The following is a 72,089-nucleotide window of genomic DNA, read 5'->3' as shown; positions in this document are numbered from 1 at the left end:
ATAGGACGTGACAATGTGGCAGGCAAGACGTAGCATACCAATTCCAAAAGATATTATTCCATGGCAGTGCTCCACCCTCTATTCACAGACCTGTCCAAGTACAGTATAGGTTTATGTCAGGACTGGTTTTGAAAAAGGTAATGCAGATGACTAGCACACTATTTCACTTACAGATTTCAGGACAAGAATATAAAAACACCCGGAACTCTTGTTGTGCAGTCTTTATTACATGAAAATATTTATATGCTTTTGTAAATGTAAAAAAAATTAAAAATAATGCCAGGTGTTGACAAAGCAGGATAGAAATGAACTTCAACAGACATGATTCACATAGTTCCATCAGTATTTCTGAGCTACCACTTATGAAACTACACTACAATCATTCTAAATAATCGTTGTTATGGGTCATTGAACATCTGGTATCAAACCATGTTCCGTATACAATGAAATGTAAACAAGGAAGGAGTACAGAATGACCTTCAGAAAAGGTCCTATGAGATACACCAGCTGCACAACTAAGTTGACATCTACAGCTGATGACATAATTACCATCGCAGGAATATAAAATACATTTAAAATGGGAAAACTGGACGGTCAAGGGTGAACTGCCACCCGTGCCATGTATCTACAGGCCATGGTAAAAATTGGTGTTCCCTCCGACATAGCTCCCCTTGTAGGTCTCACTGGGGAACATGGTGGCTTTCACTGTTGGATCCTCAAACATGCATTCTGTCCACTTCTTGAGCTCAGTGGGTAACCTTTCAGACAGATTGTAATAAGAGATTACTTTATTTGAGTTTTGAAAATGAGACTAATGAGTTCTTGTCACTAGCAGTGCACTTTGGTTGACCAAACTATATAAATCACACAAGCAATAGGACCATCTCATAAAACCTGTGAGAGATGCAATAAGAATGTGAATGATTATGTGAACTGATATTCATACACTAGGGCCAGTATTCACAAAGTGTTTTCAGAGTAGGAGTATGATCACACGATCATATGATCATGGGGGACCAGGGCCCATATCCACAAAGCATCCCAGAGTAGAAAATTGGTCGCAAGTCTGAGAATAGAGACATTTTACTCCTACTCTTAGGAGTAAAAATAGATTTTTAGGAAACCTCATGAGCTGTCCAAACCAGTTATGGTTAATAGCAGGTGTCTTGATAATAAAAAAATGCATTGAGTCAGTGGTTTCTGCACCACATGCAATTGCTTTGGAGTTGTTAAAATGTTTGATATTTCCATCCATAATCATCTACAAGTACATGCAACATATTGCGCTTTTGACTATTTTCGATCATTTAATTACCTGCATCATGTGGTTCAAGTTATCCCTTTGGAGCGCAACATCACATTGTAAAACAAATATGCCTACAATTGGGCAATTGAAGGCATCTAGGGCTTATGTAACTTTGTGGTTCGAGTGGAAATAATAGACAGTTTCTTACGTATGCAATGTTGATGCAACATTATTGGCAAGTGACTTAATCTTGATGCCTGTCCAGCCAAAACGATATAGAGTTGTAAGACGGGAGTGACGAGTGTGTTTGATAGAACGGTAATATTGTCAAAATTCCGCTTTAACAACCATCAGAATTGCTTTAAAAAAAAGTTATTCATGCCACATAATCAATAATTAAGAATATGCAAAGTGATCATGTCAGGCAAAAAATTATATTAAACGTTTATACTAATGCTGATGGTTGTTAAAAGCGGTATTTGACAATATCACCGTTATATCAACACATCCTCATTCTCGTTCTACAACTTTAAATTGTTTTGACACACAGGAATCAGATCAAGTCACTTGCCGATAATGTTGCATATAACATTGCACAAGCAGCCGCACCATGCACAATGCCAAGCGTCGTTGGGTGTGTTGTAAAGCTCGCTGCCATTGAACGGACGAATCTGGATTTGGCAGATTCCAGGAGAACTCTACTTGCCTGAACGCATAGTGACACATTTTTTATTTGGTGGAGGAGGAATAATGGTCTGGAGGAGCACAGAAATGAACCTTCAGAAAAGTTTCCTATGAGATACACAGCTGCACAACTAAGTTGACATCGACATCTGATACCCTAATTACATAGAGGATATGTCAAAATAATTTAGAATGGGAAAACTGGACGGTCAAGGGTGAATTGCCATCGGGCCATGTATCTACAGGCAATAGTCAAAATTGGATTTCCATTCGACGTAGCCTTTGTTAATAAAGGCCTTGTACAGTAGGTCTCATTGGGGACATGGTGGCTTTCACTGTTGGATTCTCAAACATGCATTCCGTCCACTTCTTGAGCTCAGTGGGAATAAGAGATTACGTTTATTTTATTTTTTGAAATGAGACTAATGAGCCCTTGTCGCTCGCAGTGCACTTTGGTTGAGCCAACTATATAAATCACACAAGCAATAGGACCATCTCATAAAACCTGTGAGAGACGCAATAAGAATATGAGGATTTTGTAGACTGCTATTCATACACTAGGGCCAGTATTCACAAAGCGTTTCAGAGTAGGAGTATGATCACACTATCATATGATCAGGGTGGACCAGAGCCCTTATCCAAAAAAAGTGTCCCAGAGTAGAACATTTGTCGCATGTGCTGAGAATAGACATTTTAACTCCTACTCTTATGGGTAAAATAAAAATTATGAATGAAACCTCTTTATTCATAAGAGTCCCACTTAGGATACAGATATTTAGGATATCTAATGAGCTCAGTGTTGGCCAACTAATTTTCAGGGTATGTTGCTAGAGCAGGTTGATTTGTTGCTAAAAGTTGCTAAATGACATTGGTGATGTCATTGCGTGATAACGTAAAACTGCGTCATTACGTAGAAATACAATAACGTTACTCAAATTGACTGGCCATCTCGGCAAAAAATATGATTTCACATTTGTTCAGGTACAGACTCCCACTCTTTTCTGGTACTTCTGGCTGTTACAATTTGATTGAGACATGTTGATTGATGTTGAAAGTTCTGTTCAAGATCAAACATTCGTGACCAACTATATTCATTGGGTTTGGCTCGTCGAACCCGTACCACTTGCTGCTGCAGTCAGCCAACAATGATTTGCAATTTGCTGAAATTGCTGCTGGCCTGCTGCTGCCTGTGCACGAGCTGAGAGCCTGCTGCTGACGTCACTCACAATGCACTTTTGCAGCCAGGCACCTTGTGTTGTGACTGAGTGTGTGACAGAGAAAATCGTTTTGGTGTCATTTAGAGGTAAAATGTGTGCAGTTTAGCGTTTGAGTCACTTTTCAAAAAGTTGCTAAAAGTTCCAAATACATTTTTTAAAGTAGCTAAATTTGTTGCTAGGTGCTGTTTGAAAAGAAAGTTGCCAGGGTAGTCTGAAAAGTTGCTAAATCTAGCAACAAAATTGCTAAATTGGCATCACTGAATGAGCTGCCCTAACGAGTTGAGTTAATAGCAGGTGTCATGATAATAGAAGTATGCAGTGAGTCATGGTTCCTGCGCCACATGCAACTGCTTTGGAGTTGTTAACATAATGTTTTGGTATATGATCAATCCATAAATAATCTAGACGTACATGCAAAAGTGTCTCTTGCGCTTTTGACAATGATGTCGCATGAGGCTTATTTCACATGATATGCCTAAATACTTTAAAACCAACTAGGCCAATAAATACATTTCTTTCGATGATTGAATTACCTACATCATGTTATTCAAGTTATTCGTTTGGGAGTGCAACATCACATTGTAAAAATAAAAAAAAATAATCCCTAAAATTGAGCATGGCTAAAGTTGGGAAATTGAAGGCCTCTAGGACTTATGTTAACTTTGATTGTGTTTGATGGAAATAATCAACATTTGTCTCAATGAATGCAATGTTGTATGCAACCCAGACAGCACACATACATCTCACCGACGTCGGCCTGACAGCGGTATATAATTAGTAGATCGGGGTCCATTTAGAAGGGTTGGCGGAAGGGCAGCTGTGAGTGTGGGAGGTCGAAATGCATGCACGCTGCACGGTCACATGGCCGCTCAGCATCACAGAGTCGGCCATAGATCGTGTAGACATCGAAATGGGGCCGAGTGTAACAATGCTGCCTTCTCTCGATGCATAATCATTCCTCCACCCGCTGGGGCCACATTTCACATATTTTATGCATAGCCTACCCATGGACAGTCAAACATTTTCGGGTCATGGTTGGCAATACTTTACCAGAAAAGATGTATGAAGCCTATAAGCTTAAATAACTTAATAAAAACGCATTTTCTGACAACAGGACTTGTCCCATACATTATTTTCACCACTTGGCTCAATGTTACCATTTTTTGTAAATATATTCATCACACATTCACTGCAAAAATCAATTTGCCTGTAATAAAACCTTAATTCCATCTTTATCGAACTAACTGGACACCCTCTGCATAAGATATATTTTTGTTACATGTGATGTTTCGGTTTCTCTGTGCCTTGTTTCTCTCTTTATGCCGGAGTTCTTTTAAGAACTTGATTGTATAGCAGTAGCCTAATAAATTTGACATTAATGTGAACCTTCTCTTTTCATTTTACTTACAAACAAAATAACTTCTAGTCTAGTATAGTCCCACTTAGCTCAGTTGGTACAGCATGGTGCTTGCAATACCCAGGTTGAGGGTTCAATTCCCATGGGGGACCAGTATGAAAATATGTGCACCCACCACTGTAAGTTGCTCTGTATAATAGTCCTCTGCTAAATGACAAAAATTAAAAGCCTGTTGTGTTTTATTATTGCCAGTATAATTTTGCTAATAATCTTTTCTATATTTTACATTCAAATTTGATGTTTACACTCATTTGGTAATGAGTAATTCAAGTCATGTAGTGAAACATTATTTGCTGTTGGGTCCAACCTCAAATAAAGGTATTTTTACATTGTCTGTAGAGAGTTAGACAGCATGCAGCTTCGACGTGCATTGTCCAAATAGCGCCTGAAGGCGAATGCCTAATGCCGACGTCTTGGCGACATCTTGCCAATGTGCAAACGCTCTCCATACTACATCGGCCAGGCCGATGTCAGTGAGATATATGTGTGCTGTCTGGGAACATTATCGCCAAGTGACCAATTATGATGGTTGTTTAAAAGCGGAATTTTGACAATATTACCTTTATGAAAACACTCGTCACTCTCGTTTTACAACTAAATCGTTTTGGCACACAGGCATCAAGATCAGTCACTTTCCCCGGTCAATTGTAAGTGCTGTTATTGTAAAGTAGAAACGTCTAGGAGCAACAACGACTCAGCCGCGAAGTGGTAGGCAACACAAGCTCACAGAACGGGGATGCCGAGTGCTGAAGCGCCTAGCGCGTAAAAGTTGTCTGTCGTCGGTTGCAACACTCACTACCGAGTTCCAAACTGCCTCTGGAAGCAATGTCATCATAATAACTGTTCCTAGGGAGCTTCCTGATATGGGCCTCCAAGGCCGAGCACCCACACACAAGCCTAAGTTCACCATGCGCAATGCCAAACGTCGGCTGGAGTGGTGTAAATCATGCCACCATTAGACTCTGGAGCAGTGGAAATACGTTCTCTGGAGTGATGAATCACACTTCACCATCTGGCAGTCCGACGGACTAATCTAGGTTTTGCTAGAACAACGATACCTGCCCAAATGCATAATGCCAACTGTAAAGTTTGGTGGAGGAGGAATAATGGTCTGGAGCTGTTTTTCATTGCTCAAGCCAGGCCCCTTAATTCAAGTGAAGGGAAATCTTAACGAAACAGCATACAATGACATTCTAGATGATTCTGTGCTTCCAACTTTGTGGCAAAAGGCCCTTTCGTGTTTCAACATGAGTCTTGTGGAGTACACACCCATTTGCTTTAGTCTCTATTTGTTTGAAACGAAACTATGACAATAACCGCATAACCCGCCCATTGGAAGGTAACAATTTGGTCCATACAGTATAAAATCAGGATAGTCAGTGAGGTATCTAATCAGACACTCATTTGCTCTGTCTTGAAACTCAGAGACCACAAGATGGCTTTCTCTTGCCCAACTCCGAAGTAAGTGATCTCTCTCTCTCTCTCCCTCTCTCTCACTCACACACAAACAACGAGTAATTGGTTCATCATCCAGGTCTGAAATATCTCCCTTAAGTATTGTTAGTTCTAAACTATTTTGATTGAACTGTTTTCTTTTTTCAACCAGAATGGCTCAGAACTCATTGAAAATTAGGCTGCAGGGTTTAGAATGCCACTTCACCTGGAAGCTGGATTACAACAGATCTAAACTTCACAGCCTCAGAGAAACCATGATAGACATCAGCAGCAGCGAGGGGGTTCAATGTTCCTGGACGGGTTATCTGTACAACTTCCTGGCTTACCTACACCACGCTTTGGGCTCCACAGAGGACGCTCTTCATTGCCTGAAGAAGGCTGAAGAGGCCATTCGCCTAAACAGCCCAGACAACGTTGAGCTAAGTCTGGTAGTCCACTATGGGAACTTGGCCTGGGTGCACTATCACCAAGGGGAGCTGACAGAGAGCCAGACCTATGTGGAGAAGGTGGGGAGACTACTGCAGGACAACCGCTTGACTTGCCCAGGTGTAGTGTGGGGAGAAAGGGCCTGGACTTTGAATAAGTTTGATGTAAGCAAGAGGAAGGAAGCGGTATATTGCTTCCGGATGGCCTTGAAAGGGGACCCTGAGAACAAGTTGCTGCGCTGCGGTTACGCCATGGCGTTTAATAAATCTGTTGAAAAGAAAGACATTACCCCGAAGCTGCGATCTGAGATGTTGGAGCACCTACAGATTGCTAGAGAATTGGATCCAGAAGATGTGTACATCACAGTGATGTACCTGCAGAGGCTTGCAGAGAACGGCCAGGTTGAGGAAGCACGTAAACTCGCAAAGGAAGTGATAGAGAAGCCTTTGGACAGCTTTGGTGGATTTGGAATCTTGCTATATTTTTTACGAGATTACATCTCTAATGATTCAAGCATTGACCTGGCAAGAAGGACCCTGGAGAGGCACCCCAATTCACGCCAGCTGAAAAGGCATCTTGGGAAGTGTTACAAATGGAAGATTTTCTCTCCGGAAGAGAAAAGGAACCCAATGAGGCATATTCTGATTGAAAATGCAGTCAACCTTTATGAAGAGGTGGTCACACTCTACCCAAAATCCCTTGCAGCTAAACTGGAACTGTCTGCTATGTACAAAGAATCTGGCAGAGTTGATAGAGCGGATAAGATATTCGAGGACCTGCTTCTTGATAGGGAAGGAATGGAACCACAGAATTTACAAAAAATCTACAACTGGTATGCCCAACATCTGTTTTATGCAAAACAAGATGCTTCCAGGTCAATTGATTTCCACAAGAAGGCAGTGGAAATTATGCTACCTACTGACCAACGTGATAGCAGTATTCATGTTCTGTTGTCCATTGTTCATAATGGAGGTGACAGAGCTAAGGAAATTGTGGACTTTCTGGATGGCCTTAATGGAGAAGGTGCTGTTGGCCAATTCTAAACCTTTTTTCCAATAAAGGCTTGAATTAGGTAGAACTGCCTGCCGAGTCAGTCAAATTTGCATCACCTTTTTAATATTAATTAATGTAGAAAATATATTCACTCTACCAATACACCACTAGGAAAAATCTAGGGCAATCTAGGACACATTTTGATTTAGAAGAAACTGAATACCTTAGTATTAAAAAGGTCTGCACTCAATTGCATGACCATCAATACTAACACTTGAAAGTAAATGCAATGCTTATAATAGTCTTATAAATATGTAGGCCAACATGACAAACATCTGTCTGGAATCCACATTTTGAATTGAGTCTGTAAAAATGTACTTTGGACTAATGTACTGTAGACAAACTAATATGTTATTTATTAAATGTTTCATTATAGAGTAGAGAGGCCCTGTATAGCCTCACAGACTGACTATCCAGATAGGATCTTATTGATTTCATTTTCTTCACACTGGGCACAATAGATTATGTTGCTGGAAAAGGTATGTAATGTGTAATATTGTACTGTCAAATATCTTGTAAGTTCTTGTGAAAATAAAAGGTATTATGTTAATTAAGAGATCATTAATTAAAGAAATACAGTAACAGCAAACAATTCCAAGTTATTTTATAATACACCACTATCCCAGTAGGTTACTACAATTTCGTAATGCATAGCTGTGGATATCTAGTTGAAATTGTACAACAAAATACATTGACTATGATCAGCTATGGTCTGCGTTTGATTAAGGCTCTGAAGGTCATGCATACGTTACAAGGTCATGGTACACAGTCAGAGACAGAACACCACAATACAGCACAGAATGTTTCCATGGAAAGCAATGGGGAATGAAGTGTGACTAGGGTCAGTTGGCATCATAATACATCACCTTCTCAGAAGTAGCTCCAGAAATCACAGTATCGTTTGGGCAGCAGGTAGCCTAGTGGTTAGAGTGTTGGGCCAGTAACCGAAAGGTTGCTAGATTGAATCCCCAAGCTGACAAGGTAAAATATGTTCTTCTGCTCCTGAACAAGGCATTTAACCCACTCTTCCTAGGCTATCATTGTAAATAATACTTTTTTCTCAACTGACTTAACATTGCTCCTTCAGTTTTAGTCAGACAACTACTTCTCTCGAAAGGGTTTGACAAAAAAATTGATTTTATGTGCATAAGGCGCCACCTGGTGTTTTAATGAAGACAATCCATAACTCCCCATCATCTCATGCATCACAACCAGTTTAACATCCATAAATTCACCCATGTGTCTCTATTTGTCATTGATTGACTGACATGCTGAAGTCAGGTCAAGGAAAACTCCTGGCCTTAAACATAACATTCTCATTCCATCTCTCTTCTCCTGTCTCTGGTGGTGTACCTATTCATAGTAGGTGAATCCATATGTGAACACAGGGCTCGTTTATTTACATTCTGTCCCTTACTCTTCGATGGTATATACTGTTTCTCTATTTGGTTATCTCTCCCCTAATCTTATATGGCAGGCCTAACAGAAACGCCTGAAATTAGATCCCCTACATCCTGGATCTGACGTGAAGAAAAAAAACTTTCGGGGGTGTTCTCTTCTGCACTGTTCAACCAATCCAGTAACTGTAGAGTAGTTAAAATGGAGTGTCGCCACAGATAGAACAATGAGACAGATATTTCACTGGATGTATAAATGTGAAGCATCCGGAAGCATCCGCCATCAAGCCTATTTGCTGGCAATGGGAGAAGATGGAACGAGATGGATTTTGGTCAACATTCTGCAAATCTTCTCATCAATGAAACATTTGATCTCAATACAGTTTTCTGTTCCCAAAACTAAAATATGTTATGAACAGAACGGACTAAGTTTTGTAGACTTCCCCTTTGTCATAGGTTTTTTTTAAATCGCGCTGTTAAGGAGTGCAAAGGCGATTTGAGTTCTTACACTCACTCACACACACACACACACACACACACACACACACACACACACACTCTCTTCTATGCAGATCTATAGTAGAATGCGCCAATAGGCTCTGCCCACCTCCTTTCTTGTTCTGCCCACTATGACACATTTTCCTATTGGAAACGACAGGCTTTTTTTCTTTTTGTCTATCGTTGGTGTCTCGTTGTTAACTTCCAAAAGCGGATTTGCGTCACAGGCTCTCTTTCCATTTCTTCTGAAAACCAGAACATCTGGTTAGGGGACACGGCAGAGGCACAGATTATCGATTATATTGACCAGAAACTCCAGAAATAAATAGTAATTACGTATTTTTGAGGCACACTAACTCCAAATAGTGTTTTTGTAGTTTTGTTTTTGGATAAACGCCAAAAATAAGGTCAGCGGTAAACACAGGTTTAGGAGATCTTAAACGTTTATTGGTCATCTTTGTCAGGCTAATGTAACTTTTTGTGATTTTTTTAAAAGCACATAAAGGCTTCATCATTCATAAAGGTCATGTTAACTGACTTATATTATCTCACAGAACAAAACGTATAAACTCTCCTAAACGTATGTTAATTATCCACATAGGAATGCCTGAACCAAAGATTATGGTCATACTGACAAAATACATGTTTCTCCGCCCTAACAATGGGAGTTGTTGTCCACAAAGCGGCACTTTCTTTGGATTGGTGGATATATCTCATTGTAATCCTCTTTTGAATGTTCGATGAGGGTTGTTGACGTCAACCGCACGTATTCAATAGAGAGATGCTATGCTACTAGCCTCAGACCATGCATCTCAAGACAACTCCGATTAAGTTTTTTTTTTTTCAAAGTTGCTGGTATGTCACGTACCCTCGTAACAGCATTAGCATTACGAAACTTATTTTCAATCAAATAAACCTCACGTAGCAAATAAGTCATGCATTTTTTTATTTACCAAATTCGACACTCCATACAATTGATTTCCATACAAAACGTCCTTCCTTGGTTGGGGAAACAACAAAAAAACGTAACATGCTGGAGGGAGACAGATTTTCCGCCGAGTTGGGTCTACCTCTCTAACTGAACGAACCAGATGAAATTTATTTCCAGGTTTAAGGACTACAACAAAGATATGTATAACTATCCCAAGATAGATCTTCTGTGCCGTTCACAGGGAGCAAATGAAGCATAGTGGGCAGAACAATAAATGAGCTGGGCAAAGTCAAGCACGAGATATTGGCGCGTTGTAGCAACTATTTGCATATTGCCGTTAGGTAACGCCTCCTCTGTGAAGTACGCGTGTGCACAAACTCAATTCAACACTGCACTCCTTCTAAACAACGCATTTTTTTTACTTTAGCAAAGTGTCAACTCTATAAAATTTAGTGCACTGTGTTCGTAACATATCTTAGTTTTGGGAATTTAAAAATGTATTGAGATCATATGTTTAATCGATGAGCCAATTAGCAGGCCCAGTTTGAAACTTTAGAGGAGATGGGAAACTCCATTATTCTTTTGATAACGCCATTGACGATGCATGGGCAACGTACACAAAGGGCCGCGCTGTGCATGCTGAGCTATTTTGGGACATAGAGCGCTCTCCTTCAAAAGGGTGAATGGGAGTCAATTGGGCGCCAGCTCAAATCAAATTTTATTGGTCACATACACATATTTAGCAGATGTTATTGCGGGTGTAGTGAAATGCTTGTGTTCCTAGCTCCAACAGTGCGGTAATATCTAACAATTCACAACAATAAACAGAAATCTAAAAGTAAAATAATGGAATTAAGAAATAAATAAATATTAGGAAGAGCAATGTGGCATTGACTAAAATACAGTACAGTAGAATACAGTATATACATATGAAATGAGTAAAGCAATATGTAAACATTATTAATTAAGGTGCAAGGTTGAGTAACCAGGCAGTAGCCAGCTAGTGGTGCCTATTTAAGAGTCTGATGACCTTGAGATAGAAGCTGTTTTTCAGTCTCTCGGACCCAGCTTTGATGCACCTGTGCTGACCTCGCCTTATGGATGATAGCGGGGTGAACAGGCCGTGGCTTGGGTGGTTGATGTCTTTGATGATCTTTTTGGCCTTCCTGTGAAATCGGATGCTGTAGGTGACCTGAAGGGCAGACAGTGTTCCCCCGGTGATGGGTTGGGCAGACCGCATCACACCTGGAGAGCAGTGCAGTTGCAGGCAGTGCAGTAGTCATACCAGGCGGTGATACAGCCCAACAGGATGCTCTCAATTGTGCATCTGTAAAAGTTTGTGAGGGTCTTAGGGACCAAGCCAAATTTCTTCAGCCTCCTGCGGTTGAAGAGGCACTGTTGCGCCTTCTTCACCTCACTGTCTCTGACCATTTCAGATCGTCAGTGATGTGAAAGCCGAGGAACTTGAAGATTTCCACCTCCACTGCGGTCCCTTCAATGTGGATAGGGGTGATCTTCCACTGCTTTTTTCTGAAATTATTTTCCTGGCACCACTCTGCCTGGGCCCTCACCTTCTCCCTGTAGGCTGTCTTTTTTAATTTATTTTTAATTTAACCAGTCAGATAAGAACATATTTTTATTTACAATGACGGCCTACACTGGCCAAACCCGAACGACGCTGGGACAATTGTGTGCCGTCCTGTCTCGTCATTGTTGGTAATCAGGCCTACTATGGTTGTGTCTTCTGCAAACTTGATGAATGAGTTGGAGGTGTGTGTGGCCACGCAGTCATGGGTGAACAGGGAGTACAGGAGGGGGATGAGTACGCACCCTTTTGGGACCCCTGTGTTGAGGAAGAGTGAAGTGGAGGTGTTGTTTCCTACCTTCACCACCTGGGGGCGGCCCGTCAGGAAGTACAGGACCCATTTGCACAGGGCGGGGTTCAGACCCAGGGCCCCGAGCTTGATGATGGTACAATGGTGTTGAAGGTTAAGCTATAGTCAACGAACAGCATTCTTACATAGAAGGATTTGACAAGATTGCGGAAAATGAGGTTTTGTTTGAAACTGTTAGTGAGTTGGGTGAAGATAATAGCACAGAGAGTTATAATGAGTGGGTTACAGTGGCAAAAAAAATGGAAACAAGAGAAGTACAGTTGTGGTGGAAACTAGGAAACCCCTAGACTCATTTTTAGTCGGAGTGAGGGTATTGGACCAATGCTACCTGGGAAATCTGTTTAACGTCTCTAGGAAAATCTGGAATGTGTTGAAGGAAAGTGTTAAGTCAGTGAGAATCACAAGAAGTGGTCTTATTTAGATGTTTCATGTATGCGGAGCAGAAGAAGCATGTTTTAATACTCAAAAAGATAATCGGTGGAATGCTTCCTGTATGGATTTTCAAAGCAGGGTGCCTATCAAGAGGGTTATTTCTGGGGTTTCGCAAGAAGTAAAGGCAGATGATATAACTGAAGACATACTGTAGATGGAGTGGTTGTTGCATGTCGACTGACCCGTATGGTGGATGGAGAAAATACATTTACTTCATCCATACTAGTGTTCTTTAATGAAGAGTCTTTCCCTTCCCATATAAAGTCAAGATTCATGAGATACCCTGTAAGAGCTTTTGTGCACAAACCCTTTCAGTGCCATTAATGCAGAAGATTTGGTCATGTGTCAAATGTGTGCAGACGGGAAGAGTATCATATGCCAGATTAAATTAAATTCTGCAATTGTGGTGGCAACATGCGTCCGAATTCCTGGAGTGCCCTGTTAGGGTGAAGGAGACCGAGGTGGAAAGAGTAAGGGATGTCCAGTGTCTCCTATCTGGAAGTGGTGAGAAGAGTGGAAGGAGCGAATGGCGGGGAAGAAACAATGGTAGTAGAGCCACCACTAGTTTCTCATTAAACGAGGGATCATGAAATGTTAAAAAGGTGGACTTTGTAATATACTGCTCAAAAAAATAAAGGGAACACTTAACACATCCTAGATCTGAATGAAAGAAATAATCTTATTAAATACTTTTTTCTTTACATAGTTGAATGTGCACCCCTGTGCTTCATGGTTGGGATGGTGTTCTTCGGCTTGCAAGCATCTCCCTTTATACTCCAAACATAATGATGGTCATTATGGCCAAACAGTTCTATTTTTGTTTCATCAGACCAGAGGACATTGCTCCAAAAAGTACTATCTTTGTCCCCATGTGCAGTTGCAAACCGTAGTCTGGCTTTTTTATGGCGGTTTTGGAGCAGTGGCTTTTTCCTTGCTGAGCGGTAAGAAAATTGAAGTGAGTCTAGGGCCAACTTTCTCCACCGATAGTACACATTCCTTCGTCTCATGTTCTCCTGCACACTTCTCAAATCTAAGAATCTCCCTCTTACACACTGCTGCCACATGACCATAAGCTTGGCACCTAAAACACTGTAGTATTTTCGTAACAAATTCTCTCACAGGATAACTGACTGACATATCCTGTGGCTCGGTTGGTAGAGCATGGTGTGTGCAACGCCAGGGTTGTGGGTTCGATTCCCATGGGGGGCCAGTACAAAAAAAAAAACTTGCATGAAATGAAATGTATGCATTCACTACTGTAAGTTGCTCTGGATAAGAGTGTCTGCTAAATGAATAAAATGTACAAAATAATGTACCTTGTTGGACAAAGACTCAGCAGGACAGACAATGTCTTCACCGTTTCACCACTTCCTCCCTGGATCTGCATCACACCAAATGCTGGGTGTCACAGACACCAGGAATCTTCCATTTCAGCTGATCCTCCTCAACACTTAATGCTACCCCTGTTATCACTCCTTTCAATGGCGCCCTGCTCTGGAGAGCGAAGCAAGTCCCAGTCCTTGTCACTTGGTCTGGAGCACCTGCTCCCACTGGACGGAAGAAATACAATAAATCATCACAGGTCACAAGGATAGATTCTCTCCAGAAATCTCATTCTCACTGGGCCAGAATCTTACTTGTCGTCATTGGGATGAGGCATGAACTCGGTGGTTCTCACCGCTGGTACTTCATCCTCACTCTCGTCAGGTTCCATCTCTGAACTACTGGAGCACATGCCCCTCGTTTTGCACTTGACGCCAACCTTCCTCACCACACTGCTTCCCTCTACACTCAGCTCTTTCTCAGCATTCATCACTGCCCCTGCCACCGCAGTTAATTCATCCTCACTCTCGTCGCGTTTAATTTCCGTCTGTAGCTCTTCCAAAAGTTTTGTGAATTCCTCCATATCATATTCCCTCAAGACATGTTAAACTTTTACTTCTATTCTTGTCCACCACCTTCTCTTTCAGATCTTTCAGAAGGCTTGTGCATTTCCCCACTCCATATTTACTCATGTTCCATTTTCCATCTTGGCAGCCATGTCTCTCTCACCTCTATCGCTTAGATTCTGCCAGTCCACTCTGTCTTCCATCTGTTTTCCACAAACAAGTGCTGTGACATGGAAATATGGCCGTGTGGGAACCCTAAACATATAAAGTTGATCAATTTAACCTGTTTAGTTTTTGGAAAATGATTTCTTGCCGATATGAAAGATAAAGAAGGTCCACATGCTTCCAAAACCGTACCACAAGTGATGGGGGTTAATGTTCAGACAGAGTGTAGCAGCTCTTAACAACAATGAATTCTGAATTATATTTTTCCTGGCTCTATAACTTTCATACCTTATCATAGTCTTTGTCATGAGGGAAATTTCAAAAAACAGACAAAACCAACCTAAAAGCCATGACAACTTTATGGAGTATATTTTGTATCATATGCTTGGCTACTATTGCAGTTTGCCGAGGAAATGCCAAATATATTGAACAAAATATAAACGCAACATGTAAAGCGTTGGTCTCATGTTTCATGAGCTGGAATAAAATACCCCAGAAATGTTCCATACGCACAAAACGCGTATTTCTCTCAAATTGTGTGCACACATTTGTTTATATCCCTGTTATTGATCGTTCCTCGTTTGCCAAGATGATCCATCCACCTGACAGATGTGGCATATCAAAAGCTGATTAAACAGCATGATCATTACACAGGTGCACCTTGTGCTGGGGACAATAAAAGGCCACTCTAAAATGTGCAGTTGTGTCAAACAACACAATGCCACAGATGATTCAAGTTTTGAAGGAGGGTGCAATTGGCATGCTGACTGCAAGAATGTCAACCAGAGCTGTTGCCAGAGAATTGAATGTTAATTTCTCTACTTTAAGCCTCCTCCAACATTGTTTATAGAATTTGGCAGTACATCCAAACAGCCTCGAAACCACAGACCACGTGTAACCATGCCAGCCCAGGACCTCCACATCAAGCTTCTTCACCTACGGGATCGTCTGAGATCAGCCACCCAGACAGCTGATGAAACTGAGGAGTATTTCTGTCTGTAATAAAGCCCTATGTGGGGAAAATATATTCTGAATTGCCGGGCCTGACTCCCAAGTGGGTATATATAAACGCAACAATTTCAACGGTTTTACTAAGTTACAGTTCATATAAGGAAATCAGTCAATTGAAATACATTCCTTAGGCCCTAATCTATGGCCTTCACATGACTGGGCAGGGGCGCAGCCATTGGTGGGCCTAGGAGGGCATATGCCCACCCATTTGGGAGCCAGGCCCACCCATGCCGGCACCCCTGTCCAGTCATGTGAAATCCATACATTAGGGGCTAAGGAATTTATTTCACTTGTCTGATTTCCTTATATGAACTGTAAAAGTATATTTTTGTTCAGTATAATTGAAGGAAACAATTCCCCTCTGTTTAAGTTCAGTCTTGGGTCAATGTATAATTAAATGTCAAATAGAAATGTATGGTTGAAGATAGAAGAGTGGAATGCACTAGTTAAAATTTGTGTATATGTTTGTTTTAAGTTGTATGTTTTGTAGTATTGCCAGTATCTCTCATACCCATTGTAACTTGCCTATTTTACCACATAATGTAATTTTAACAATGTATGTTTTTATTTGCATATGAGGTTTTTCTATTCATTAATGTTGAAGGTTGCTTCCAGTTTGAAGGACTGTCTATTACTTGTGTTGTGTCGTGACATTGATTTAGCTATGCATGGACATACAAGATAGGACTTGACAATGTGGCAGGCAAGACAGTAGCATAACCAATTCCACAAAGAGATATTATTCCATGGCAGTGCTCCACCCTCTATTCACAGACCTGTCCAAGTACAGTATAGGTTTATGTCAGGACTGGTTTTGAAAAGGTAATGCAGATGACTATCACACTATTTCACTTACAGATTTCAGGACAAGAATATAAAAACACCGGAACTCTTGTTGTGCAGTCTTTATTACATGAAAATATTTATATGCTTTTGTAAATGTAAAAAAATTAAAAATATGCCAGGTGTTGACAAAGCATGATAGAAATGAACTTCAACAGACATGATTCACATAGTTCCATCAGTATTTCTGATCTACCACTTATGAAACTACACTACAATCATTCTAAATAATCGTTGTTATGGGTTCATTGAACATCTGGTAATCAAACCATGTTCCGTATACAATGAAATGTAAACAAAGGAAAGGAGTACAGAAATGAACCTTCAGAAAAGTGTCCTATGAGATACACAGCTGCACAACTAAGTTGACATCTACAGCTGATGACATAATTACCATCGCAGGAATATAAAATACATTTAAAATGGGAAAACTGGACGGTCAAGGGTGAACTGCCACCGTGCCATGTATCTACAGGCCATGGTAAAAATGGTGTTTCCCTCCGACATAGCTCCCTTGTAGGTCTCACTGGGGAACATGGTGGCTTTCACTGTTGGATCCTCAAACATGCATTCTGTCCACTTCTTGAGCTCAGTGGTACCTTTCAGACAGATTGGAATAAGAGATTACATTTATTTGAGTTTTGAAAATGAGACTAATGAGTTCTTGTCACTAGCAGTGCACTTTGGTTGAGCCAAACTATATAAATCACACAAGCAATAGGACCATCTCATAAAACCTGTGAGAGATGCAATAAGAATGTGAATGATTATGTGAACTGATATTCATACACTAGGGCCAGTATTCACAAAGTGTTTCAGAGTAGGAGTATGATCACACGATCATATGATCAGGGGGGACCAGGGCCCATATCCACAAAGCATCCCAGAGTAGAAAATTGGTCGCAAGTTCTGAGAATAGAGACATTTTACTCCTACTCTTATGAGTAAAAATAGATTTTTAGGAAACCTCATGAGCTGTCCAAACCAGTTATGGGTTAATAGCAGGTGTCTTGATAATAGAAAAATGCATTGAGTCAGTGGTTTCTGCACCACATGCAATTGCTTTGGAGTTGTTAAAATGTTTTGATATTTCCATCCATAAATCATCTACAAGTACATGCAACAGTATTTGCGCTTTTGACTATTTCGATAATTTAATTACCTGCATCATGTTGTTTCAAGTTATCCCTTTGGAGCGCAACATCACATTGTAAAACAAATATGCCTACAATTGGGCAATTGAAGGCATCTAGGGCTTATGTTAACTTTGTGTTCGATGGAAATAATAGACAGTTTCATACGTATGCAATGTTGTATGCAACATTATTGGCAAGTGACTTAATCTTGATGCCTGTCAGCCAAAACGATATAGAGTTGTAAGACGGGAGTGACGAGTGTGTTGATAGAACGGTAATATTGTCAAAATTCCGCTTTAACAACCATCAGAATTGCTTTAAAAAAAAGTTATTCATGCCAACATAATCAATAATTAAGAATATGCAAAGTGATCATGTCAGGCAAAAATTATATTAAACGTTTATACTAATGCTGATGGTTGTTAAAAGCGGTATTTTGACAATATCACCGTTATATCAACACTCCTCATTCTCGTTCTACAACTTTAAATTGTTTTGACACACAGGAATCAAGATCAAGTCACTTGCCGATAATGTTGCATATAACATTGCACAAGCAGCCGCACCATGCACAATGCCAAGCGTCGGTTGGTGTGTTGTAAAGCTCGCTGCCATTGAACGGACGAATCTGGATTTGGCAGATTCCAGGAGAACTCTACTTGCCTGAACGCATAGTGACACATTTTTTATTTGGTGGAGGAGGAATAATGGTCTGGAGGAGCACAGAAATGAACCTTCAGAAAAGTTTCCTATGAGATACACAGCTGCACAACTAAGTTGACATCGACATCTGATACCCTAATTACATAGAGGATATGTCAAAATAATTTTAGAATGGGAAAACTGGACGGTCAAGGGTGAATTGCCATCGTGCCATGTATCTACAGGCAATAGTCAAAATTGGATTTCCATTCGACGTAGCCTTTGTTAATAAAGGCCTTGTACAGTAGGTCTCATTGGGGAACATGGTGGCTTTCACTGTTGGATTCTCAAACATGCATTCCGTCCACTTCTTGAGCTCAGTGGGAATAAGAGATTACGTTTATTTTATTTTTTGAAATGAGACTAATGAGCCCTTGTCGCTCGCAGTGCACTTTGGTTGAGCCAAACTATATAAATCACACAAGCAATAGGACCATCTCATAAAACCTGTGAGAGACGCAATAAGAATATGGAGGATTTTGTAGACTGCTATTCATACACTAGGGCCAGTATTCACAAAGCGTTTCAGAGTAGGAGTATGATCACACTATCATATGATCAGGGTGGACCAGAGCCCTTATCCAAAAAAGTGTCCCAGAGTAGAACATTTGTCGCATGTGCTGAGAATATACATTTTACTCCTACTCTTATGGGTAAAAATAAAAATTATGAATGAAACCTCTTTATTCATAAGAGTCCCACTTAGGATACAGATATTTAGGATATCTAATGAGCTCAGTGTTGCCAACAAATTTTCAGGGTATGTTGCTAGAGGCAGGTTGATTTGTTGCTAAAAGTTGCTAAATGACATTGTGATGTCATTGCGTGATAACGTAAAACTGCGTCATTACGTAGAATAAACAATAACGTTACTCAAATTGACTGGCCATCTCGGCAAAAAATATGATTTCACATTTGTTCAGGTACAGACTCCCACTCTTTTCTGTACTTCTGGCTGTACAATTTTGATTGAGACATGTTGATTGATGTTGTAAGTTCTGTTCAAGATCAAACATTCGTGACCAACTATATTCATTGGGTTTGGCTCGTCGAACCCGTACCACTGCTGCTGCAGTCAGCCAACAATGATTTGCAATTTGCTGAAATTGCTGCTGGCCTGCTGCTGCCTGTGCACGAGCTGAGAGCCTGCTGCTGACGTCACTCACAATGCACTTTTGCAGCCAGGCACCTTGTGTTGTGACTGAGTGTGTGACAGAGAAAATCGTTTTTGTGTCATTTAGAGGGAAAATGTGTGCAGTTTAGCGTTTGAGTCACTTTTCAAAAGTTGCTAAAAGTTCCAAATACATTTTTTAAAGTAGCTAAATTTGTTGCTAGGTGCTGTTTGAAAAGAAAGTTGCCAGGGTAGTCTGAAAAGTTGCTAAATCTAGCAACAAAATTGCTAAATTGGCATCACTGAATGAGCTGCCCTAACGAGTTGAGTTAATAGCAGGTGTCATGATAATAGAAGTATGCAGTGAGTCAATGGTTCCTGCGCCACATGCAACTGCTTTGGAGTTGTTAACATAATGTTTTGGTATATGATCAATCCATAAATAATCTAGACGTACATGCAAAAGTGTCTCTTGCGCTTTTGACAATGATGTCGCATGAGGCTTATTTCACATGATATGCCTAAATACTTTTAAAACCAACTAGGCCAATAAATACATTTCTTTCGATTATTGAATTACCTACATCATGTTATTTCAAGTTATTCGTTTGGAGTGCAACATCACATTGTAAAAATAAAAAAAAATCCCTAAAATTGAGCATGGCTAAAGTTGGGAAATTGAAGGCCTCTAGGACTTATGTTAACTTTGATTGTGTTTGATGGAAATAATCAACATTTGTCTCAAATGAATGCAATGTTGTATGCAACCCAGACAGCACACATACATCTCACCGACGTCGGCCTGACAGCGGTATATAATTAGTAGATCGGGGTCCATTTAGAAGGTTGGCGGAAGGGCAGCTGTGAGTGTGGGAGGTCGAAATGCATGCACGCTGCACGGTCACATGGCCGCTCAGCATCACAGAGTCGGCCATAGATCGTGTAGACATCGAAATGGGGCCGAGTGTAACAATGCTGCCTTCTCTCGATGCATAATCATTCCTCACCCGCTGGGGCCACATTTCACATCTTTTATGCATAGCCTACCCATGGACAGTCAAACATTTTCGGGTCATGGTTGGCAATACTTTTACCAGAAAAGATGTATGAAGCCTATAAGCTTAAATAACTTAATAAAAACGCATTTTCTGACAACAGGACTTGTCCCATACATTATTTTCACCACTTGGCTCAAATGTTACCATTTTTTGTAAATATATTCATCACACATTCACTGCAAAAATCAATTTGCCTGTAATAAAACCTTAATTCCATCTTTATCGAACTAACTGGACACCCTCTGCATAAGATATATTTTTGTTACATGTGATGTTTCGGTTTCTCTGTGCCTTGTTTCTCTCTTTATGCCGGAGTTCTTTTAAGAACTTGATTGTATAGCAGTAGCCTAATAAATTTGACATTAATGTGAACCTTCTCTTTTCATTTTACTTACAAACAAAATAACTTCTAGTCTAGTATAGTCCCACTTAGCTCAGTTGGTACAGCATGGTGCTTGCAATACCCAGGTTGAGGGTTCAATTCCCATGGGGGACCAGTATGAAAATATGTGCACCCACCACTGTAAGTTGCTCTGTATAATAGTCTCTGCTAAATGACAAAAATTAAAAGCCTGTTGTGTTTTATTATTGCCAGTATAATTTTGCTAATAATCTTTTCTATATTTTACATTCAAATTTGATGTTTACACTCATTTGGTAATGAGTAATTCAAGTCATGTAGTGAAACATTATTTGCTGTTGGGTCCAACCTCAAATAAAGGTATTTTTTACATTGTCTGTAGAGAGTTAGACAGCATGCAGCTTCGACGTGCATTGTCCAAATAGCGCCTGAAGGCGAATGCCTAATGCCGACGTCTTGGCGACATCTTGCCAATGTGCAAACGCTCTCCATACTACATCGGCCAGGCCGATGTCAGTGAGATATATGTGTGCTGTCTGGGAACATTATCGCCAAGTGACCAATTATGATGGTTGTTAAAAGCGGAATTTTGACAATATTACCTTTATGAAAACACTCGTCACTCTCGTTTTACAACTAAATCGTTTTGGCACACAGGCATCAAGATCAAGTCACTTTCCCCGGTCAATTGTAAGTGCTGTTATTGTAAAGTAGAAACGTCTAGGAGCAACAACGACTCAGCCGCGAAGTGGTAGGCAACACAAGCTCACAGAACGGGGATGCCGAGTGCTGAAGCGCCTAGCGCGTAAAAGTTGTCTGTCGTCGGTTGCAACACTCACTACCGAGTTCCAAACTGCCTCTGGAAGCAATGTCATCATAATAACTGTTCCTAGGGAGCTTCCTGATATGGGCCTCCAAGGCCGAGCACCCACACACAAGCCTAAGTTCACCATGCGCAATGCCAAACGTCGGCTGGAGTGGTGTAAATCATGCCACCATTAGACTCTGGAGCAGTGGAAATACGTTCTCTGGAGTGATGAATCACACTTCACCATCTGGCAGTCCGACGGACTAATCTAGGTTTTGCTAGAACAACGATACCTGCCCAAATGCATAATGCCAACTGTAAAGTTTGGTGGAGGAGGAATAATGGTCTGGAGCTGTTTTTCATTGCTCAAGCCAGGCCCCTTAATTCAAGTGAAGGGAAATCTTAACGAAACAGCATACAATGACATTCTAGATGATTCTGTGCTTCCAACTTTGTGGCAAAAGGCCCTTTCGTGTTTCAACATGAGTCTTGTGGAGTACACACCCATTTGCTTTAGTCTCTATTTGTTTGAAACGAAACTATGACAATAACCGCATAACCCGCCCATTGGAAGGTAACAATTTGGTCCATACAGTATAAAATCAGGATAGTCAGTGAGGTATCTAATCAGACACTCATTTGCTCTGTCTTGAAACTCAGAGACCACAAGATGGCTTTCTCTTGCCCAACTCCGAAGTAAGTGATCTCTCTCTCTCTCTCCCTCTCTCTCACTCACACACAAACAACGAGTAATTGGTTCATCATCCAGGTCTGAAATATCTCCCTTAAGTATTGTTAGTTCTAAACTATTTTGATTGAACTGTTTTCTTTTTTCAACCAGAATGGCTCAGAACTCATTGAAAATTAGGCTGCAGGGTTTAGAATGCCACTTCACCTGGAAGCTGGATTACAACAGATCTAAACTTCACAGCCTCAGAGAAACCATGATAGACATCAGCAGCAGCGAGGGGGTTCAATGTTCCTGGACGGGTTATCTGTACAACTTCCTGGCTTACCTACACCACGCTTTGGGCTCCACAGAGGACGCTCTTCATTGCCTGAAGAAGGCTGAAGAGGCCATTCGCCTAAACAGCCCAGACAACGTTGAGCTAAGTCTGGTAGTCCACTATGGGAACTTGGCCTGGGTGCACTATCACCAAGGGGAGCTGACAGAGAGCCAGACCTATGTGGAGAAGGTGGGGAGACTACTGCAGGACAACCGCTTGACTTGCCCAGGTGTAGTGTGGGGAGAAAGGGCCTGGACTTTGAATAAGTTTGATGTAAGCAAGAGGAAGGAAGCGGTATATTGCTTCCGGATGGCCTTGAAAGGGGACCCTGAGAACAAGTTGCTGCGCTGCGGTTACGCCATGGCGTTTAATAAATCTGTTGAAAAGAAAGACATTACCCCGAAGCTGCGATCTGAGATGTTGGAGCACCTACAGATTGCTAGAGAATTGGATCCAGAAGATGTGTACATCACAGTGATGTACCTGCAGAGGCTTGCAGAGAACGGCCAGGTTGAGGAAGCACGTAAACTCGCAAAGGAAGTGATAGAGAAGCCTTTGGACAGCTTTGGTGGATTTGGAATCTTGCTATATTTTTTACGAGATTACATCTCTAATGATTCAAGCATTGACCTGGCAAGAAGGACCCTGGAGAGGCACCCCAATTCACGCCAGCTGAAAAGGCATCTTGGGAAGTGTTACAAATGGAAGATTTTCTCTCCGGAAGAGAAAAGGAACCCAATGAGGCATATTCTGATTGAAAATGCAGTCAACCTTTATGAAGAGGTGGTCACACTCTACCCAAAATCCCTTGCAGCTAAACTGGAACTGTCTGCTATGTACAAAGAATCTGGCAGAGTTGATAGAGCGGATAAGATATTCGAGGACCTGCTTCTTGATAGGGAAGGAATGGAACCACAGAATTTACAAAAAATCTACAACTGGTATGCCCAACATCTGTTTTATGCAAAACAAGATGCTTCCAGGTCAATTGATTTCCACAAGAAGGCAGTGGAAATTATGCTACCTACTGACCAACGTGATAGCAGTATTCATGTTCTGTTGTCCATTGTTCATAATGGAGGTGACAGAGCTAAGGAAATTGTGGACTTTCTGGATGGCCTTAATGGAGAAGGTGCTGTTGGCCAATTCTAAACCTTTTTTCCAATAAAGGCTTGAATTAGGTAGAACTGCCTGCCGAGTCAGTCAAATTTGCATCACCTTTTTAATATTAATTAATGTAGAAAATATATTCACTCTACCAATACACCACTAGGAAAAATCTAGGGCAATCTAGGACACATTTTGATTTAGAAGAAACTGAATACCTTAGTATTAAAAAGGTCTGCACTCAATTGCATGACCATCAATACTAACACTTGAAAGTAAATGCAATGCTTATAATAGTCTTATAAATATGTAGGCCAACATGACAAACATCTGTCTGGAATCCACATTTTGAATTGAGTCTGTAAAAATGTACTTTGGACTAATGTACTGTAGACAAACTAATATGTTATTTATTAAATGTTTCATTATAGAGTAGAGAGGCCCTGTATAGCCTCACAGACTGACTATCCAGATAGGATCTTATTGATTTCATTTTCTTCACACTGGGCACAATAGATTATGTTGCTGGAAAAGGTATGTAATGTGTAATATTGTACTGTCAAATATCTTGTAAGTTCTTGTGAAAATAAAAGGTATTATGTTAATTAAGAGATCATTAATTAAAGAAATACAGTAACAGCAAACAATTCCAAGTTATTTTATAATACACCACTATCCCAGTAGGTTACTACAATTTCGTAATGCATAGCTGTGGATATCTAGTTGAAATTGTACAACAAAATACATTGACTATGATCAGCTATGGTCTGCGTTTGATTAAGGCTCTGAAGGTCATGCATACGTTACAAGGTCATGGTACACAGTCAGAGACAGAACACCACAATACAGCACAGAATGTTTCCATGGAAAGCAATGGGGAATGAAGTGTGACTAGGGTCAGTTGGCATCATAATACATCACCTTCTCAGAAGTAGCTCCAGAAATCACAGTATCGTTTGGGCAGCAGGTAGCCTAGTGGTTAGAGTGTTGGGCCAGTAACCGAAAGGTTGCTAGATTGAATCCCCAAGCTGACAAGGTAAAATATGTTCTTCTGCTCCTGAACAAGGCATTTAACCCACTCTTCCTAGGCTATCATTGTAAATAATACTTTTTTCTCAACTGACTTAACATTGCTCCTTCAGTTTTAGTCAGACAACTACTTCTCTCGAAAGGGTTTGACAAAAAAATTGATTTTATGTGCATAAGGCGCCACCTGGTGTTTTAATGAAGACAATCCATAACTCCCCATCATCTCATGCATCACAACCAGTTTAACATCCATAAATTCACCCATGTGTCTCTATTTGTCATTGATTGACTGACATGCTGAAGTCAGGTCAAGGAAAACTCCTGGCCTTAAACATAACATTCTCATTCCATCTCTCTTCTCCTGTCTCTGGTGGTGTACCTATTCATAGTAGGTGAATCCATATGTGAACACAGGGCTCGTTTATTTACATTCTGTCCCTTACTCTTCGATGGTATATACTGTTTCTCTATTTGGTTATCTCTCCCCTAATCTTATATGGCAGGCCTAACAGAAACGCCTGAAATTAGATCCCCTACATCCTGGATCTGACGTGAAGAAAAAAAACTTTCGGGGGTGTTCTCTTCTGCACTGTTCAACCAATCCAGTAACTGTAGAGTAGTTAAAATGGAGTGTCGCCACAGATAGAACAATGAGACAGATATTTCACTGGATGTATAAATGTGAAGCATCCGGAAGCATCCGCCATCAAGCCTATTTGCTGGCAATGGGAGAAGATGGAACGAGATGGATTTTGGTCAACATTCTGCAAATCTTCTCATCAATGAAACATTTGATCTCAATACAGTTTTCTGTTCCCAAAACTAAAATATGTTATGAACAGAACGGACTAAGTTTTGTAGACTTCCCCTTTGTCATAGGTTTTTTTTAAATCGCGCTGTTAAGGAGTGCAAAGGCGATTTGAGTTCTTACACTCACTCACACACACACACACACACACACACACACACACACACACTCTCTTCTATGCAGATCTATAGTAGAATGCGCCAATAGGCTCTGCCCACCTCCTTTCTTGTTCTGCCCACTATGACACATTTTTCCTATTGGAAACGACAGGCTTTTTTTTCTTTTTGTCTATCGTTGGTGTCTCGTTGTTAACTTCCAAAAGCGGATTTGCGTCACAGGCTCTCTTTCCATTTCTTCTGAAAACCAGAACATCTGGTTAGGGGACACGGCAGAGGCACAGATTATCGATTATATTGACCAGAAACTCCAGAAATAAATAGTAATTACGTATTTTTGAGGCACACTAACTCCAAATAGTGTTTTTGTAGTTTTGTTTTTGGATAAACGCCAAAAATAAGGTCAGCGGTAAACACAGGTTTAGGAGATCTTAAACGTTTATTGGTCATCTTTGTCAGGCTAATGTAACTTTTTGTGATTTTTTTAAAAGCACATAAAGGCTTCATCATTCATAAAGGTCATGTTAACTGACTTATATTATCTCACAGAACAAAACGTATAAACTCTCCTAAACGTATGTTAATTATCCACATAGGAATGCCTGAACCAAAGATTATGGTCATACTGACAAAATACATGTTTCTCCGCCCTAACAATGGGAGTTGTTGTCCACAAAGCGGCACTTTCTTTGGATTGGTGGATATATCTCATTATTGTAATCCTCTTTTGAATGTTCGATGAGGGTTGTTGACGTCAACCGCACGTATTCAATAGAGAGATGCTATGCTACTAGCCTCAGACCATGCATCTCAAGACAACTCCGATTAAGTTTTTTTTTTTTTCAAAGTTGCTGGTATGTCACGTACCCTCGTAACAGCATTAGCATTACGAAACTTATTTTCAATCAAATAAACCTCACGTAGCAAATAAGTCATGCATTTTTTTATTTACCAAATTCGACACTCCATACAATTGATTTCCATACAAAACGTCCTTCCTTGGTTGGGGAAACAACAAAAAAACGTAACATGCTGGAGGGAGACAGATTTTCCGCCGAGTTGGGTCTACCTCTCTAACTGAACGAACCAGATGAAATTTATTTCCAGGTTTAAGGACTACAACAAAGATATGTATAACTATCCCAAGATAGATCTTCTGTGCCGTTCACAGGGAGCAAATGAAGCATAGTGGGCAGAACAATAAATGAGCTGGGCAAAGTCAAGCACGAGATATTGGCGCGTTGTAGCAACTATTTGCATATTGCCGTTAGGTAACGCCTCCTCTGTGAAGTACGCGTGTGCACAAACTCAATTCAACACTGCACTCCTTCTAAACAACGCATTTTTTTTTACTTTAGCAAAGTGTCAACTCTATAAAATTTAGTGCACTGTGTTCGTAACATATCTTAGTTTTGGGAATTTAAAAATGTATTGAGATCATATGTTTAATCGATGAGCCAATTAGCAGGCCCAGTTTGAAACTTTAGAGGAGATGGGAAACTCCATTATTCTTTTGATAACGCCATTGACGATGCATGGGCAACGTACACAAAGGGCCGCGCTGTGCATGCTGAGCTATTTTGGGACACAGAGCGCTCTCCTTCAAAAGGGTGAATGGGAGTCAATTGGGCGCCAGCTCAAATCAAATTTTATTGGTCACATACACATATTTAGCAGATGTTATTGCGGGTGTAGTGAAATGCTTGTGTTCCTAGCTCCAACAGTGCGGTAATATCTAACAATTCACAACAATAAACAGAAATCTAAAAGTAAAATAATGGAATTAAGAAATAAATAAATATTAGGAAGAGCAATGTGGCATTGACTAAAATACAGTACAGTAGAATACAGTATATACATATGAAATGAGTAAAGCAATATGTAAACATTATTAATTAAGGTGCAAGGTTGAGTAACCAGGCAGTAGCCAGCTAGTGGTGCCTATTTAAGAGTCTGATGACCTTGAGATAGAAGCTGTTTTTCAGTCTCTCGGACCCAGCTTTGATGCACCTGTGCTGACCTCGCCTTATGGATGATAGCGGGGTGAACAGGCCGTGGCTTGGGTGGTTGATGTCCTTGATGATCTTTTTGGCCTTCCTGTGAAATCGGATGCTGTAGGTGACCTGAAGGGCAGACAGTGTTCCCCCGGTGATGGGTTGGGCAGACCGCATCACACCTGGAGAGCAGTGCAGTTGCAGGCAGTGCAGTAGTCATACCAGGCGGTGATACAGCCCAACAGGATGCTCTCAATTGTGCATCTGTAAAAGTTTGTGAGGGTCTTAGGGACCAAGCCAAATTTCTTCAGCCTCCTGCGGTTGAAGAGGCACTGTTGCGCCTTCTTCACCTCACTGTCTCTGACCATTTCAGATCGTCAGTGATGTGAAAGCCGAGGAACTTGAAGATTTCCACCTCCACTGCGGTCCCTTCAATGTGGATAGGGGCGAGCTTCCACTGCTTTTTTCTGAAATTATTTTCCTGGCACCACTCTGCCTGGGCCCTCATCTTCTCCCTGTAGGCTGTCTTTTTTAATTTATTTTTAATTTAACCAGTCAGATAAGAACATATTTTTATTTACAATGACGGCCTACACTGGCCAAACCCGAACGACGCTGGGACAATTGTGTGCCGTCCTGTCTCGTCATTGTTGGTAATCAGGCCTACTATGGTTGTGTCTTCTGCAAACTTGATGAATGAGTTGGAGGTGTGTGTGGCCACGCAGTCATGGGTGAACAGGGAGTACAGGAGGGGGATGAGTACGCACCCTTTTGGGACCCCTGTGTTGAGGAAGAGTGAAGTGGAGGTGTTGTTTCCTACCTTCACCACCTGGGGGCGGCCCGTCAGGAAGTACAGGACCCATTTGCACAGGGCGGGGTTCAGACCCAGGGCCCCGAGCTTGATGATGGTACAATGGTGTTGAAGGTTAAGCTATAGTCAACGAACAGCATTCTTACATAGAAGGATTTGACAAGATTGCGGAAAATGAGGTTTTGTTTGAAACTGTTAGTGAGTTGGGTGAAGATAATAGCACAGAGAGTTATAATGAGTGGGTTACAGTGGCAAAAAAAATGGAAACAAGAGAAGTACAGTTGTGGTGGAAACTAGAAACCCCTAGACTCATTTTTAGTCGGAGTGAGGATATTGGACCAATGCTACCTGGGAAATCTGTTTAACGTCTCTAGGAAAATCTGGAATGTGTTGAAGGAAAGTGTTAAGTCAGTGAGAATCACAAGAAGTGGTCTTATTTAGATGTTTCATGTATGCGGAGCAGAAGAAGCATGTTTTAATACTCAAAAAGATAATCGGTGGAATGCTTCCTGTATGGATTTTCAAAGCAGGGTGCCTATCAAGAGGGTTATTTCTGGGGTTTCGCAAGAAGTAAAGGCAGATGATATAACTGAAGACATACTGTAGATGGAGTGGTTGTTGCATGTCGACTGACCCGTATGGTGGATGGAGAAAATACATTTACTTCATCCATACTAGTGTTCTTTAATGAAGAGTCTTTCCCTTCCCATATAAAGTCAAGATTCATGAGATACCCTGTAAGAGCTTTTGTGCACAAACCCTTTCAGTGCCATTAATGCAGAAGATTTGGTCATGTGTCAAATGTGTGCAGACGGGAAGAGTATCATATGCCAGATTAAATTAAATTCTGCAATTGTGGTGGCAACATGCGTCCGAATTCCTGGAGTGCCCTGTTAGGGTGAAGGAGACCGAGGTGGAAAGAGTAAGGGATGTCCAGTGTCTCCTATCTGGAAGTGGTGAGAAGAGTGGAAGGAGCGAATGGCGGGGAAGAAACAATGGTAGTAGAGCCACCACTAGTTTCTCATTAAACGAGGGATCATGAAATGTTAAAAAGGTGGACTTTGTAATATACTGCTCAAAAAAATAAAGGGAACACTTAACACATCCTAGATCTGAATGAAAGAAATAATCTTATTAAATACTTTTTTCTTTACATAGTTGAATGTGCACCCCTGTGCTTCATGGTTGGGATGGTGTTCTTCGGCTTGCAAGCATCTCCCTTTATACTCCAAACATAATGATGGTCATTATGGCCAAACAGTTCTATTTTTGTTTCATCAGACCAGAGGACATTGCTCCAAAAAGTACTATCTTTGTCCCCATGTGCAGTTGCAAACCGTAGTCTGGCTTTTTTATGGCGGTTTTGGAGCAGTGGCTTTTTCCTTGCTGAGCGGTAAGAAAATTGAAGTGAGTCTAGGGCCAACTTTCTCCACCGATAGTACACATTCCTTCGTCTCATGTTCTCCTGCACACTTCTCAAATCTAAGAATCTCCCTCTTACACACTGCTGCCACATGACCATAAGCTTGGCACCTAAAACACTGTAGTATTTTCGTAACAAATTCTCTCACAGGATAACTGACTGACATATCCTGTGGCTCGGTTGGTAGAGCATGGTGTGTGCAACGCCAGGGTTGTGGGTTCGATTCCCATGGGGGGCCAGTACAACAAAAAAAACTTGCATGAAATGAAATGTATGCATTCACTACTGTAAGTTGCTCTGGATAAGAGTGTCTGCTAAATGAATAAAATGTACAAAATAATGTACCTTGTTGGACAAAGACTCAGCAGGACAGACAATGTCTTCACCGTTTCACCACTTCCTCCCCGGATCTGCATCACACCAAATGCTGGGTGTCACAGACACCAGGAATCTTCCATTTCAGCTGATCCTCCTCAACACTTAATGCTACCCCTGTTATCACTCCTTTCAATGGCGCCCTGCTCTGGAGAGCGAAGCAAGTCCCAGTCCTTGTCACTTGGTCTGGAGCACCTGCTCCCACTGGACGGAAGAAATACAATAAATCATCACAGGTCACAAGGATAGATTCTCTCCAGAAATCTCATTCTCACTGGGCCAGAATCTTACTTGTCGTCATTGGGATGAGGCATGAACTCGGTGGTTCTCACCGCTGGTACTTCATCCTCACTCTCGTCAGGTTCCATCTCTGAACTACTGGAGCACATGCCCCTCGTTTTGCACTTGACGCCAACCTTCCTCACCACACTGCTTCCCTCTACACTCAGCTCTTTCTCAGCATTCATCACTGCCCCTGCCACCGCAGTTAATTCATCCTCACTCTCGTCGCGTTTAATTTCCGTCTGTAGCTCTTCCAAAAGTTTTGTGAATTCCTCCATATCATATTCCCTCAAGACATGTTAAACTTTTACTTCTATTCTTGTCCACCACCTTCTCCTTCAGATCTTTCAGAAGGCTTGTGCATTTCCCCACTCCATATTTACTCATGTTCCATTTTCCATCTTGGCAGCCATGTCTCTCTCACCTCTATCGCTTAGATTCTGCCAGTCCACTCTGTCTTCCATCTGTTTTCCACAAACAAGTGCTGTGACATGGAAATATGGCCGTGTGGGAACCCTAAACATATAAAGTTGATCAATTTAACCTGTTTAGTTTTTGGAAAATGATTTCTTGCCGATATGAAAGATAAAGAAGGTCCACATGCTTCCAAAACCGTACCACAAGTGATGGGGGTTAATGTTCAGACAGAGTGTAGCAGCTCTTAACAACAATGAATTCTGAATTATATTTTTCCTGGCTCTATAACTTTCATACCTTATCATAGTCTTTGTCATGAGGGAAATTTCAAAAAACAGACAAAACCAACCTAAAAGCCATGACAACTTTATGGAGTATATTTTGTATCATATGCTTGGCTACTATTGCAGTTTGCCGAGGAAATGCCAAATATATTGAACAAAATATAAACGCAACATGTAAAGCGTTGGTCTCATGTTTCATGAGCTGGAATAAAATACCCCAGAAATGTTCCATACGCACAAAACGCGTATTTCTCTCAAATTGTGTGCACACATTTGTTTATATCCCTGTTATTGATCGTTCCTCGTTTGCCAAGATGATCCATCCACCTGACAGATGTGGCATATCAAAAGCTGATTAAACAGCATGATCATTACACAGGTGCACCTTGTGCTGGGGACAATAAAAGGCCACTCTAAAATGTGCAGTTGTGTCAAACAACACAATGCCACAGATGATTCAAGTTTTGAAGGAGGGTGCAATTGGCATGCTGACTGCAAGAATGTCAACCAGAGCTGTTGCCAGAGAATTGAATGTTAATTTCTCTACTTTAAGCCTCCTCCAACATTGTTTATAGAATTTGGCAGTACATCCAAACAGCCTCGAAACCACAGACCACGTGTAACCATGCCAGCCCAGGACCTCCACATCAAGCTTCTTCACCTACGGGATCGTCTGAGATCAGCCACCCAGACAGCTGATGAAACTGAGGAGTATTTCTGTCTGTAATAAAGCCCTATGTGGGGAAAATATATTCTGAATTGCCGGGCCTGACTCCCAAGTGGGTATATATAAACGCAACAATTTCAACGGTTTTACTAAGTTACAGTTCATATAAGGAAATCAGTCAATTGAAATACATTCCTTAGGCCCTAATCTATGGCCTTCACATGACTGGGCAGGGGCGCAGCCATTGGTGGGCCTAGGAGGGCATATGCCCACCCATTTGGGAGCCAGGCCCACCCATGCCGGCACCCCTGTCCAGTCATGTGAAATCCATACATTAGGGGCTAAGGAATTTATTTCACTTGTCTGATTTCCTTATATGAACTGTAAAAGTATATTTTTGTTCAGTATAATTGAAGGAAACAATTCCCCTCTGTTTAAGTTCAGTCTTGGGTCAATGTATAATTAAATGTCAAATAGAAATGTATGGTTGAAGATAGAAGAGTGGAATGCACTAGTTAAAATTTGTGTATATGTTTGTTTTAAGTTGTATGTTTTGTAGTATTGCCAGTATCTCTCATACCCATTGTAACTTGCCTATTTTACCACATAATGTAATTTTAACAATGTATCTTTTTATTTGCATATGAGGTTTTTCTATTCATTAATGTTGAAGGTTGCTTCCAGTTTGAAGGACTGTCTATTACTTGTGTTGTGTCGTGACATTGATTTAGCTATGCATGGACATACAAGATAGGACTTGACAATGTGGCAGGCAAGACAGTAGCATAACCAATTCCACAAAGAGATATTATTCCATGGCAGTGCTCCACCCTCTATTCACAGACCTGTCCAAGTACAGTATAGGTTTATGTCAGGACTGGTTTTGAAAAGGTAATGCAGATGACTATCACACTATTTCACTTACAGATTTCAGGACAAGAATATAAAAACACCGGAACTCTTGTTGTGCAGTCTTTATTACATGAAAATATTTATATGCTTTTGTAAATGTAAAAAAAATTAAAAATATGCCAGGTGTTGACAAAGCATGATAGAAATGAACTTCAACAGACATGATTCACATAGTTCCATCAGTATTTCTGATCTACCACTTATGAAACTACACTACAATCATTCTAAATAATCGTTGTTATGGGTTCATTGAACATCTGGTAATCAAACCATGTTCCGTATACAATGAAATGTAAACAAAGGAAAGGAGTACAGAAATGAACCTTCAGAAAAGTGTCCTATGAGATACACAGCTGCACAACTAAGTTGACATCTACAGCTGATGACATAATTACCATCGCAGGAATATAAAATACATTTAAAATGGGAAAACTGGACGGTCAAGGGTGAACTGCCACCGTGCCATGTATCTACAGGCCATGGTAAAAATGGTGTTTCCCTCCGACATAGCTCCCTTGTAGGTCTCACTGGGGAACATGGTGGCTTTCACTGTTGGATCCTCAAACATGCATTCTGTCCACTTCTTGAGCTCAGTGGTACCTTTCAGACAGATTGGAATAAGAGATTACATTTATTTGAGTTTTGAAAATGAGACTAATGAGTTCTTGTCACTAGCAGTGCACTTTGGTTGAGCCAAACTATATAAATCACACAAGCAATAGGACCATCTCATAAAACCTGTGAGAGATGCAATAAGAATGTGAATGATTATGTGAACTGATATTCATACACTAGGGCCAGTATTCACAAAGTGTTTCAGAGTAGGAGTATGATCACACGATCATATGATCAGGGGGGACCAGGGCCCATATCCACAAAGCATCCCAGAGTAGAAAATTGGTCGCAAGTTCTGAGAATAGAGACATTTTACTCCTACTCTTATGAGTAAAAATAGATTTTTAGGAAACCTCATGAGCTGTCCAAACCAGTTATGGGTTAATAGCAGGTGTCTTGATAATAGAAAAATGCATTGAGTCAGTGGTTTCTGCACCACATGCAATTGCTTTGGAGTTGTTAAAATGTTTTGATATTTCCATCCATAAATCATCTACAAGTACATGCAACAGTATTTGCGCTTTTGACTATTTCGATAATTTAATTACCTGCATCATGTTGTTTCAAGTTATCCCTTTGGAGCGCAACATCACATTGTAAAACAAATATGCCTACAATTGGGCAATTGAAGGCATCTAGGGCTTATGTTAACTTTGTGTTCGATGGAAATAATAGACAGTTTCATACGTATGCAATGTTGTATGCAACATTATTGGCAAGTGACTTAATCTTGATGCCTGTCAGCCAAAAGGATATAGAGTTGTAAGACGGGAGTGACTAGTGTGTTGATAGAACGGTAATATTGTCAAAATTCCGCTTTAACAACCATCAGAATTGCTTTAAAAAAAAGTTATTCATGCCAACATAATCAATAATTAAGAATATGCAAAGTGATCATGTCAGGCAAAAATTATATTAAACGTTTATACTAATGCTGATGGTTGTTAAAAGCGGTATTTTGACAATATCACCGTTATATCAACACTCCTCATTCTCGTTCTACAACTTTAAATTGTTTTGACACACAGGAATCAAGATCAAGTCACTTGCCGATAATGTTGCATATAACATTGCACAAGCAGCCGCACCATGCACAATGCCAAGCGTCGGTTGGTGTGTTGTAAAGCTCGCTGCCATTGAACGGACGAATCTGGATTTGGCAGATTCCAGGAGAACTCTACTTGCCTGAACGCATAGTGACACATTTTTTATTTGGTGGAGGAGGAATAATGGTCTGGAGGAGCACAGAAATGAACCTTCAGAAAAGTTTCCTATGAGATACACAGCTGCACAACTAAGTTGACATCGACATCTGATACCCTAATTACATAGAGGATATGTCAAAATAATTTTAGAATGGGAAAACTGGACGGTCAAGGGTGAATTGCCATCGTGCCATGTATCTACAGGCAATAGTCAAAATTGGATTTCCATTCGACGTAGCCTTTGTTAATAAAGGCCTTGTACAGTAGGTCTCATTGGGGAACATGGTGGCTTTCACTGTTGGATTCTCAAACATGCATTCCGTCCACTTCTTGAGCTCAGTGGGAATAAGAGATTACGTTTATTTTATTTTTTGAAATGAGACTAATGAGCCCTTGTCGCTCGCAGTGCACTTTGGTTGAGCCAAACTATATAAATCACACAAGCAATAGGACCATCTCATAAAACCTGTGAGAGACGCAATAAGAATATGGAGGATTTTGTAGACTGCTATTCATACACTAGGGCCAGTATTCACAAAGCGTTTCAGAGTAGGAGTATGATCACACTATCATATGATCAGGGTGGACCAGAGCCCTTATCCAAAAAAGTGTCCCAGAGTAGAACATTTGTCGCATGTGCTGAGAATAGACATTTTACTCCTACTCTTATGGGTAAAAATAAAAATTATGAATGAAACCTCTTTATTCATAAGAGTCCCACTTAGGATACAGATATTTAGGATATCTAATGAGCTCAGTGTTGCCAACTAATTTTCAGGGTATGTTGCTAGAGGCAGGTTGATTTGTTGCTAAAAGTTGCTAAATGACATTGTGATGTCATTGCGTGATAACGTAAAACTGCGTCATTACGTAGAATAAACAATAACGTTACTCAAATTGACTGGCCATCTCGGCAAAAAATATGATTTCACATTTGTTCAGGTACAGACTCCCACTCTTTTCTGTACTTCTGGCTGTACAATTTTGATTGAGACATGTTGATTGATGTTGAAAGTTCTGTTCAAGATCAAACATTCGTGACCAACTATATTCATTGGGTTTGGCTCGTCGAACCCGTACCACTGCTGCTGCAGTCAGCCAACAATGATTTGCAATTTGCTGAAATTGCTGCTGGCCTGCTGCTGCCTGTGCACGAGCTGAGAGCCTGCTGCTGACGTCACTCACAATGCACTTTTGCAGCCAGGCACCTTGTGTTGTGACTGAGTGTGTGACAGAGAAAATCGTTTTTGTGTCATTTAGAGGGAAAATGTGTGCAGTTTAGCGTTTGAGTCACTTTTCAAAAGTTGCTAAAAGTTCCAAATACATTTTTTAAAGTAGCTAAATTTGTTGCTAGGTGCTGTTTGAAAAGAAAGTTGCCAGGGTAGTCTGAAAAGTTGCTAAATTGGCATCACTGAATGAGCTGCCCTAACGAGTTGAGTTAATAGCAGGTGTCATGATAATAGAAGTATGCAGTGAGTCAATGGTTCCTGCGCCACATGCAACTGCTTTGGAGTTGTTAACATAATGTTTTGGTATATGATCAATCCATAAATAATCTAGACGTACATGCAAAAGTGTCTCTTGCGCTTTTGACAATGATGTCGCATGAGGCTTATTTCACATGATATGCCTAAATACTTTTAAAACCAACTAGGCCAATAAATACATTTCTTTCGATTATTGAATTACCTACATCATGTTATTTCAAGTTATTCGTTTGGAGTGCAACATCACATTGTAAAAATAAAAAAAAATCCCTAAAATTGAGCATGGCTAAAGTTGGGAAATTGAAGGCCTCTAGGACTTATGTTAACTTTGATTGTGTTTGATGGAAATAATCAACATTTGTCTCAAATGAATGCAATGTTGTATGCAACCCAGACAGCACACATACATCTCACCGACGTCGGCCTGACAGCGGTATATAATTAGTAGATCGGGGTCCATTTAGAAGGTTGGCGGAAGGGCAGCTGTGAGTGTGGGAGGTCGAAATGCATGCACGCTGCACGGTCACATGGCCGCTCAGCATCACAGAGTCGGCCATAGATCGTGTAGACATCGAAATGGGGCCGAGTGTAACAATGCTGCCTTCTCTCGATGCATAATCATTCCTCACCCGCTGGGGCCACATTTCACATCTTTTATGCATAGCCTACCCATGGACAGTCAAACATTTTCGGGTCATGGTTGGCAATACTTTTACCAGAAAAGATGTATGAAGCCTATAAGCTTAAATAACTTAATAAAAACGCATTTTCTGACAACAGGACTTGTCCCATACATTATTTTCACCACTTGGCTCAAATGTTACCATTTTTTGTAAATATATTCATCACACATTCACTGCAAAAATCAATTTGCCTGTAATAAAACCTTAATTCCATCTTTATCGAACTAACTGGACACCCTCTGCATAAGATATATTTTTGTTACATGTGATGTTTCGGTTTCTCTGTGCCTTGTTTCTCTCTTTATGCCGGAGTTCTTTTAAGAACTTGATTGTATAGCAGTAGCCTAATAAATTTGACATTAATGTGAACCTTCTCTTTTCATTTTACTTACAAACAAAATAACTTCTAGTCCAGTATAGTCCCACTTAGCTCAGTTGGTACAGCATGGTGCTTGCAATACCCAGGTTGAGGGTTCAATTCCCATGGGGGACCAGTATGAAAATATGTGCACCCACCACTGTAAGTTGCTCTGTATAATAGTCTCTGCTAAATGACAAAAATTAAAAGCCTGTTGTGTTTTATTATTGCCAGTATAATTTTGCTAATAATCTTTTCTATATTTTACATTCAAATTTGATGTTTACACTCATTTGGTAATGAGTAATTCAAGTCATGTAGTGAAACATTATTTGCTGTTGGGTCCAACCTCAAATAAAGGTATTTTTTACATTGTCTGTAGAGAGTTAGACAGCATGCAGCTTCGACGTGCATTGTCCAAATAGCGCCTGAAGGCGAATGCCTAATGCCGACGTCTTGGCGACATCTTGCCAATGTGCAAACGCTCTCCATACTACATCGGCCAGGCCGATGTCAGTGAGATATATGTGTGCTGTCTGGGAACATTATCGCCAAGTGACCAATTATGATGGTTGTTAAAAGCGGAATTTTGACAATATTACCTTTATGAAAACACTCGTCACTCTCGTTTTACAACTAAATCGTTTTGGCACACAGGCATCAAGATCAAGTCACTTTCCCCGGTCAACTGTAAGTGCTGTTATTGTAAAGTAGAAACGTCTAGGAGCAACAACGACTCAGCCGCGAAGTGGTAGGCAACACAAGCTCACAGAACGGGGATGCCGAGTGCTGAAGCGCCTAGCGCGTAAAAGTTGTCTGTCGTCGGTTGCAACACTCACTACCGAGTTCCAAACTGCCTCTGGAAGCAATGTCATCACAATAACTGTTCCTAGGGAGCTTCCTGATATGGGCCTCCAAGGCCGAGCACCCACACACAAGCCTAAGTTCACCATGCGCAATGCCAAACGTCGGCTGGAGTGGTGTAAATCATGCCACCATTAGACTCTGGAGCAGTGGAAATACGTTCTCTGGAGTGATGAATCACACTTCACCATCTGGCAGTCCGACGGACTAATCTAGGTTTTGCTAGAACAACGATACCTGCCCAAATGCATAATGCCAACTGTAAAGTTTGGTGGAGGAGGAATAATGGTCTGGAGCTGTTTTTCATTGCTCAAGCCAGGCCCCTTAATTCAAGTGAAGGGAAATCTTAACGAAACAGCATACAATGACATTCTAGATGATTCTGTGCTTCCAACTTTGTGGCAAAAGGCCCTTTCGTGTTTCAACATGAGTCTTGTGGAGTACACACCCATTTGCTTTAGTCTCTATTTGTTTGAAACGAAACTATGACAATAACCGCATAACCCGCCCATTGGAAGATAACAATTTGGTCCATACAGTATAAAATCAGGATAGTCAGTGAGGTATCTAATCAGACACTCATTTGCTCTGTCTTGAAACTCAGAGACCACAAGATGGCTTTCTCTTGCCCAACTCCGAAGTAAGTGATCTCTCTCTCTCTCTCCCTCTCTCTCTCTCACTCACACACAAACAACGAGTAATTGGTTCATCATCCAGGTCTGAAATATCTCCCTTAAGTATTGTTAGTTCTAAACTATTTTGATTGAACTGTTTTCTTTTTTCAACCAGAATGGCTCAGAACTCATTGAAAATTAGGCTGCAGGGTTTAGAATGCCACTTCACCTGGAAGCTGGATTACAACAGATCTAAACTTCACAGCCTCAGAGAAACCATGATAGACATCAGCAGCAGCGAGGGGGTTCAATGTTCCTGGACGGGTTATCTGTACAACTTCCTGGCTTACCTACACCACGCTTTGGGCTCCACAGAGGACGCTCTTCATTGCCTGAAGAAGGCTGAAGAGGCCATTCGCCTAAACAGCCCAGACAACGTTGAGCTAAGTCTGGTAGTCCACTATGGGAACTTGGCCTGGGTGCACTATCACCAAGGGGAGCTGACAGAGAGCCAGACCTATGTGGAGAAGGTGGGGAGACTACTGCAGGACAACCGCTTGACTTGCCCAGGTGTAGTGTGGGGAGAAAGGGCCTGGACTTTGAATAAGTTTGATGTAAGCAAGAGGAAGGAAGCTGTATATTGCTTCCGGATGGCCTTGAAAGGGGACCCTGAGAACAAGTTGCTGCGCTGCGGTTACGCCATGGCGTTTAATAAATCTGTTGAAAAGAAAGACATTACCCCGAAGCTGCGATCTGAGATGTTGGAGCACCTACAGATTGCTAGAGAATTGGATCCAGAAGATGTGTACATCACAGTGATGTACCTGCAGAGGCTTGCAGAGAACGGCCAGGTTGAGGAAGCACGTAAACTCGCAAAGGAAGTGATAGAGAAGCCTTTGGACAGCTTTGGTGGATTTGGAATCTTGCTATATTTTTTACGAGATTACATCTCTAATGATTCAAGCATTGACCTGGCAAGAAGGACCCTGGAGAGGCACCCCAATTCACGCCAGCTGAAAAGGCATCTTGGGAAGTGTTACAAATGGAAGATTTTCTCTCCGGAAGAGAAAAGGAACCCAATGAGGCATATTCTGATTGAAAATGCAGTCAACCTTTATGAAGAGGTGGTCACACTCTACCCAAAATCCCTTGCAGCTAAACTGGAACTGTCTGCTATGTACAAAGAATCTGGCAGAGTTGATAGAGCGGATAAGATATTCGAGGACCTGCTTCTTGATAGGGAAGGAATGGAACCACAGAATTTACAAAAAATCTACAACTGGTATGCCCAACATCTGTTTTATGCAAAACAAGATGCTTCCAGGTCAATTGATTTCCACAAGAAGGCAGTGGAAATTATGCTACCTACTGACCAACGTGATAGCAGTATTCATGTTCTGTTGTCCATTGTTCATAATGGAGGTGACAGAGCTAAGGAAATTGTGGACTTTCTGGATGGCCTTAATGGAGAAGGTGCTGTTGGCCAATTCTAAACCTTTTTTCCAATAAAGGCTTGAATTAGGTAGAACTGCCTGCCGAGTCAGTCAAATTTGCATCACCTTTTTAATATTAATTAATGTAGAAAATATATTCACTCTACCAATACACCACTAGGAAAAATCTAGGGCAATCTAGGACACATTTTGATTTAGAAGAAACTGAATACCTTAGTATTAAAAAGGTCTGCACTCAATTGCATGACCATCAATACTAACACTTGAAAGTAAATGCAATGCTTATAATAGTCTTATAAATATGTAGGCCAACATGACAAACATCTGTCTGGAATCCACATTTTGAATTGAGTCTGTAAAAATGTACTTTGGACTAATGTACTGTAGACAAACTAATATGTTATTTATTAAATGTTTCATTATAGAGTAGAGAGGCCCTGTATAGCCTCACAGACTGACTATCCAGATAGGATCTTATTGCTTTCATTTTCTTCACACTGGGCACAATAGATTATGTTGCTGGAAAAGGTATGTAATGTGTAATATTGTACTGTCAAATATCTTGTAAGTTCTTGTGAAAATAAAAGGTATTATGTTAATTAAGAGATCATTAATTAAAGAAATACAGTAACAGCAAACAATTCCAAGTTATTTTATAATACACCACTATCCCAGTAGGTTACTACAATTTCGTAATGCATAGCTGTGGATATCTAGTTGAAATTGTACAACAAAATACATTGACTATGATCAGCTATGGTCTGCGTTTGATTAAGGCTCTGAAGGTCATGCATACGTTACAAGGTCATGGTACACAGTCAGAGACAGAACACCACAATATAGCACAGAATGTTTCCATGGAAAGCAATGGGGAATGAAGTGTGACTAGGGTCAGTTGGCATCATAATACATCACCTTCTCAGAAGTAGCTCCAGAAATCACAGTATCGTTTGGGCAGCAGGTAGCCTAGTGGTTAGAGTGTTGGGCCAGTAACCGAAAGGTTGCTAGATTGAATCCCCAAGCTGACAAGGTAAAATATGTTCTTCTGCTCCTGAACAAGGCATTTAACCCACTCTTCCTAGGCTATCATTGTAAATAATACTTTTTTCTCAACTGACTTAACATTGCTCCTTCAGTTTTAGTCAGACAACTACTTCTCTCGAAAGGGTTTGACAAAAAAATTGATTTTATGTGCATAAGGCGCCACCTGGTGTTTTAATGAAGACAATCCATAACTCCCCATCATCTCATGCATCACAACCAGTTTAACATCCATAAATTCACCCATGTGTCTCTATTTGTCATTGATTGACTGACATGCTGAAGTCAGGTCAAGGAAAACTCCTGGCCTTAAACATAACATTCTCATTCCATCTCTCTTCTCCTGTCTCTGGTGGTGTAGCTATTCATAGTAGGTGAATCCATATGTGAACACTGGGCTCGTTTATTTACATTCTGTCCCTTACTCTTCGATGGTATATACTGTTTCTCTATTTGGTTATCTCTCCCCTAATCTTATATGGCAGGCCTAACAGAAACGCCTGAAATTAGATCCCCTACATCCTGGATCTGACGTGAAGAAAAAAAACTTTCGGGGGTGTTCTCTTCTGAACTGTTCAACCAATCCAGTAACTGTAGAGTAGTTAAAATGGAGTGTCGCCACAGATAGAACAATGAGACAGATATTTCACTGGATGTATAAATGTGAAGCATCCGGAAGCATCCGCCATCAAGCCTATTTGCTGGCAATGGGAGAAGATGGAACGAGATGGATTTTGGTCAACATTCTGCAAATCTTCTCATCAATGAAACATTTGATCTCAATACAGTTTTCTGTTCCCAAAACTAAAATATGTTATGAACAGAACGGACTAAGTTTTGTAGACTTCCCCTTTGTCATAGTTTTTTTTTAAATCGCGCTGTTAAGGAGTGCAAAGGCGATTTGAGTTCTTACACTCACTCACACACACACACACACACACACACACACACTCTCTCTTCTATGCAGATCTATAGTAGAATGCGCCAATAGGCTCTGCCCAACATCTTTATTGTTCTGCCCACTATGACACATTTTTCCTATTGGAAACGACATCCTTTTTTTTCTTTTTGTCTATCGTTGGTGTCTCGTTGTTAACTTCCAAAAGCGGATTTGCGTCACAGGCTCTCTTTCCATTTCTTCTGAAAACCAGAACATCTGGTTAGGGGACACGGCAGAGGCACAGATTATCGATTATATTGACCAGAAACTCCAGAGATAAATAGTAATTACGTATTTTTGAGGCACACTAACTCCAAATAGTGTTTTTGTAGTTTTGTTTTTGGATAAACGCCAAAAATAAGGTCAGCGGTAAACACAGGTTTAGGAGATCTTAAACGTTTATTGGTCATCTTTATCAGGCTAATGTAACTTTTTGTGATTTTTTAAAAAGCACATAAAGGCTTCATCATTCATAAAGGTCATGTTAACTGACTTATCTTATCTCACAGAACAAAACGTATAAACTCTCCTAAACGTATGTTAATTATCCACATAGGAATGCCTGAACCAAAGATTATGGTCATACTGACAAAATACATGTTTCTCCGCCCTAACAATGGGAGTTGTTGTCCACAAAGCGGCACTTTCTTTGGATTGGTGGATATATCTCATTATTGTAATCCTCTTTTGAATGTTCGATGAGGGTTGTTGACGTCAACCGCACGTATTCAATAGAGAGATGCTATGCTACTAGCCTCAGACCATGCATCTCAAGACAACTCCGATGAAGTTTTTTTTTTTTCAAAGTTGCTGGTATGTCACGTACCCTCGTAACAGCATTAGCATTACGAAACTTATTTTCAATCAAATAAACCTCACGTAGCAAATAAGTCATGCATTTTTTTATTTACCAAATTCGACATTCCATACAATTGATTTCCATACAAAACGTCCTTCCTTGGTTGGGGAAACAACAAAAAAACGTAACATGCTGGAGGGAGACAGATTTTCCGCCGAGTTGGGTCTACCTCTCTAACTGAACGAACCAGATGAAATTTATTTCCAGGTTTAAGGACTACAACAAAGATATGTATAACTATCCCAAGATAGATCTTCTGTGCCGTTCACAGGGAGCAAATGAAGCATAGTGGGCAGAACAATAAATGAGCTGGGCAAAGTCAAGCACGAGATATTGGCGCGTTGTAGCAACTATTTGCATATTGCCGTTAGGTAACGCCTCCTCTGTGAAGTACGCGTGTGCACAAACTCAATTCAACACTGCACTCCTTCTAAACAACGCATTTTTTTTACTTTAGCAAAGTGTCAACTCTATAAAATTTAGTGCACTGTGTTCGTAACATATCTTAGTTTTGGGAATTTAAAAATGTATTGAGATCATATGTTTAATCGATGAGCCAATTAGCAGGCCCAGTTTGAAACTTTAGAGGAGATGGGAAACTCCATTATTCTTTTGATAACGCCATTGACGATGCATGGGCAACGTACACAAAGGGCCGCGCTGTGCATGCTGGGCTATTTTGGGACACAGAGCGCTCTCCTTCAAAAGGGTGAATGGGAGTCAATTGGGCGCCAGCTCAAATCAAATTTTATTGGTCACATACACATATTTAGCAGATGTTATTGCGGGTGTAGTGAAATGCTTGTGTTCCTAGCTCCAACAGTGCGGTAATATCTAACAATTCACAACAATAAACAGAAATCTAAAAGTAAAATAATGGAATTAAGAAATAAATAAATATTAGGAAGAGCAATGTGGCATTGACTAAAATACAGTACAGTAGAATACAGTATATACATATGAAATGAGTAAAGCAATATGTAAACATTATTAATTAAGGTGCAGGGTTGAGTAACCAGGCAGTAGCCAGCTAGTGGTGCCTATTTAAGAGTCTGATGACCTTGAGATAGAAGCTGTTTTTCAGTCTCTCGGACCCAGCTTTGATGCACCTGTGCTGACCTCGCCTTATGGATGATAGCGGGGTGAACAGGCCGTGGCTTGGGTGGTTGATGTCCTTGACGATCTTTTTGGCCTTCCTGTGAAATCGGATGCTGTAGGTGTCCTGAAGGGCAGACAGTGTTCCCCCGGTGATGGGTTGGGCAGACCGCATCACACCTGGAGAGCAGTGCAGTTGCAGGCAGTGCAGTAGTCATACCAGGCGGTGATACAGCCCAACAGGATGCTCTCAATTGTGCATCTGTAAAAGTTTGTGAGGGTCTTAGGGACCAAGCCAAATTTCTTCAGCCTCCTGCGGTTGAAGAGGCACTGTTGCGCCTTCTTCACCTCACTGTCTCTGACCATTTCAGATCGTCAGTGATGTGAAAGCCGAGGAACTTGAAGATTTCCACCTCCACTGCGGTCCCTTCAATGTGGATAGGGGCGAGCTTCCACTGCTTTTTTCTGAAATTATTTTCCTGGCACCACTCTGCCTGGGCCCTCATCTTCTCCCTGTAGGCTGTCTTTTTTAATTTATTTTTAATTTAACCAGTCAGATAAGAACATATTTTTATTTACAATGACGGCCTACACTGGCCAAACCCGAACGACGCTGGGACAATTGTGTGCCGTCCTGTCTCGTCATTGTTGGTAATCAGGCCTACTATGGTTGTGTCTTCTGCAAACTTGATGAATGAGTTGGAGGTGTGTGTGGCCACGCAGTCATGGGTGAACAGGGAGTACAGGAGGGGGATGAGTACGCACCCTTTTGGGACCCCTGTGTTGAGGAAGAGTGAAGTGGAGGTGTTGTTTCCTACCTTCACCACCTGGGGGCGGCCCGTCAGGAAGTACAGGAACCATTTGCACAGGGCGGGGTTCAGACCCAGGGCCCCGAGCTTGATGATGGTACAATGGTGTTGAAGGTTAAGCTATAGTCAACGAACAGCATTCTTACATAGAAGGATTTGACAAGATTGCGGAAAATGAGGTTTTGTTTGAAACTGTTAGTGAGTTGGGTGAAGATAATAGCACAGAGAGTTATAATGAGTGGGTTACAGTGGCAAAAAAAATGGAAACAAGAGAAGTACAGTTGTGGTGGAAACTAGGAAACCCCTAGACTCATTTTTAGTCGGAGTGAGGGTATTGGACCAATGCTACCTGGGAAATCTGTTTAACGTCTCTAGGAAAATCTGGAATGTGTTGAAGGAAAGTGTTAAGTCAGTGAGAATCACAAGAAGTGGTCTTATTTAGATGTTTCATGTATGCGGAGCAGAAGAAGCATGTTTTAATACTCAAAAAGATAATCGGTGGAATGCTTCCTGTATGGATTTTCAAAGCAGGGTGCCTATCAAGAGGGTTATTTCTGGGGTTTCGCAAGAAGTAAAGGCAGATGATATAACTGAAGACATACTGTAGATGGAGTGGTTGTTGCATGTCGACTGACCCGTATGGTGGATGGAGAAAATACATTTACTTCATCCATACTAGTGTTCTTTAATGAAGAGTCTTTCCCTTCCCATATAAAGTCAAGATTCATGAGATACCCTGTAAGAGCTTTTGTGCACAAACCCTTTCAGTGCCATTAATGCAGAAGATTTGGTCATGTGTCAAATGTGTGCAGACGGGAAGAGTATCATATGCCAGATTAAATTAAATTCTGCAATTGTGGTGGCAACATGCGTCCGAATTCCTGGAGTGCCCTGTTAGGGTGAAGGAGACCGAGGTGGAAAGAGTAAGGCATGTCCAGTGTCTCCTATCTGGAAGCGGTGAGAAGAGTGGAAGGAGCGAATGGCGGGGAAGAAACAATGGTAGTAGAGCCACCACTAGTTTCTCATTAAACGAGGGATCATGAAATGTTAAAAAGGTGGACTTTGTAATATACTGCTCAAAAAAATAAAGGGAACACTTAACACATCCTAGATCTGAATGAAAGAAATAATCTTATTAAATACTTTTTTCTTTACATAGTTGAATGTGCTGACAACAAAATCACACAAAAAGAATCAATGGAAATCCAATTTATCAACCCATGGAGGTCTGGATTTGGAGTCACACTCAAAATGAAAGTGGAAAACCACACTACAGGCTGATCCAACTTTGATGTAATGTCCTTGAAACAAGTCAAAATGAGGCTCAGTAGTGTGTGTGGCCTCCACGTGCCTGTATGACCTCCATACAACGCCTGGGCATGCTCCTGATGAGGTGGCGGATGGTCTCCTGAGGGATCTCCTCCCAGACCTGGACTAAAGCATCCGCCAACTCCTGGACAGTCTGTGGTGCAACGTGGCGTTGGTGGATGGCGCGAGACATGATGTCCCAGATGTGCTCAATTGGATTCAGGTCTGGGGAACGGGCGGGCCAGTCCATAGCATCAATGCCTTCTTCTTGCAGGAACTGCTAACACACTCCAGCCACATGAGGTCTAGCATTGTCTTGCATTAGGAGGAACCCAGGGCCAACCGCACCAGCATATGTTCTCACAAGGGGTCTGAGGATCTCATCTCGGTACCTAATGGCAGTCAGGCTACCTCTGGCGAGCACATGGAGGGTTGTGCGGCCCCCCAAAGAAATGCCACCCCACACCATGACTGACCCACCGCCAAACCGGTCATGCTGGAGGATGTTGCAGGCAGCAGAACGTTCTCCACGGCGTCTCCAGACTCTGTCACGTCTGTCACATGTGCTCAGTGTGAACCTGCTTTCATCTGTGAAGAGCACAGGGCGCCAGTGGCGAATTTGCCAATCTTGGTGTTCTCTGGCAAATGCCAAACGTCCTGCATGGTGTTGGGCTGTAAGCACAACCCCCACCTGTGGACGTCGGGCCCTCATACCACCCTCATGGAGTCTGTTTCTGACCCTTTGAGCAGACACATGCACATTTGTGGCCTGCTGGAGGTAATTTTGCAGGGCTCTGGCAGTGCTTTTCCTGCTCCTCCTTGTACAAAGGCAGAGGTAGCGGTCCTGCTGCTGGGTTGTTGCCCTCCTACGGCCTCCTCCACGTCTCCTGATGTACTGGCCTGTCTCCTGGTAGCGCCTCCATGCTCTGGACACTACGCTGACAGACACAGCAAACCTTCTTGCCACAGCTCGCATTGATGTGCCATCCTGAATGAGCTGCACTACCTGAGCCACTTGTGTGGGTTGCAGACTCGGTCTCATGCAACCACTAGAGTGAAAGCACCGCCAGCATTCAAAAGTGACCAAAACATCAGCCCGGAAGCATAGGAACTGAGAAGTGGTCTGTGGTCCCCACCTGCAGAACCACTCCTTTATTGGGGGTGTCTTGCTAATTGCCTATAATTTCCACCTGTTGTCTATTCCATTTGCACAACAGCATGTGAAATTTATTGTCAATCAGTGTTGCTTCCTAAGTGGACAGTTTGATTTCACAGACGTGTGATTGACTTGGAGTTATATTGTGTTGTTTAAGTGTTCCCTTTATTTTTTTGAGCAGTGTATTTATTGTAATGGTCATAAACTGTATAGCACAAGCAGAGAAGAAGTCTGAGGAAATTGGAATCATTATGAATGCTGATTAATGTTTTTTAGATCTTTGTTATTTCACAGCCGAGGCCTTGCAAGAACTATTTTCTTTGAATGTTCCACCCTCACAGGCCCATGAGCCTGTGTAGGGATGCAGTTTGGAATGGACTGTGATTGAAAAAGTGAGATACGTTTTGTTTGTTGAAGTGTCTATTTTTTGTGTTTTGTATGATGTCATTTTCCCCACTTTTCTGCAATGGAATTTTGTATTTTCTCTTTCAATATCCCGTCCAGCTAATGTACTACTAACATTGGATGCCAACCGCCGTTTAACCCAAATGAAGAAGGAAATGAGAAGGCTGAACCAAAGATTTTCATAACTAAAACAAGAAATCCTATTGGCACGTTCTAGTACACGTCTGCATATTTCCTTTAGGGACCGCCTATTTTGTGACGTACGCTTGTGCAATATCAAAATTTGCCTTTGCACTCCTAAACAGCGCAATTAAAAAATAAATTTTTTGCAAAGGGTGAAGTCTAGAAAACGTTTCCCACTCTGTTCATAACTAATTGTAGTTTTGGGAACAGAAAACTGTATTGAAAATGAGATCAATTGTTCAATCGATGAGAACACGTACAGAATGTCGGCCAAAATCCATCTAGTTCCCTCTTCTCTCCTACTGCACGCCAGTAGGCTTCCCCTCACTACCATATTTGTTAGGGAGTGGAAACGCCAACCGGATGCTTCACATTTATACATCCAGTAAAATATCTGTCTCGTTGTTCTGTCTTTGGCTGAACCATTCCTTCCTCATTCGCACATTTCAGAGTTTGCGTTTCCCCGGTTTTAAATAAACTCCTGTTTGTCTTGAAGAATTGCAATCGCAGAAGAATGAATTATGTGTTCAGTGAGATCTGACATCACTTAAAGGTTCGTGATTTTAAATAGTAAATCAAAATGCAATTTATTGTTTAGTTGATAATGTTTTATTTCGGCTCTCGTTCGAGTGTTACCGTTTATTCATTGGCCTAAACTTTATTACGGGAAAAAAACGTTTTATTGAGTTATTGCGGTAATCCACAATTATCCATGGATTGTCAGAAGAAAATGGGTGAATTGCATATATATATTGTTTTGATAGCCTCGATGTATTCTATCCGTATTTATGGAAACATCTCATTCTTTCAAGTTGGAACTTTGTGACTCATCCTCAGGTCCGGCAGTGCTAGTCGTCAGTGGTCCAATTTGAATTGCCATTCTATTTTTCCGTCCTTCATTGGCCTATGGGCTATTTTGAAGTACCCTAGAAACAATAACAAAACATCATTGCCAGTAATCACGTTGCTAATGGTGTGTGGTTGTAGGCAGTTACTATTTCAGGCAGAGAGTACTGCAATTTTGTAAAAGTTTTTGTTTTATGGTTTTCCATTGAGTCAGTGTATTTTATTTTGTCCCCTTTTAAGTTATGGGTTGTTGGTAGTACAATATTGGACTAAAGGAGCTAGCGTTACTCCTTTGTCAAAGAACCATACAAATACTCCATCTGAACGTGAAATCGATTCTCAATTGCTGTATGTCTCTAGAAACCCTCTACTTTCATATCATATCAAAATAATTTCACAAATGCAAAAAACACACTTAATGTACACTGTTTTAACCGGTTTAACACAATTGCAGACGACAGTATTTTACAGTGACGGCACGTTTGTGGAGTCAGTCTTCTGTTTACACACAGGTGGTCGGAGGCACAGATAGCTAATTAGCACACTTTGGGATTGGGTTGGCGGATCGCATCCAACTTTTAGGTGTGTAACCGATGTGAAATGGCTAGTTAGTTAGCGGTGGTGCGCGCTAATAGCATTTCAATTAGTGACGTCACTCGCTCTGAGACTTGAAGTAGGGTTTCCCCTTGCAAGGGCCGCGACTTTTGTGGCGCGATGGGTAACGGTGCTTCGGTGGGTGTCAGTTGTTGGTGTGTGCAAGGGTCCCTGGTTCGAGCCCGGGTTGGGGCGAAGAGAGGGACGGAACCTACACTGTTACAGGTGCATATACCGCCATCCACTGTCTAGGAGTGTGAGGCCAGTCACGGCCTACCTACAGTAAATGCTAGTACTACAAAATTGTGGAAAAAGGAAAATTACCCTGCCAACTATTATCCCTCACAAAAGAAACACCACCCCATTCCACTATTTAACCGTATCTAATCTTACTACTGGCCAACGGTCTGGGAAGACCGATACTATCACACAACACCCCCAGCAACTCTTCTGCAGTAAAACCTCGCAATCCCAAGGTCTTCTTTGCAGCTGCCACCACAACCTCTATTTTCTGTGACTTACTGTTTCTGTAGTACAGTTGACAACCATGGCTATGACTGCTAAGAAAACCACCATACTGAAGCACATTCTTCTCATCCGCCTGTATTGGTCTCTGCCTATTCACAGGAATCCTCTCAGGATCCCTCACCCTGTACCCATCTTACTCTAGCACTCTCTTCACTGCTTCAGCATACAACACTTTCTTTACTACTCTGACCCTGGAAACATCAACCTGCCTTTCTCTCACCGGACACCTTTGATTTCCAGCCCCACAGCTAACACACACAACTTTCTCCACCGATACTACACATTCCTTCGTCTCGTGTCCTCCTGCACACTTCTCAAATCTAAGAATCTCCCTCTTACACACTTCTGCCACATGACCATAAGCTTGGCACCTAAAACACTGTAGTACTTTTGGAACAAAATCTCTCACGGGATAACTGACACATCCTACATTGACCTTGTAGTGCAAAGACTGCATCAAAACTCAGCAGGACAGACAATGTCTTCAGTTTCACCATGTTCCTACCGCGTCTGCGTCACACCAAACGCCGGGCGTCACAGACACCAGGAATCTTCCATTTCAGCTGATCCTCCTCAACACTTAATGCCACCCCCTTTATCACTCCTTTCAACGGCACCCTGCTCCGGGGAGCGAAGCAAGTCACAGTTCTTGTCGCGTGGTCCGGTTGTGTTTCGGAGGACGCACGCCTCTCCTGAGTCCATACGGGAGTTGCAGCGATGAGACAAGACTGTAACTACCAATTGGATACCACGAAATTGGGGAGAAAACAGGGTTAAAAAAAACAAAAAACAACGTTCCACTTTTCTAATTTCTTTCTTGTCCACCATCTTCTCCTTTATCAGATCTTCCAGAAGGCTTGTGTAATCCACCATTCCATATTTACTCATATGTTCATATGTTGTTAGCCATCTCTCCTGGTATGTCTCTCTCACCTCTATCGCTTAGATTCTGCCAGTCCACTCTGTCTTCCATCTGTTTTCCACAAACAAGTGCTGTGACATGGAAATATGGCCATGTGGGAACCCTAACCGTATAAAGTTGATCAAACCTTTGTTTTTTGGCAAATATTTCTCACTGATATGAAAGACAGCGAAGGTCCTTATGCTTCCAAAACCATACCGCAAGCGATGCGTGTTAATGTTAAGACGGAGTGTAGCGGCTCTTAACAAAACTCCCCCCTAAGGAAGACGCCTTCGTCCAATGACTCTTATGTGTAATGTAATGATTCAGAGGGGTTGGGTTAAATGCGGAAGACACATTTAATTTGAAGGCATTCAGTTGTACAACTGACTAGGTATCCCCCCTTTCCTTTCCTAATGGAACTGTGAGTCATGATCAAGGGCTCGGGATGTAGGATAGGCTACTGTAGAGTCAAAAGAGTGGCATTTTGGAGTTAAAAATAGTTTAGGCTTTAGCTGTTATCAGTATTTTGTCTTGATTTTAAAGGCTAATGTCAGTGCTTTACATATGGAACACAACTTGACATCTTGTTGTAGGTCTATAATGTTTGTTGAACTGTAGGCTCTGGAAAATACAAATAGCCAAGTGAAGTAAGTCATGGGAGGAAATGTTGCCAGTGTAAAATGTTACTCTGAATAAACATTTTCCTGGCTCTACAACTTTCATACCTTATCATAGTCTTTGACCTGAGGAAAATTTCAAAGAACAGACTAATTCCACCTAAAAGTCATGAACAACTTTATGGTGTATATTTTGTATCATATGCTAGGCTACTATTGCTGTTTACAGGGGAAATGCCAAATAGTTGTTCAGCATCTCAATGGCCTATGGGAAATTCCAGCGAAATGTCTCAGAATGGACCAACAAATTAAATGTGTGTCTACAGAACCACTTCGGGGGGAGCGTATACCCCAAAAAGCAGACTTATAAATATTGGCATGTTGGAGAAAAAGCTAATAATGGGCATTATAGATGTGTCATGAAAGGGACAAGCTTTTTGGGGAGACTGAACATAATTAGCTATGCGAGTTTGTAAGTCCTATGTTACTGCATGGATGGCCATTTCAAAGGAAAGGCTTGGCTGAACACAAAAACAATAATTTTGAAAAATGGTCAATTCCATTTATGTTGGACAGGAAAATGACTTATGGATGTTACAGAGTCTGATTTCTTGATCAAGAAATCAATCATAACACATTTGTAGTCATCTGGAATAGGGATGCACAATTTATTGGTGAACATATCGGAATCGGCCGATATCAGCTAAAAATGGCAACATCGGTATCGGCCCGATGTCTAGTTTAACGTCGATGGGAATAACCGATGTCAAAGCTGACGTGCATACCTATATGACGTAATGACGGCAAGGAATTTTTTTTCGCTAGATCGAGCAGTCAACAAGTCGAGCAGTCATTTGAAAGAGTAAGAAAATTTCAACGAGACTACTCAGGCGAAATCCATTAATGCCAAGATAATGGAATTCATTGCCCTTGACAGTCAACCGTTCTCTGTCGTGGGTGATGTTGGCTTTCGCGACTGGTCGAGCATCGGTACACACTAACGTTACCAAGTGCACTATTATTCAGATGTTGCCCTACCGAAGTTACACAGTAATAGCGTCACTGCTATTGGCTTTACGACATAGCTAGCTTTAGCTTGGTACCAAGATAGCACCAATGCAACCAGCCTGAAAACAATGACCAGTAGAAACTGCAGTCATTTTCACTGTTCTTAGCAATGATTTAGGAATCCTTGTGAGTAAGTATTAGCTAGGTAGCCACTTGTTGTTTGCCTATTTAAATTGAACTTCAGTTAATGAAAATAAATAGCTAGCCAGCTACTTAACCTTGATGCCCAAAGCTAATGTTATAAGCAGCCAGACAACTTCATCTGGCTAGTGAGGCTCGACCTGACCGGGTTATGTGTTGTGAAGCTAGCCACATTAAGGATTAGGCACAATAGTGGAATTTGCTGTTTGACTTCAAAATAAAAGTAACTCTTTGAAAGTGATGCAGAAGGTTACAATTGGTGGAATCATGCCATATTTAGACTAGATAATGTTAAACAAGGTTGGAATGTGAAGCAATGAAATGGGGTATCAGTCTACTCGGTGACACCCACAGAACACAACTGTGAAGAGTTTACGTAAATATTAGCGTTGTAGCGCTTATCACGGGACTGTGACTATGTGAAATCACCTCCCCAGTTAGCCTATTGTGTGTATTGACATTCAAATTGCACTCTACAGCTTTACCTAAGGATTGGGAATCAATTAAATGTATTTTTTCCCAATGTCCTCCTCAGAGTTATCAGACTCCAAAACATCCACGCAGTATTGTAAAAACAATAGGAATAGTGTTCAGGAATAGTGTTCAATACACATAGGTTGACAATAAATGTGGCTGAATTCAGTTGTTTCAGAGTCCCGCAATAAGAGCTACGATGCTAATGTTCTCTGGGTGTCACTGAGTAGACTGATACCCCATGTCATTGATCCACAATCCATAGGTAAGGCTGTATAGTGAAAAAGTATGCCCCCCCCCCCAATGCAATTCTAAAGTATAATACATCCAGTGTGATTAACAGATTTGTCAAATTAACAAATTGTTTTTTGTTGATTTTGTATAACATTCCAACCTTGTTTAGCATGAGCTATTAAATTATGGCATAATTCTACTATTTGTATTCATTTGCATCACTGTCAATAAAATACTTTTATTTTGAAGGCTAACCGCAAAGTCGACTATTGTGGCTAATCCTTATTGTAGCTAGCTTCACATAGATGGGTTCGACCACCATTAATCAAATAAGAACTGTCTTATAAATTAGGGTCATTTTAGATGATGACGCACAGCTCTATAGTTAGCTAGCCACTGAAACAGATTATGCCGTTTTGCTTTGTTTTTGGGGAAGAACATTGTTTGCATCCATGAGCTAGCTAGCTTTTTGTAATGACCAGCACTGTAGGTGCGCGAGACAACTTCACCAGCATCATAGCACAGGTATCGACAAATCGTTGTGACATGAAATACGAGTGATAGCGTAATCAATGTGTAATAACTATGTAAAAAATGTATGAACGCCTTAAATGGTTACGTGATGTGCAGTCATATTCAGGTCCTGATTGGTCAACAAGCTTATTTGACACTTCAAATAGTGTTATTTGACGTGTATCTTTTTTGACACGCAAAGACCCAAATGGCATTCCATATAAATCCTGGTTGAGAATGAAACGACTGAACAAATGAGCAACGAAACAGCACAGCAAGTAAGGGAAAGAAATAGGTTTTGATTATGTTTTACTGGTAATGGGGACATACGTAAATGCCAACAAAATAACTTTTTGGTCAGTGTGGCGTGTGTGTGTGTAACCTTTATTTTACTAGGCAAGTTCCTTAAGAACAAATTCTAATTTACAATGACGGCCTACCCCTGCCAAACCCAGACGACTCTGGGCCAATTGTGCAGCGCCCTATGGGACTCCCAATCACGGCCGGATGTGATACAGCCTGGATTCGAACCAGGGACTGTAGTGATGCCTCTTGCACTGAGATGCAGTGCCTTAGACCGCTGCATCCATCTGTGTGTGTTAACCATTTAACTGTACTAGAATGCTTAAAAGGCCGCCAAAAATGTCATATCGGTGCATCACTAATCTGGAATGTTTATGTTCAGTCTCCCAAAAAGCTTGTTCATTTCATGACCCATTCAGAATGCCTACAATTTCTTTATTTCTCCAAATATTTAGAAGTCTGCTTTTTTGATTATATGCTCACCCCAAGGGTTGGTAATAAGAGAGAAAGTTCTGTTAAAAGCTTCAAAAATAAGATTTTCAAAGGGCCCTTATGTTATTTCCTTTCCTATGTAGGCTAAATTATGGTTCCTTCCTATCTAAACACAACCAAAATGTTACATGAACTGAGCTACTATTTACTCCTTTCTGGACCCATCATCTGACTTAATACCGCTCTGCAATAGTGATTCTTTGACATAAAAATGAATTATACATTTGCCAAATGAGTTATTGTAAGGCTTTTCCTCTAATTGTTTACTGGAAGCAAATTCTTGACAGATACAATGCGATCAGTTCTGTTTGGTTCTCGCAGTGCTTACTTCCTTCCATGACACACACAGTTCAATATTTGGCTACAGTGCGTCACTCCGCCCTCTCTCTATATTTAGAGGTGCAGGCTGCTTCCTCAAGAAGGCTGAGGCTCTTCAGAGTTAACATGTGATTTTGTGTTATGATTCTACTGAATCACCTCGCAATGCACAGTACACAATAGCGACGTGTTTGAAGAAGTAAAATAGCTCTCAAGCTGATTATGAAATCCCCCAAAAAGTTGCAAGGACATATCATAATTTTGTCAAATCCTATTTATTTTTCAGGTTTTGGGCTGCAGCTTGATCAGAGTCGATGAGATGCTGGCGTGAGGGGTGACACTGGTTTTGTCTCCTCCCTGAGGTCCAGGGAGCCAGGATGCAGGGGGCCATAGCACGGGTGTTTGTGGTGGTGGCAGCGGCCATCTTGAACCATCCGCTGCTGTTCCCGCAGGAGAACACCACCCTCCCAGAGCAGGATGAGGCCCTGCTGGCCCGCATGAGGGAGCATGAGAAGAGGCTGGAGCTGGAGCAGTCGCGGCTGGAGCAGGAGCTCTTGTATGCAGGCACGGAGCAGCAGGACCCTGGCTCAGAGGACGGCTACGGCTGGTACTTCTGGAGCGCCCTCTCACTGGTCATCTTCTTCACTATTGAGGTATGTCGGCAGGATTTGACAGACATGGAAGCCCGATACGCTGATGATGAGGATGGGTTTGTTGAGGGTGGATCCATCAGTTCCAAGACACTCCAGCTCGATAAGGGAGTCCTAAACAGCTTCTGTGAGAGATGCATCCACACCTCGGCCCATGAGAACTGGAGGGTGCGGGAATTTGTGGAGGGCTTCGCTGATGACCTGCTGGAGTCCCTGAGGAGTGTGTGTGACAGGGAGACTGACATGGAGGTGGCGGACTTTGTGGGCGTTGGGAGTATGTTTGAGTCGTGGAGGGTGAGCAAGCCCCTGATGTGTGATCTCATTGTCCCTTTCGCCCCACCGGAGCCCTACTCCTTCCAGTTCCAGCTGTGGTGCAGCCCCTCCAGTGACGTACCCCTGGACATGCAGGGCTGTGGCAGGATCAAGGTGACAAAGGTTGGGGAGAATGAGGACGGCTGTCTCTGTGGCTCTGCCAACCTGGGTGAGGACATGCTGTGCTTGCTACACAGCAAAAATGAAAAGCCCAGAGCAGACCACACCCCGGATGACCTTCTGTGCTCCAAGAACACACCTTATCTGGCTAAGGACCAGGTCATGAAGTGGTTCCAGATCTCCGTGACCAAAGCCTGGGGACGGATTTCTCACAAGTACGAGTTTGAGCTCACTTTCCGCAACCTGGATGCTACTGGCGCACTGAAGGTCAGATTCCGCTCAGGAAAGGTTGTTGTGATGAACATCATCCCCGTTGTGGAACTAGATGGCACAAATGCCTACTTTGTATCACACTTCCCTTCTGACAGCAGCACCTCCTCAGACACTTACTGGCCCCTCTCCTTTGCTGTCTATGAGAGGAACCTGCTCAAACATGTGGCTAAAAGCCTGCCTGAAAATTCCTGCCACCTCCACTGCCTTCAGATCATCACTTTCCTACACAAGAAACAGATGGGTCTAACTGGCAGGTGTGCTCTGACCAACTATCACCTGAAGACGACCCTGCTGCACCTGTTGTTGAGTAAGGGCTCGTCTAGCTGGGGCTCTGAGAGTCTGGAGCACAGGCTACGGGACATGCTAGGCTTTCTTCACAGGAGTCTTCAGGAGAAGAGACTCTGTCACGCTCTGGTTGGGAACAGCCAAGTTCCACCAGAAGTCCGGGTTCCGGCAACATTCCACACGGCGGAGCCCATCAATCTTTTCCGACCACTGGTGTTACAGAGAGAGCTTTACGCTGACACGCTTCGGCATTTCCAGGAGATGCTCAGGAACGCTCCTGTTCTGATTCAGGAGTACACGCCTCTGTTACAAAATGGCGACACTCACCACAGACTCAACTCAATGGCACAGTCTGAGTAATGGACTCTGTTTTAATGCACTGCAACGAGTGGAGGTATCCTTAATAATAATAATAATAATTAACAAATGTATGTTACAGCTTTAAGACATTTCTCTAGGCACTGAAAAGAGAAGTGAACAACATTTTTTTGTTATTTTGAAATGGACTTTGTGGTTGGCGGTTTTATTTGATAGCAGCTTCTAAAAACACTCAAGGAAGTTACCAAAGCGTGTTCTTAGTAACAGTACTGTAACTGCTATTTCAATATGGCTGTTTCACAAGTGCAATTATATTTTACGGAATGAAGGTTTACAAAAACTGTTTTCCCCTCACAAAATTAGAGCAGTATATTTTGATATGAAGAATAAGTATTATTTTTGTATTCTAGAGAAGACCACATCATACTTTGTAGTATGTGTGTTTTTATGATGCAGTATTATGCAGTACTTGTCAACAATTGCTATTTGACATGAAGGGATATTCATTTTGTAAGCCGTGCAACAGTTTGAAAATACCAACTGAAGACTCCGTTACACGTCTTGGCTGTCATTCACCAAAGGATAAGAATGTCAGCAAAGATATTCCGTTACAATGGCTACATGAGGAACATAAGAATTTTAGAAATTCCTTTCAGCATGACAATCTTAGATATTACACACAACATGTACACAGCAGATGTTGTAAGGTTGTGCTAACTAATTGAAGAAAAAATTCACCTCTGTTTAAGTTCAGTCTTAGGTTCACGTATAATTAAATGGCAAATAGACAACATATGGTTTGAGATGGTGGAATGCACTCATAAAAATGTCATTTGTATACAAGTGTGTGTGTGTATATATATATATATATACACATACATACATACACATACATACGTACGTACGTACGTACGTATGTATGTATGTATGTATGTATGTATGTATATATATATATAATATATATGTGTGTGTGTATGTGTATATATATATATATATATATATATATATATATATATATATATATATATATATATACATGTATGTGTGTATATATGTATGTATGTGTGTATGTATATATATATATATATAATGTGTGTGTGTGTGTGTGTGTGTGTGTGTATGTATATATATATATATATATATATGTATGTGTGTATATATATATATATATATATATATATGTATATATATATATATATATACATACATACATACATACACACACTCCATAAATAATCTAGAAGTACATGCAACAGTATTTGCGCTTTTGACTATTTCGATAATTTAATTACCTGCATCATGTTTCAAGTTATCCCCTTGGAGCGCAACATCACATTGTAAAACAAATATGCCTAAAGTTGGGCAATTGAAGGCATCTAGGGCTTATGTTAACTTTGATTGTGTTCGATGGAAATAATAGACAGTTTCATACGTATGCAATGTTGTATGCAACATTATCGGCAAGTGACTTAATCTTGATGCCTGTCAGCCAAAACGATTTAGATTTGTAAAACGGGAGTGACGAGTGTGTTGATAGAACGGTAATATTGTCAAAATTCTGCTTTAACAACCATCAGAATTGCTTTAAAAAAAGTTATTCATGCCAACATAATCAATAATTAAGAATATGCAAAGTGATCATGTCAGGCAAAAATTATATTAAGCTTTTATACTAATGCTGATGGTTGTTAAAAGCGGTATTTTGACAATATCACTGTTTCATCAACACTCCTCATTCTCGTTCTACAACTTTAAATTGTTTTGACACACAGGAATCAAGATCAAGTCACTTGCCGATAATGTTGCATACAACATTGCACAAGCAGCCGCACCATGCACAATGCCAAGCGTCGGTTGGTGTGTTGTAAAGCTCGCTGCCATTGAACGGACGAATCTGGATTTGGCAGATTCCAGGAGAACTCTACTTGCCTGAACGCATAGTGACACATTGTTTATTTGGTGGAGGAGGAATAATGGTTTGCGGCTGTTTTTCATGGTTCGGGCTAGGCCCCTTAGTTCCCCAATGAAGGGACATCTTAATACTACAGCATAGAATGACATTCTAGAAGCCGATACTGTGCTTCCAACTTTGTGGCAACAGTTTGGGTAAGGTTATTTCCTGTTTCAGCACGAATATTGTGCGCTCTTAAAAGGGTCACAAGTAGGGCTGTGGCGGTCACGTAATTTCGTCAGCTGGTGATTGTCAAGCAAATAACTGCCGTTCTCACGGTAATTTACAGTTAATTAACAAACACATTTAGCATACCCTGGCTTACACACAAGCTATTGATGCAGACCATGGGAACATCTAAAAAGTTAAATAAAAACGTTTTTTAAAAAGTTAAATAAAGCCATGTTATATAGCCTACACCTTCACAATAAATCCATGATTTATTTTAGGTCTAAAGAAACATGATATGAAGAAAATGTAGTCTATTTCAGAAGAACAGAATAGCATACTCTGAGTTGTCCTTATGTTAGGCCCTGATCTGGCTATGCCATTTGGCTGTGGGCTACGCTAGTTCATTTAGCAGACACAATTTGCTTAGAATTCCGTGGCATTATTTTATATTATAGTATGAAGAATACAATTTAACTAAGCAGAATAAAATAGAAAGGATATTTTCTCCAAACGGTTTGAGGGAGTGCACACACGTACCTATTCTGTGTTGAGTTGTTAACATACTGTAGAAATACAGTGCATTTGGAAAGTATTCAAATCCCATGACTTTTTCCACATTTTGTTAAGTTACAGCCTTATTGTTTTTTTCCCTTATCAATCTACACATAATACCCAATAACAAAAAAGCAGTTTTTTTTGTGTGCAAATGTATTAAAAAAATCGCAAAGACCCAGACCCTTTACTCAGTACTTTGTTGAAGCACCTTTGGAAGCAACTACAGCCTCAAGCCTTCTTTGGTATGACGCTACAAGCTTGGCACACACGTATTTGAGGAATTTCTCCCAATCTTCTGTGCAGATCCTCTCAAGCTCTGTCAGGTTGGATGGGAAGCGTCGCTGCAGTTATTTCAGGTCTCTCCAGAGCTCGATCGGGTTCAGGTACAGGCTCTGGCTGGGCCACCCTAGTCTGAGGTCCTGAGCGCTCTGGAGCAGGTTTTCATCAAGGATCATTCTGTACTTTGCTCCGTTCATCTTTCCCTGAATACTGATTGGTCTCCCAGACCCTACCGCTGAAAAACATCCCCGAAGCATGATGCTGCCACCACCATGCTTCATCGTAGGGATGGTCCAAGGTTTCCTCCAAATGTGACGCTTGACATTCAGGCCAAAGAGTTTAATCTAGGTTTCATCAGACCAGAGCATCTTCTTTCTCATGGTCAGAGTCCTTTAGGTGCCTTTTGGCAAACTCCAAGCAGGCTGTCATGTGCCTTTTACTGAAGAGTGTCTTCCATCTGGCCACTCTACCATAAAGGCCGGATTGGTGGAATTGGTTTTAAACTTCTTCCATATAGACAGGTGTGTGCCTTTCCAAATCATGTACAATCAATTGAATTTACTACAGGTGGAGTCCAATCAAGTTGTAGAAACATCTCCAGGATGATCAATGGAAACAGGATGCACCGGAGCTACATTTAGAAACTGATAGTAAAGGGTCTGAATACTTATGTGAATAAGTTTCTATAAATATACAATCGTGGCCAAAAGTTTTGAGAATGACACAAATATACATTTTCATAAAGTTTGCTGCTTCAGTGTCTAGATATTTTTGTCAGATGTTACTATGGAATACGGAAGTATAATTACAAGCATTTCATAAGTGTCAAAGACTTTTATTGACAATTACATGAAGTTGATGCAAACAGTCAATATTTGCAGTGTTGACCCTTCTTTTTCAAGACCTCTGCAATCCGCCCTGGCATGCTGTCAATTAACTTCTGGGCCACATCCTGACTGATGGCAGCCCATTCTTGCATAATCAATGCTTGGAGTTTGTCAGAATGTGTGGGTTTTTGTTTGTCCACCTGCCTCACACCTGCCTGCTGCCATTCCTGAGCAAGCTCTGTACTGGTGGTGCCCCGATCCCACAGCTGAATCAACTTTAGGTAATGGTCCTGGCGCTTGCAGGACCTTTCTGGGTGCCCTGAAGCCTTCTTCACAACAATTGAACCGCTCTCCTTGAAGTTCTTGATGATCCGATAAATGGTTGATTTAGGTGCAATCTTACAGGCAGCAATATCCTTGCCTGTGAAGCCCTTTTTGTGCAAATCAATGATGACGGCACGTGTTTCTTTGCAGGTAACCATGATTGACAGAGGAAGAACAATGATTCCAAGCACCACCCTTCTTTTGAAGCTTCCAGTCTGTTATTCGAACTCAATCAGCATGACAGAGTGATCTCCAGCCTTGTCCTCGTCAACACTCACACCTGTGTTAACGAGAGAATCACTGACATGATGTCAGCTGGTCCTTTTGTGGCAGGGCTGAAATGCAGTGGAAATGTTTTTGGGGGATTCAGTTCATTTGCATGGCAAAGAGGGACTTTGCAATTAATTGCAATTCATCTGATCACTCTTCATAACATTCTGGAGTATATGCAAATTGACATCATACAAACTGAGGCAGCAGACTTTTTGAAAATTAATATTTGTGTCATTCTCAAAACTTTTGGTCACGAGAGAGAGAGAGAGAGAGAGTGTGTGTTGTGTGTATGTATGCATGTGTATATATATGTATGTATATATATATATATGTATGTATGTATGTATGTATGTATGTGTACGTATGTATGTATGTATGTATGTATGTATGTATGTATGTATGTATGTATATATATAAATATAAATATAAAATATATATATATATAAATAAATAGGCAATTTCTTTTCAAAAATCTGTTTTCACTGTCATTATGGGTATTGTGTAGATTGATGAGGATTTGTATTTATTTAATAAACTTTAGAATAAGGCTGTAACGTAACAAAATGTGGGAAAAGGTATGGGGTCTGAATACTTTCTGAATGCATTGTAGGTACTACTATATGCTTAATTTAGTTGTTCTACAAACATTGGGCTATATGTTTTGATTTTGAATACATTGTAAGGCTGCAGAATGCGATTAATGATGATTTGAAAAAAGTTGCATGAGCTGTGCTTTGTTTTGTGCACAGGCTCTCATTCACAATTTGACAAGCACATGATAATGCCTCGACTTTCCCCTTTGTGTGTCCGTAATGCCTCCTAAAACAAATCCATACCTTTTGCGGCAAGTGGCCTTTGCGCTGAATATAATAAATTACTATTCCCTTCTCCCTGAGTGCTGCATGTTCCGAAGCACCTCTCACTCACATGGCTCTCCATCATCTGATCGAGTGTTGTTAGGCCTTCTTTCTCACAGGCTACAATTGAAGACAGACACGTCGGGGACTCAACTACGTGCGTCCTTATCCTATTCCGATGTGCATATTGAAGATATTGGAAGATCTGTCCACATTTACAATTTTGTCAGCCAACATGATAAGTAGGCCTAACAAACAGCAAAAGCACTAGCCTATGTCAATCCACTATCCCCCATAATACAAAAGTTGACCTATTCTATTCTGCGAGAAATAAATATTCCAAACATACTCTGGGACAGTTATGGGATGTGATAGATCCCAAATGAATACAACTACTAGCATCAAAAAACCTGTTTTACTCAATGAGGCTGACACAACAGATCAGAACGTTTAGCTTAAAATGTTGATAAACTATTAGGCTATTGTCAAGAGAATTTTCTATCCCAATGATAATAACTAACAATCAATAAGCTTAGACCAATCCCCAAGGTTTGTAAGACACTGGGTTAATAATAATTAGTCAAAGACTCAGCTTCTGCAAAAGGCTCATACAGTTTATTCACGAGAAGAACGTTCTGAAGCCCATACAAAGACATCCATTTTATAGTTCACTCCCTACTTACGCACATACATACACACAAACACTAGATATCCTACGCACATACATACGAACAGTAGGTGAGTTGTATCCCTTCCCAGAGTTCTCACCACTGTTTATCACTACCCAGTGCTGTCCGTTCCATTCCCCCGAGATTAGAGGAACCTTGAAAATAACTCCCTGTCCTATCATAAGATTCTCAGAGTTCTAGCCAGGTCGAGTCAAACACAGTTCTAATTGTTCTCGGTATTTTCTTCGACACACACACACACACACTCTTCCTCACAGGTCTCTACTGAACCTTATGGGACATACGTTTAGTACTTTAGTTATTCATTATACATGCTACATAAACTAATAATCACTAATAGTTAGGTTTCAGGGTAGAATTATTTATTCATTACATTTAAACATATAAATCCCTTATCAGCTATTTCTTCACATTATAAGTGCAGCAATGCACGCACAGCAGTAGGCTATAAGTGTGAATTGTCCATTAGCGGGAAAACACCATTATCAAATGACTGCAAATGCGATTACTCATGTAATGCTTTTATTATAAAGGTGCATTTTTATTGTGAAAATGATCTTCCCCAAACTTGAAACTCACGCACTGCTTATGTATGCCAGTTAGGCTCTACACCCCTTGTAAAGCGGAATAATGTGGCCACTTTAGTTGTGAAACAAACCTTATCAAAACATGTAGGCCTATGGGCTAGACTATATGATTCAAAAAGGTTTCTTGCCTTATGCTGGGCATCATTCACAAGTAATAATATATCATTCACAAGTGATAGCCTAATATTGTTATTAGGGATGCACGATATATCAATAAGCATATCAGAATCGGACGATATTAGCTCTAAATGCCAACATCGGCCCGATGGCTAGTTTAACGCCGATGTGCAAAACCAATGTCAAAGCTGACATGCAAACCTACAGTGCCTTGCAAAAGTATTCATCCCCCTTGGCGTTTTTCCTATTTTGTTGCATTACAACCTGTAATTTTAATAGATTTTATTTGGATTTCATATAATGGACATACACAAAATAGTCCAAATTGGTGAAGTGAAATGAAAAAAATTACTTATTTAAAAAATGAAGCCCCGAAATAAGATCTGGTGCAACCAATTACCTTCAGAAATCACACAATTAGTTAAATAAAGTCCACCTGTGTGCAATCTAAGTGTCACATGATCTGTCACATGATCCCAGTACATATACACCTGTTCTGAAAGGCCCCAGAGTCTGCAACGCCACTAAGCAAGGGGCACCACCAAGCAAACGGCACCATAAAGACCAAGGAGCTCTCCAAACAAGTCAGGGACAAAGTTGTGGAGAAGTACAGATCAGGGTTGGGTTATACAAAAAATCGGAAACTTTGAACATCCCACGGAGCACCATTCTATCCATTATTAAAAAAATGGAAAGAATACGGCACCACAACAAACCTGCCAAGAGAGGGCCACCCACCAAAACCCATGGACCAGGCAAGGAGGGCATTAATCAGAGAGGCAACAAAGACACCAAAGATAACCCTGAAGGAGCTGCAAAGCTCCACAGCGGAGATTGGAGTATCTGTCCATAGGACCACTTTAAGCCGTACACTCCACCGAGCTGGGCTTTATGGAAAAGTGGCCAGAAAAAAGCCATTGCTTAAAGAACAAAATAAGCAAACACGTTTGGTGTTCACCAAAAGGCTTGTGGGAGACTCCCCAAATATATGGAAGAAAGTTCTCTGGTTAGATGAGACTAAAATTGAGCTTTTTGGCCATCACGGAAAATGCTATGTCTGGCACAAACCCAACACCTCTCATCACCCCGAGAACACCATCACCACAGTGAAGCATGGTGGTGGCAGCATCATGCTGTTGGGATGTTTTTCATCGGCAGGGACTAGGAAACTGCTCAGAATTGAAGGAATGATGGTGCTAAATACAGGGAATTTCTTGAGGGAAACCTGTTTCAGTCTTCAAGAGATTTGAGACTGGGACGGAGGTTCACCTTCCATCAGGACAATGACCCTAAGCACACTGCTAAAGCAACACACAAGTGGGTTAAGGGGAAACATTTAAATGTCTTGGAATGGCCTAGGCAAAGCTCAGACCTCAATCCAATTGAGAATCTGTGGTATGAATTAAAGATTGCTGTACACCAGCGGAACCCATCCAACTTGAAGGAGCTGAGCAGTTTTGCCTTGAAGAATGGGCAAAAATCTCGGGTGGCTAGATTTGCCAAGCTAATAGAGACATACCCCAAGAGACTTGCAGCTGTAATTGCTGCAAAAGGTGGCTCTACAAAGTATTGACTTTGGGGGGTGAATAGTTATGCACGCTCAAGTTTATTGTTTTTTTGGGCTTATTTCTTGTTTTCATCTTCAAATTGGTAGGCATGTTGTGTAAATCAAATGAAAACCCCCCCACCCCCAAAAAATCTATTTTAATTCCAGGTTGTAAGGCAACAAAATAGGAAAAATGTCAAGCGGTTGAATACTTTTGGAACGGCAGTCATCATATGAAGGGGACCAAGGTGCAACGTGTTGAGTGCTCATGATACTTATTTAATGAAAAAATTAAACACTTACAAAGAAACAAAAATTACAGCAAACTGCTCCGTCAGGCAACAATCACAAAATAACTACCCACAAAACACCATAGACAAACCCCAACTTAAATATGATCTCCAATTAGAGACGACACGAACCAGCTGCCTCTAATTGGAGATCATCCCAAAACTCAACCTAGAAATAGAAAAACAAGAACAAAACATAGAAACAAAAAACATAGGTCAGGGTGTGATATAGGTGGGCAGTCTAACTAACCAGAGAAAAAACAGATCTCATAGGTCAGAGCGTGACAACTTTCGCAAGCCACTGTATATAACGTAGGTAAGGGAAGACCCCCATGAAATGGACAAAAATGAATGGGAACATATTGGCACCGCACGACTCATACACCCTAATGACAATACCACCCAATTTGGTCCACATTCATCCAAATCATATTGCAAATTTCATATGGCAAATGCCAAGTGTCACACCCCAAAAATCCTATAGATGGCGAGCGCACTCCACCGTGGATTTTCATATTGCAAATGTAACACAAGTCAACACCCAAGGGTCAAATTTTGAAAAAAATGAAAAAATGTTTGAAAACTTATCACCCCCTTAAAAAAGTGCTTTCTGGACCGTTTCTTGAATTTTTTATCATTTTTTTTGTCAATTACACATGTATAAGAGCTGTATGAACATACTTTTGACATATTTTATTGACATAATTGTTTGGTTGTTTTTGCTTGTACACAAGGCACATGTTTTGTCCATTTGCAATATGATTTCATAGGAAGTCAAAAGTGACATTTTTTCTTTTTTTTTCCAAATTCCATAAGAAATGTCCAAATGAAATGTCCAATTATTTTTTTGTCAATTATACATGTATGAAAGTATTGAATGTGCCAAATCAGGATGTTTGTCCATTTGCCATGTACGATCATAGCAAGTCAGTTTCCAAACCCAAAAGTCAGTGAACCATGTCCAAATGGCATTTATTCTGCCCAAATGATATATAGCCCTATGTTAAGCCATGAATCAACCTAGATGGTCTATTTGTCATGTATGATGAGGGAGAAGTGGGACTCTGTTGTTTTTTGAAAACGTCCAAAATGACCATTACATCACAAATTTGACATGCTCAAAAATACTGCAGAAATGCAAAATTGACTGGCCCGATGAACTCTGGATGGCCGGGCATTGACTGTGGTTCCTCTCCATCGCTCGTTGTGGTGTTTTCATCATGTCCATTTGGTGATGTTTTTCACTATTGAATCATATTGCAAATGTACAATATGTTGCAATTTGTTGCAATATTTTTCAATGGGCATTTACCATCACAAATTTGACATGCTCAAAAATACTGCAGAAATGCATAATTGACTGGCCCGATGAACTCAGGATGGCCGGGCAGTGACTCTGGTTCCTCTCCATCGCTCGTCACCCAGCATCAGTCAATTCGATGTCATTCTGGACACCAAACTGATACCATCTGACACCAAATCCACTTTTTCCAACTCGTTTAGAAGTCAACAATCACATATATCAGAGCAGGCCCATAATTCACAGCACCTTCAGTTTAAACCATAAAAAACATAAAACACATAGTTATGTTCTAGCTGCGGGTCCAGCTCTGACATTATGTGTAGGCCTATGTGAGGCGACCCCGAATCCCAAGTTATGGCTCGATAGGTCATTCGGTGCCCGAGCAATGACCTTAATTGGTGCTGAAAATCCACTTTTTCAGGGCGTTGCTACGGGGTCCTTGAATGAGCTATCGGACAGAAACGTTGGGGTCCGTCTCTATGGGCTGAGGCGGTTTCAATGCACCTAGTCTTGCGACTCTGGGACATTTCTAAATGTCGCAATTTTTGTGATGGCAAAATGAATTGAACATATTGCAAATGTACGAGGCTGTTTCTCGGTCTGAGAACCTTCTAGAGCCACATAACTCACCGTGCACTATCGACTTGAGCTCGGTTCTTTGATCGTTTGAACGAAGGTAACTATTGCAGGCACTGTATGACTAAGCCCCACACTGTGTCACTATGTCCTAGCTGTGTGTGTGTGTTCGTTTTTTTGCAAATCTGATGGGATAAATGACTGATTTACAGTTCATGAGGGTTACCTAGTCACACATATGAAGTTTTGAAATGATCTGACTTTTTTAACCCTTCGAAACAGCCCCTGTGACCCATATTTAAGGCACTTCCGGTTGGCACAGGAAGCTTAGAATCGACACATGTTGTCATTGGGGTAGGCTTTTACAGAATCCTGAGTTTTAAGTCTTTATGTTAAGAATTGACTGATTTACACAGGGTTGAATTTAGTGATTTTCACAATCTGCAGGTTGGTTATGTCAAAACACCTTTAGGGTGTTTTTAACAACTTCCGGTTGCTCCAGGAAGCTTAGAATCAACACAGGTAGACCTCACAGTAGCCTGATGAATTGTTATCGAAGACAGGTTCATAAGGCATTCATAACACACATAGGCTTCAGGTTGAATTAAGGGGAATAGGAAATGTATTCCTATGGGGAGAGAAGTCATTGCAAACTGTTTGATGTAAACACCTTTTCACTGTTAAGGGTTAATGCCACATGGTCAAGGTTAGGCTTGCACAGATCAGGAGGACCTCAGGAACGTTCCTGAGGTCGAATTCTGCTTCTAACCCTAACGGTTCACTCGCTGTCACCCAAAAGCACTTGAAATTTAGGGCCAGGCTTCATTTTGGGCATACTTTTATTCAAGGTCGCTGCGCTCAGACCGAGTGAGCTACGGTCAAGCGGGGCATCTCGTTGAACTCGGCACAGCCTAGAGATAATGGTAATGCCATTGCAGGCTCTGTGTGTCTTTAAGCACCGCACTGTGTCACTCCATCCTTGCTGTGTGTGTGTGTGTGTGTGTGTGTGTGTGTATATGTGTGTGAGAGAGAGAGAGCTTTTCTTTGACATCTGATGGGATAAATGGCTGATTTACAGTTCATGAGGGTTGCCTAGTCACACATATGAAGTTGTGAAAAGATCTGACATTTTTAACCCTTCGAAACAGCCCTTATGACACCATTTTAAGGCACTTCTGGTTGAGACAGGAAGCTGAAAGTGAACACATATCCTCCTTGGGTTAGGCTCTTATAGAATATTGAGTTTTAAGTATTTTCGTTAAGAACTGACTTATTTACAGAGGGTTGAACGAGTGTGTGTTGTTTCAGAAAATCACAGAAATCTCACAGAGCTCCGAAACCCGCCTTAACGGATTCATATGAACACGCTGCAACTGGATCTGTAACTTTTTCGGAAAAAAACCCTCATTTCTTTGAATATCACCAATTTGACATTGTACGATTTCTCTTAAATGACGATAGATAAATGTCTGGTTCTTTTTATCCTGACACCGTAGGCTCATGTACTTTGACGTGAAGCGGTCAAATTAGCACTCTATTTTCATTTTTGACCTTTAAACCCAGAAAAATGGCCTTAACTCAAAAAGCCTCAACTCCATCTTGTTCGGGGCCAACTGCCCATTATGCCAAACCAATGCTCACCAAGTTTCGTCTTCGAAGTCTTTTCCTTTTAGGAGAAAAGGCCAAGTCGTGATTGGTGATGTTTGTTACATTTGCAATATAATTCCATTCGCCCTCCTGTGGTATAATCCGGGACAGGTGAGAAATGAACAAAATTTGAACATTTTATAAAACGGAAACTGAATGTCTGAGAGACTCCGTTCGATGACTTCCCAGAAGATCCGGCCCCGGTGCACAGACCGACGTCGTCCGCAAATTTTACAAACGTTTGCGGACATCTAGTAAGGTACCGTACATTTGCAATATGGACTTTCTCACTAACCATACAGCAAATGCCGAAATGTTCCCTTCATGTATGTAAATGACGTAATGATGCCACGAAAAATAGAGCTCTACACGTGCAACACAGCAATCCTAACCTAGCCCACAATGTCTACTGTGTGGATCTATTTTGAAGTTTCAAAGGAAAATAACAAAAAGGCCATATGCAACGTTTGTGCTGCTATTATTTCCCGAGGAGGAAAGAAAGGGAAATCATTCAATACCACAAACCTAATTACTAATTTGAAAGTGCATGACCTCCAGACGTTCAGCAACTATTTAAAACAAAAGCAGAAAAAAATTAAGAGCCCACTTCCAACAACTAAATAAGTTCAAGTCGAGCAGTCATTTGAAAGAGTAAGGACATTTCAGCGAGACAACTCAAAGGCGAAATCCATTAACGCCAAGATAATTAAATTCATTGCCCTTGACAATCAACTGTTCTCTGTCATGGATGATGTTGGCTTTTGCCAACTGGTCAAGCACCCGAAGCCCCGGTACACACTACCAAGTAGGCACTATTTTACAGATGTTGCCCTACCGGAGTTGCACAGTATTGTTGAAACGCACATCCATGAGCTACTTGCTATGGGCGTCACTGCTATTAGCTTGATAACTGACATTTGGACCAGCGATGTCAGCCCCATGAGCATGCTGAGTCTGACAGCACAGTGGGTCGACAAGGATTCCGTACTGAGGAACGCCGTATTGCATGCTCAAGAATGTGCTGGTACTCATACCGCTGCTGCCATTTCAATGGCATTTGAGAACATGTTTGAAACTTGGAAACATGAACACACTCCTAGCTCCATTCGAACAACTGACTCGAGAAATAAGCTCATCAACTGTGTCTGCAGCAGACGTGATACCATCTGTCATGGCATTGAAATGCCTGCTCAACAAAACTACCGACACAGACCGTGGGGTTAAACTTGCAAAAGTACTCTACTAGAGGCTGTGAACAAGCGATTTGGTGGCATTCTCTCTGAGCCTCTTTACTGTGTCGCCACCATGCTCGATTCTAGGTACAAGGACCGCTACTTCGATGCAGACAAGAAACAGGGTTTACGTGAAATGTTACAGACACTGCTGGACAAGTTGGAGAAGGACACAGTGACAGTGCGCACCGAGGAAGAGAAGCCAAGGACACACAGAGCTGAAACTTCACTGCTTGACATGTATGATGAAATCCTGGTTGAGAATGAAACGACTGAACAAATGAACAGCGAAACACCACAGCAAGTAAGTGAAAAAAAATGGTTTTGATTATGTTTTACTGGTAATGGGGACATACGTAAATGCCAACAAAATAAATGTTTGGTCAGTGTGTGTGTTTCAACTATTTAACTGTACTAGAGTGCTTAAAAGGCTGCTCAAATTTTAAATATTGGTTATCATATCGGGGTTTTTGGCAAGGAAAATATTGGATTTTGCTATTGGCTAAAAATGTCATATCGGTGCATCCCTAATTGTCCACAATCAGACTATTCTTGATTTAATCTTGTCTTTACATATACTAAATAATGTGTGAAATTTGTTTTGATTTAGAATGGACGTTACAGAGTCTAGTTGATAGGTAATCGACTAGCTGGGCTGTTCCCGGACCCCGTATGTAGGGACTACTACAATGCTTGAACAAGGCTATTGAACTTCACATTTGTGTCTGTCTTTATTTGTTTATCCAATATATCATACTGAAACATGGTATCAGTAGTGGCTGAAAAACCACGTTTGTTATTTTTGTAGCCAAGTACAGTATAGGCACAGTTACGTTCCATATGGTAACACACACCGTTTCCTACTGCCAGTGTTAGTCACACCACTGATCAACTCGTTGTTAGCTGGCTAGCTAGCATCACTACCTACCTCGATGGCTGAAATCAAAGAGATCTCCTATTGCATCGCTATGGCAGCGAACATTCCGCCACCAAATCCCGTGGTTCTCACAGGGACTGGAATACTAACTGGGACAAATTCAGGGATGAATTTGAAGACTATGCGCTGGCGACCGGTCTACAAGAGAAACCCAACGAGGTCCAAGCGGCAACTCTGAGGAGCTTAATGGGCAGAGAATGCAGACATATTTACCGGCACAATCTCACCCTCACAGCACGACAACAGGGTGATGCAAAGGCTATACTGGATACATTGGAGAATTACTTCAAACCCACCAGGAACGTCATTTACGAGTAGTTCATTTTTGGAAGCTGCAAACAGGAAGAGGGTGAGTCAGTACACAACTTCGTAACCCATTTGAGAGAAACATCCGCTACTTGTGAATGCGGGGGATTAAAAGATGAATTGACTCGTGACAAAATAGTACTGGGAATTGCAAATGAGGACACGAGCCGGCGTCTACTAAGAGAGAGAGGCTTAACATTAGTAACTGCCATTGAAATGTGCCGCACTGCCGAAGTCACTGACATGAGAATGTGAGCAATGGAAATCGAAACCCCACGCATCGACGCTGATACTGCTCACGCTGTTGCCAGGCAGACATTCAGACAAAACTAATAGAGGCAGAGTAATTCACCATGAATGATGAACACAGACAGCACCATAGCATGCAAATACTGTGGAAATGTGCATGCACAAGGCAAAGAGCACTGCTCTGCCAACGGAAAACCTGCATTGCTTGTGGAACTAATAATCACTTTGCAAAAGTGTCTCAAAAGTAAAAAATGGGTGAGTGAGGGCAAGATTCACTGTGTTGAGGATGTCACTCAGTGTTCAGAACAGTGAAAGTGACTTTTTCATGCATGAATCCATT

At 41.2% G+C, this 72,089-nt stretch overlaps 4 protein-coding genes and 2 long non-coding RNA genes across 6 annotated transcripts; 4 read left to right on the top strand and 2 right to left on the bottom strand.

Annotated features, from left to right (window-relative positions):
- Positions 1–5,915: 5,915 nt before the first annotated feature.
- On the top strand, positions 5,916–8,087 carry LOC115193748 (interferon-induced protein with tetratricopeptide repeats 1-like). Its single transcript, XM_029752706.1, has 2 exons — positions 5,916–6,025; positions 6,171–8,087. Exons 1-2 carry the CDS (start codon positions 6,000–6,002, stop codon positions 7,486–7,488), a joined length of 1,344 nt encoding a protein of 447 aa, XP_029608566.1. The 5' UTR covers positions 5,916–5,999; the 3' UTR covers positions 7,489–8,087.
- Positions 8,088–16,606: 8,519 nt separating this feature from the next.
- LOC115193747 (uncharacterized) lies at positions 16,607–25,667 on the bottom strand. The gene is made up of 2 exons (XR_003878227.1): positions 24,771–25,667; positions 16,607–17,158 (listed from the first exon to the last, which is right to left on the bottom strand). It is a non-coding gene; the product is annotated as an uncharacterized LOC115193747 (long non-coding RNA).
- LOC115193746 (interferon-induced protein with tetratricopeptide repeats 1-like) lies at positions 22,322–24,493 on the top strand. Its single transcript, XM_029752704.1, has 2 exons — positions 22,322–22,431; positions 22,577–24,493. The coding sequence occupies exons 1-2, from the start codon at positions 22,406–22,408 to the stop codon at positions 23,892–23,894; spliced, it is 1,344 nt and encodes a 447-aa protein (XP_029608564.1). The 5' UTR covers positions 22,322–22,405; the 3' UTR covers positions 23,895–24,493.
- Positions 25,668–33,014: 7,347 nt separating the features above from the next.
- On the bottom strand, positions 33,015–42,059 carry LOC115193745 (uncharacterized). Its single transcript, XR_003878226.1, has 2 exons — positions 41,163–42,059; positions 33,015–33,567 (listed from the first exon to the last, which is right to left on the bottom strand). It is a non-coding gene; the product is annotated as an uncharacterized LOC115193745 (long non-coding RNA).
- On the top strand, positions 38,688–40,885 carry LOC115193744 (interferon-induced protein with tetratricopeptide repeats 1-like). The gene is made up of 2 exons (XM_029752703.1): positions 38,688–38,819; positions 38,969–40,885. The coding sequence occupies exons 1-2, from the start codon at positions 38,794–38,796 to the stop codon at positions 40,284–40,286; spliced, it is 1,344 nt and encodes a 447-aa protein (XP_029608563.1). The 5' UTR covers positions 38,688–38,793; the 3' UTR covers positions 40,287–40,885.
- Positions 42,060–48,460: 6,401 nt separating the features above from the next.
- Positions 48,461–57,869, top strand: itprip (inositol 1,4,5-trisphosphate receptor interacting protein). Its single transcript, XM_029752702.1, has 2 exons — positions 48,461–48,596; positions 55,362–57,869. The coding sequence occupies exon 2, from the start codon at positions 55,453–55,455 to the stop codon at positions 57,073–57,075; it is 1,623 nt and encodes a 540-aa protein (XP_029608562.1). The 5' UTR covers positions 48,461–48,596; positions 55,362–55,452; the 3' UTR covers positions 57,076–57,869.
- The last annotated feature ends 14,220 nt before the right edge of the window (positions 57,870–72,089 follow it).

The sequence above is a fragment of the Salmo trutta genome, chromosome 5 (genome assembly GCF_901001165.1).
Source record: "Salmo trutta chromosome 5, fSalTru1.1, whole genome shotgun sequence".
Classification (NCBI taxonomy): Eukaryota; Metazoa; Chordata; class Actinopteri; order Salmoniformes; family Salmonidae; genus Salmo; species Salmo trutta.
The sequence above is the reverse complement of the archived record's forward strand: the minus strand, read 5'-3'. Positions and strand labels throughout refer to the sequence as shown.

Bases quoted from the DNA above. Each gene is read 5' to 3' on its own strand.
- LOC115193748 (XM_029752706.1), top strand. From the start codon at position 6,000: ATGGCTTTCTCTTGCCCAACTCCGAA. The intron at 6,026-6,170 runs GTAAGTGATCTC...TTTTTCAACCAG, and splicing joins TTCTCTTGCCCAACTCCGAA to AATGGCTCAGAACTCATTGA.
- LOC115193746 (XM_029752704.1), top strand. From the start codon at position 22,406: ATGGCTTTCTCTTGCCCAACTCCGAA. The intron at 22,432-22,576 runs GTAAGTGATCTC...TTTTTCAACCAG, and splicing joins TTCTCTTGCCCAACTCCGAA to AATGGCTCAGAACTCATTGA.
- LOC115193744 (XM_029752703.1), top strand. From the start codon at position 38,794: ATGGCTTTCTCTTGCCCAACTCCGAA. The intron at 38,820-38,968 runs GTAAGTGATCTC...TTTTTCAACCAG, and splicing joins TTCTCTTGCCCAACTCCGAA to AATGGCTCAGAACTCATTGA.
- itprip (XM_029752702.1), top strand. From the start codon at position 55,453: ATGCAGGGGGCCATAGCACGGGTGTTTGTGGTGGTGGCAGCGGCCATC.